Here is a 60948-nt window from a genome sequence, read left to right as displayed (position 1 = left end):
AAGACTGAAAAACTGTCACAAATTGGAGGAGGCTAAGGAGACATGATGATTAATTGCAATGTGACTAGCTGGCCTAGATCCTGAAGAGAAGAGGAACATTAGTGGAAAATAGAGTGAAATCCTAATAAATTCCATAACTTAGTTAATACTGTTATAGCTATGTTAATTTTCTACTTTTGATAAACATGTTACAGTTATATGAGATGTTAACATTAGGGGAAACTAGTTGAAGACTAGTATAAGAACTCTTGGCACAATCTTTGCAACTCTTTTTTAATTTTAAATTATTACAAAATTAAAAAACAAACCAGCTGCAGCAATAGTCTCTGTGCTGAGAAACAAAAGAGAGCAAAAATGAAGCTGTATAGATAATTAATGAAGTTTCTTCAGGGGGGAATCAAGTGTCCAATGTCTCTTTATTGCAAAAGGGCAAATGTCTCCAAATATTAAAGATAAACCTTTCAAAATGATGACTCATAGGCCCTAAGACATCTGCCACCTATCCTGACACTTTTACCCAACCTCTCCCTGGGAGCAAACAAATTCAGGGGCTTTGTCCCTCTAATAACCGTCAAACACTTTGCATGTCCCAACACTTGACTGTCACCCTCAGACCTTTGACTGGAAAACATTATTTCCTCCTTTGTGACATCATGTCCACCAAGCCAGTGGGGCAGTGTGAGGATCTTCTGTAAAATAGATGGCCTCCTGATGCTCTCCTGATGGCCTAGTCTTGGACAGTCCTGAGGACACCCTTGATCACAAGCAGGTCATAGCTAATTTAAACCTTGTCTTACCTATACTCTTAACACAAATTGAAGTTCAAAGAAGTAGCCATACTTCTGGGTATAATTTATACTATTATAAAAGATTTTGGGAGTTGAACCTATCAGTTTAAGACTAAACCCTCCAAACAACTGCCCAAATTTGCACCATACCCTCTAAAACCAAAACCTAGCAAAGTACTGAAATCAGTAGATGAAAACCTAATAGAGAAATGAAACACCAAACTTTGTACTGCTTCCTTTAATATTTCTGTTCTCTAAGAAAAAAAATTTAAAAGGCAGTGATATAAATTTGTCCAGAACCACAGGAGTATAATACTGATTGCCCACTTCTCTATAGCACAAAACTGAAATATGCTTTCATCTTTGATGTACAATGAAGTTGAATATTTTCCCGCTATAAATCTGTTTGATTCTTTCAGCATCTTTAATTCAAAGAGTTATCTGCTTATTTTCTCCTGAGAAATTCAATAATACCTATTGGTATTTATGACTGTAGTGTTTGTTGAGCTATCCTCTTAATTTTTAAAATTTCTTAACCAGGACCACAAGGGACTGCCATTTCCCTATATTCTGCCAATATATTGGTCAGCCTTGTTTTACTCTAAAGTCCAGCTAAGCTCTAGGACTAATTCCATCTATCTACTTATTTTTATCTTTAATAAGCTATAAGCTTTTTGAAGAGAAGTAAAAATTTTGTCAAAGTATATTATTACCTGCAGTACAATTTATCCTAAGGAGGTAAATGTCTCAGTCTTGAAATGTTAGTAACCATTCAGAATTTTTGCCAGTTAGTAACCAAGAAAAGATCATATAGATTATTCTTTGGTTATAGCAAAAACAAAACCTCAGATCGTTCCCAAATGTATTAATTTTCTATTGCCAGATAAGAAATTAACACAAACTTAGGTGCTTAAAGCAATGTGCATTTATTATGTCACAGTTTCCATGGATCAGGAGTTCGGGCAAGGCTTAGCAGGGCCCCTCTGATCAGCGTCCCACAGGCTGAAATCAAGATGTTAGCCGTGTTGTAGTTCTCTTCTGGAGCTTGCAGTCTTCTCCCAAGCTTATTAAGGTCGTCAGTAGAATTTAGTTGCTTGTGGTTGTAGCACTGAGGTCCTCAGCTTCCAGAGGCTGCCCCTCTTCACCGGCAGTTTTCAACACGGCTGTTTCTCTTTCAGGCTGGCTGGAACTTCTTTTGCTTTTATGGCTTTCAATTAGGTCAGTCCCACCCAGAGTAATGTCTCTTTTGGGTCATTCAAAGTCAACTAATTAGAGACCTCAATTACATATGCAAAATTCTCCCTTCTTTGCCATGAACACGATCTAATCATTTAGGTGACATTGATCATAATCTACCTACCTACAAGGGCAGAATATTACACAAGGGCATGTATATCTCGGAATTTGGGGGGTCATTTTAGCATTCTGTGTATAGTATTGATTTTCAGAAATTGATTCAATACTATATCACTTAACCAAGTTTTTCTTAACCAAATCTCTTAACAGGGAATTTATGCATATATAGGCTTTAAAATTTGTGCATATATAGGCTTTATGCATATATTTTGTGCTTTAAAATTGAACTCTTCAACAACCACTCATTATTGGCCTACCTCATCACAAATCTTGTTACCTATTCATACATAAGAGATATGAACAAGCCAAAACTCTATTCTGACTCACCTTTACAGAATCATCACAGACCAATATCATACCACTGTTTTTATATTGACCTAATGTCAAAATCCTACTCACCTAAAGCCAAAAGCAGTAATTGCCAACTTGGTAGAGGCTTCTACTAACATGATTTTATGATCTACCTTAAACTTAGTGGTTCCTTGTGTTGCCAATCTTTGATGCCCACTGAAAATATGCAATATTTGCTAGCGAAGTAGGCTTACTTACTGAAATTTTATTACTGTCTTCCTCCCATATTTCTATTCACCATTGTCATACTTTAAATCCTGCTACCTTTTTTTTAATCAGAAGATGTAAGCTCATGACTCCCTAACCACTGTTTATTAAATATCCAATAGATTTATTAAGACAGCCTAATAAATTTATTAAAACATGCCCAGAAATTGAGATTTAATTTTGTTTGTTTATAGGTCATATCCTAAGAATGAAACCAGAAAATATCAGGCAGGATACATTAGAACATATCTTAACTCACCACTAGAATTTGATCCCCTCCCCAGAGGCAAAAATATGCCTATTTGATGAATGTGTTGTGTTCCCAATAGTTTCTGGCTGAATAAAGAGAAGATGGTTTATATACAGTACTCATAGAAATGATTTGGGATAGTCCATGATTTTGGAAAGCTTTAGAAAAAATAAAGGTGCTTAACCTAAGTAGGAGCCCTAATTTAGAATGGTTAGTAGATCAAAGGCATTTTAATAACTCTAATGGTTCCTAAGGAGTTGGCTTTAGTGCCCCTTTGAAAAGAGATACCATCAAAGCAAAAGAAAATGCCCTGATTGGTCATTACACCCAATAGGCAGTCCTCACTAAAACCCCAAATCCATAATGCTCAAAGAGACCATATGTTTGATGATGTTCAAAGAGAATATTATGGAATATTATATCAATGCCAGTCTTTGGTTCCAGAGTCAGAAAAATACATTTATTTATTTATGTATTTATTATATGAAAATAACTTCTGGCAAACTTAGAGTGGTTGCTTGGTGGACCCAAGTAAAATCTTGAAAAGCATTTTGTGACATTGCCCACGCATGGAGGACAAACTGGCCACTGTACTCAACCAACATGAGTGAGAAACAAATTTTATTGCCTGTTGCTGGACTACTTTTGAACAGTGGTGCCAAAGAATTATACTACTTTCTGACAAACCCATAAGGGCATTTTGCCCAAACCACTTCTTTGGGTGGTCCCCAACAACCAGTTTTAAATTTGAAACACAGAAGCCTACTCTCCATTATCCAAAAACAAAACAGGGATATGATATTTTGTTAAACTGATGTCTTCCTTAAGGATAGTGGCCAATAACATAACTTAGCATATATTTTGATCCATCAGTTTATCCTCTCAGAAAGTTAGATTAATATATTTTACACAGACTGAATCATCTGTTAAAAACTTTATTAAATATGTAATGTATAGCCAGTTAATGTCTATACATTGTCTATACATTGTATATATATGTTATATATATTACTAACTGCCGTAAAACATATATAGAACACTAAACTGTGTATGTATGCATGCACACATGCATGCACATGCCTGTGATTAAATTTTAAAAGATCTTCCAACTAGGTCTACACTTCTAGTGTATAGAAGTGATAGGGAAATTTTCAATCAAAGGATTTTAATTTTTGCATGAAGTTCTAAACATGCAATGAAAAGATAAATAAATCAATATATTAGAAAACCAGACTCATATAGGTATATAACAATTAATTTGATGAAAAGATCCAATTGGAATCACTCTATTGAATGTCCAACTACTAAATTAGTCCACAATTCTTTTCAACCATTGGGTCTTGGTTTGGTTGTAGTGAATATCAGTATCAAAATTTCTTAAGTATTTCTAAATGGGAAGACAAATTCAAATCATATATAAATTTCAAACAAAGGACTGTCACCAGGGATTATTAGTAAACACAATATAAACCTCAATGTTAATGAATACACTGTAACTGTCACCAGGAAGTGTTAATAAACACGATGTAAATAAAACACATTTTTTAAACTGTATTGATGGCAACAGCCAATCAACCGGAATGTTCCAAACTATCTTTCGACAGGAAAATAAAAGCTGAACAAACTGAAGCCAATAACTTTTCTTGGGCCCACCAGAAGTTTGAAGTCACAGGAAGTTTACATTCTGGAATCTGGAGACAGGCAGATACAGAGGGTCGTGGCTAGAATCTGCTTATCTGGAACAGAAGTTGCTGAAACCGTGAGCTGGTAGGACCATTTGCGAGGTAATTTTGGTGAACTGCTGAGGCTTGTTGATGAGGCTGAGTTTCAATCAGTATGACAGTAAGAAATTCCTAGGGGGAGGTGCCATCTATGCAGGCTGCCACACTTTTGTGGGTTTTACCTCTAGCAACCCCACCAAGTTATCATCAGGCACTGACAGGGGCCAGGGAAAGGAACCATTTGAAATATTCCCAGAGCATTCTCTCTCTCTCTTTTTTTTTTCTGATGAAAAATATTTATTCTGTATTAGTTATTTTATGAAGCAGTTTTAGTAGTAGACTTGTGATGACCACATCTTTTAAACCTGTAAATAACGTTATCAAAATATCCTAATCTTTGAAATCTCACAAAAATTTATATTTTGCAATTCATCCTGAATATCAAGACTGCAAGAATAACACAACATTTCCTATATTCACACATTTTGCAGCTGTGCCTCAAAAAGGAAAAGAAAGAAAAACAAAAACAAAAAACCACCTCTGCTTAGTTAGGGGCTAACGTTACCCAAGCAGCCAAAAATAAAATGAAATATATCAAATTACTGGCATTAATTTAATACAGTTATAACTTCAATAGTCACTTTGTCATTGACAATGATTGCTTGAGCTTAGGAGTGAGTGTTGCAGGGGCTGGAACTAGAAGCTGTTACAGAAGACAGTGTCTCCTCTCTGCACTGCCAGCTCCCACCAGTGCATCGCCCCATATACACTGTGTGTGTGTGTGTGTGTGTGTGTGTGTGTGTGTGTGTGTGTGTGTGCCATCTAAAAATCCTTTTCACCACATGCACTTCTCTCTATTAATCAGATAACAGGGAAGAACAACAAAATCTAAACAAGCAGATTGCGGGCTCTCACACTCTCAGCTATGATTATTTCCCTTGTGGATAAAGTATTCAACAACAATCTAAGAAAAGGGAATGGAAACGAACAATCTCTTTTGTATACTCCTTCAACACATACGCTGAGTTAGCTGGGCCTGATTTAAGTGTGAACATTTATATGCCTATTTTCAGGCATTGTTATCTGATGTTTCATTGGTATCAGTTCCTGTGTCTGAGTCTTCACAGTCTGCTTGCCAAGTGCTATTCCAAAGGAAGAACAGGCTCAAACTATGGCTCTGCAAGACATTATTCTTTTCAAAGTAATTTCTTCTCAGCTGCTCTGTCTTTATGAGCTCTTTGAGCTTGTCCTCTGTGTGGGGAAGGCAAGTCTCATCATTGTCAGTTCATTCTGCCATCCTATTGCTTTTGTGCTCTGCTTCCAGAGTATTAGAGAACCTCCCTTTCTTCCACTATTATAAGAGAAAAGACCATTCTGATGATAGCCTTCCTCTCCAGTTTCCTTTGGTTCAGGTGTACTGTTGTCCTCCAAACCCTCCAGCTCAGCACAGTCTCTGTTTTCTGAGAATTCTCCATTCCGATGATCCTTCAGAGTATTCAGGAACTCACTAGGAGGTCAACTTGGTCAGACAAGAGAAGCTAAACAGGAGGAATGATGCTAGAGGGACTCTCTTTGGGAGAACTTAGAACTGGGCTACCAGCCAGTATTAATGGTTTGGTAACAGATTGGACTGGTAAAATCAGACTTCCAGCTAGAGAATGGGGATCCTGACTGTGTTCCATTCTGTTAGCTTTCCTTGCATTGGACTTGGAAGGCAGTGTTGCAGGTTTAGGAACCAGATTCTTATCGACACTTGAAACTATGGCTGATGATTTGTTCCCACTTGCATGGTGAGATCCCGGTGATGTAAATGCAGCAAGGAAGGTAGCACTAGGATCCCCTTTGGAAACCTTTTGGATGACTAGCATGTTGGAGGGTTGCTTGATACTTGGTGGACTTTTCCACACACCAGAAGGGGTCCCAATAGATTTACATGGCTGATTTTGTTTGCCAGCTTCTGTATTTAAAGGAGAAAGGTCTTCCTCTTTAAACTATAATTTCTCTAGCTTGTCTTCTTTGTTGTCTTCCCTAAAGTGCACAAATGGCTTTTCCTGAAAGACACAGCCTTTCCAGGAATGCCATTCCAGTGGCAGTGGTTCCCTGTGCCACCTTCACTATACTGGCTCATACCACTGTGACCTCAGAAAGAGCCCTGGCAACCAGATAGGTACCCTGTGATTCCAGTATATGCTCCCTTAGAGACACCAGAGTCCACAGAATTGTGGCCAAACAGGAAGGGCTGGTGCCATGAATCTCCTGTATTTTGTAGGGGTCCATTGTTGAAAAAGACATCAGAGGAAATATTACACCAAATCTACCTTCTTCTCAGGGTAGGTGCTTTCCATGTTTTTTGAAGGTGGCAGTAGGTGAATTCACTGACTGTGGTGTTGAGAAATCTAGCCAAGAAGAAATAAAGTCATGCTGTGCCATTTAGGTCCAGTGTCTCTTTCCAGCTAGGTGAGGAATATAACAATATAACCTCATGGCCAGGATTCCAGAGTGTAACTTCTGCGGTTCTGTTTCCTGAACTCCTGGAGTCTGCCAGTTGGCAACCCCACGAAGTTTTCTTATTATGAAGGTGCTTAAGTAGCATGACTTATGATGAAGCACAAAGAAGCCCAGTGGATCATTTCTCCCAGTCCCCTCAATTGTTCATATTAAACTATCTAGTTCCTGATACATTTCCAAAAGGAGGAAAGTGGAGGGGGCAGAGGCAAAGGAAACATATACAGTATTTGTTACATTTTGGAAAGGGGAGAAGGGGAGTTGTCTATGTTCACCTCATTCAACTTCCATGAGTCTATGGCATTGTGATGTTGCTTGAATAGGTAAGACATGAACATTTGCACAGTGCGTCACATACTGTTCAAAAGAAGGTCAGAGCCAGAAAGACACTTGGGCTCACATGTGGGGCAAGTAATGTTATCAAGGTGATAGATAAAAATATAATATTAATGCCCTATAAAAGGTCTTCTGAGCAGTCAACTCCAGTGGCAAAGCATTCACAGGGAAGAACCCATAAAATACAGAAGACATCATTCTTATTCATACAGCTGCTAAAAACAGTGTGCAGATATGTAGTTATATTTCTCTTAACCTTTTAAATTTATGAACATAAGAAATTTTGCTTTAAAAAAATCAGACAGTAAATGATATACTTTTTCTTTCATGGAATAGCAGCTTTCAAGGCAAATTTCTTGGTATAAAACTCTTAAATGTATATTCCATTTCTTTGGCCTTTACTATTTATAAATTCAGAACACAGTTAAAACAAGTAGAAAGATAAGGGGTAAGGGATAGTCAAGGAGAGAGATAGTTCCAAAATGAAGTTTTCTTCTTTTCAGTTTTCTGTATTTCACTTGTTCTGTCTCCTCCCAAAACTGAATTGAGCTACTAAAAGGTGATATGAAGGATCTTCTGCTTTGGTAGAGAAGTCACTTATTATTTTGGATCCAATTCCATTATTACTGAATAATTTTAAAGGCCACATGAACCTGTCACTCTTCTGCTCCTTCCTTCACAAAAGCATGTAGTTGAGACTCCAGCCCCAAACCCCAGCAGCTGGGCCTGGCGAGCTGCCTGCCTCTGATGGCCTCCCGTCATTCTTCCTAGCAAAGGCCTCCTCTTTACCAGAGCCATAACTCACTTGGGATTAGAGACTTCTCCCAGCTTCAGTCACCTCCAGCCTTCCTGTCTCATCTATGAGGATGAGGAAGCTAAAAAACACTTGTGAATATTACAGACTGGAAAAGGGGCCCACAGAGAGCCTGAATTTTAATCTCAAGATTATAGAATCCTTTTCTCTCCCACTCCCTACCACCACATGAATAGGACTCCAGTATAATAACATGGTTTACAACTGTGAGGGCTAAAAAATGCAGACTTTATATGAGAAAAAGTTCTTAGGAAAAGCTTAAGGAAACAGGTGAGACAAAAACAAAGATGCTAGAGGAATTTGAGGTCTCTGATACTTACAGTTGTTGCAAATTTTAGACACAACCCAACACCAAGGCAGATTAACATAAAACCTTACACAAAAGGCCTATTTACCTCTGCTCTTGTTGCTAAATACCTCATGTCCAGCCTTCAAAAAAAAATGACAATTCATACTAGTAATATGAGGCAAAGAAAAGCAAGCATCACAACTGGATTCAGATATCACACAGATTTTGGAATTATAAGACAGGGAATTTAAATTAAATGTGATTAATATGTTAAGAGCTCTAATGGAAAAGGGAGACAACATGCAAGAATAGGTCAATAATGTAAGCAGAGAGATGGAAACTCTAAAAAAAATAATTTTTTTGAATGCTAATAATAAAACTACACTAATAGAAATAAAGAATGCCTTTGATGGGCTCTATAGAAGACTGGATATGACCAAGGAAAGAATCAGTGAGCTTAAAGATATGCCGATAGAAACTTCCTAAAAAGCAAATGAAATGAAAGAGACGAGAACAGAATATGCGATACTGTGATACAATTACAGAAGTCATAACATACATGTAGTGAGAACACCAGAAAAAGAAAGAGAAGCAGAAGAAACATTGAAGATAACTAATGAAAGACCCAAAATCACTAATCTAAGCAGTTAAAGAATATGAAGCAAAACAATCTACACTTGCCTTGCCATGTTAAAATTGCAGAAAATCAAGAAAAAAAGAAAAACCTGAAAGAAGCCAGGGTGGGGGGGGAACATTTTACCTATAGAGGAATAAGGATGTGAATTACAGTGAACTTCTTATCAGGATCCATGAAAGCAAGAAAAGAGTGGAGTGAAATGTTTAAACTGTTGAGAAAAAATTTGCCAACCTAGAATCTATATCCAGTGAAATTATGCTTCAAAAGTGAAGGAGAAACAAAGGCTTTCTCAGAACTACCTGCCCTTTCCCATGAAGGAATTTATCATCAGTAAACCTCCCATGCAAGAAATGTTAAAAGAAGTTCTTTGGAGTAAATGGAAACTACATAGGTCAGAAGCTCAGATCTGCAAAAACAAGGAAGAATATTGCAATAGGATTAAATTAAGATAAAGTAAAATATTTTATTTCTCTTATTTGTAATTAATCTAAAAATTAACTGATTAAAATAATGACAACAATATATTGGGTGTTTATAGCACATGGATAAGTGAAATAAATGACAGCTTAAAAATGATATGCTGTATTTTCTTAAAATGAAAAACTTCTGCTCTATAGAAGACAAGTTAGGAGAATGAAAAGAGTACTCTCTGAGAGAAATATGCCAAAGACATATATATAACAGAGGATTTGATTAATAGAGGACTTGATTGCAAATCACCCTTAAAACTCAACTATAATAGTGCAAAGTGGGCAAAAGATCTGAACAAACATTTCCTCAAAGAACACGTACAGATGGCTAGTAAGCATAGGAAAATATTCTCAACATCATTTTCCATTAGGAAATTCCAAATTAAAACAATGAGGTACTGCTACACACTTGTTAGAGTCAACATATAGCAGACAATACCAGTTGTGTTGAGGATGCAGAGCAACAGGGACTCTCATTCATTGTTAGTGGAAGCATCATGGTACAGAAGTTTTGGAAGACGGTTTGGAAGTTTCTCACAAAGTTATACATAATATTACCATAAACTCTAGCAATCATACTCTTGGATGTTAATGCAACTGGTTTGAAAGCTTATGTCTACCCCAAACCACACATGTCAGTGTCTATAGCAGCTTTATTCATAATCACCAAGTGTAAGCAACCAAGATGACCTTCAATAAGCTAATGAATAAACAAATTGTGGTATATCAGTACTAGCCAATGATAAAAATAAATGAAATATTAAGCAATAAAAAGACTTATATGAACCTTAAGTGCATACTACTAAGTGAAAGAAGCCAGTCTGAAAAGGACACGTAGGGCGTAAGTTCAGTTATATGAGGGTCTGGAAAAGGCAGTTAAAAAAACAATAAAAAGACTAGTACATGTTAGGAGTTTGGGAGAGAAGCATAATTCCCCACTCCTTTGATGTGGGCTGGGCAAAGTGACATCCTTCCAGAGTGTAATATGGAAAAGGAATAAGAGTAACTTTACACTGAAGAATTGGACAAACACTACCTAAGCCAGATGATCAAGGTAACCTCCACAGTGATGAGGCATACTGACGGTAGGTACCCTTGATATGATGTGATGGAAAAGGCATTTCACATTTGTGGAATGCCATTTCCTTCTGAAAACTTATAATCCTAAGTCTAATCATAAAAAACCCACCAAACCAAAACCAAAATCCAAACATCAGACAAACCCAATTTGAGGGACATTCTGCAAAACACCTACCTAAAACTGTCAAGGTCATCAAAAACAAGGAAAAAGTGAAACTGTCACAGCCAAAGGAGCCTCATTGTAATATGGTATCTCCTGGATGGGATCTTGGAACCAAGAACAGGCACTAGGCAAAAATTAAGAAATCTGCGGAAAGGCATAGATTTAATAATAATGTGTGTCAATATTGGTTCATTAATTATGAAAAATGTACCACAAAATGTAAGATGTTACTAATAGAGGAGCCTGGCTATGGAAGTACATGGGAATTCTCTGTGCTATCTTTGAAATTTTTTTCTGTAAATCTAAAGTTGTTCTAAAAAACTGAAGTTTATTTTTTAAAAAACCTATTAAAAATGTTACAGCAGTCTGCCTCATCATTCATATAATCATGCCTCCACAGCTAAGAAAGGTAGGATTAATTAAGTGGTTCTTTTGTTAAAGAAAGCAGGACACGAAATACATTGCAATGAGATAGGGGAAGTCAGTTATGCCATGCCATTTTCCGTTTTAGAACTGTCCCATTCAAATGTTCTCTGACAGATTTTGTTTTACATTATTTAATCTGAAAGTGTTTTTATAAGTATTACGTCTGTACCAAAATTAAGATGCCAGGAGAAGTATCCATTTCAAAGGAAAAAAGAAGTGGTTACCCAGATCTCAACACGGAGACTTGTGCTCCAGAGAAACGGAAATAAACCAGATAGAAGATCAAATGTTAGGCAAAAATTGATGACAATAATTGCTTAAGAAGGCTTGGAAAAATAAGTGGGAATCCACAGTGGGTGCTTTCTGTTTTCTTGATTGCTGAAAGAGACATGGAAGTCAAGTGTCAAGTACAGATGGTTCCAAGGGTATGGACTCATGCAAGAAATACTGCTTCAAGCAAACTTTAATGAGAATCTGCTTTCCTCCAAATCAATTTATTAAAAAAATTATTTTCTATTCAGTGTAAAGGAAAGAGTATTTCATGGATCTTTTAACAGATAGAATGAACTAGAAATTTGAGAAACCATTGTTATATTTAAAAATAATAGCAATTATTTATTAAATGCATAAAATATTGCAGATGTTGCCCTAAACATTTAACCTAGATTATTTTATTTAACTGCCAAAACTATCGTATGAGGTAGAGGTTACTATTATTATATTCATTTTACAAAAGAAGAGACCAGATCTATGAGAATTTAATCAGAGTATCTGGTAAGCATTAAGTGCTGGGATTTCAGCCTAGCGAGAGTGCTTCAGACTGATGCTTGGATCCACTTCATAGTACTGCCTTCCAGTAAGAAGTAAATATGACTACTTAGTCTAAAGAAACTCTTCCTAATTGTCAACAGAATTAAATTATAAAAATGTTATTTGATTTTCTTAAGTTCTAAAAATAAGATCTACATTTAGCTATGAAGATTTGATAAGGCAAAGGTATAGGGACAGATGAGTTTATGATTTCTATTCATAAAATACTACTTCTTAAACTGGTATTGATACTCTGAAACAGCAGTAAGAGCATAAGAGCAAAATATAATGATGTATCCCTAATTTCTTATATGTAAAAATCCTATTTACAGTTTTATAATGCTACATTCCATGTGGCTATCTTTTTTATTAAATAGTTTTATTTTCTCATATTATTAATGCTCTCTGACTCATCTTTGGTGTACATTGAGAACTCTTAAAACTCAGAGAAAAAAAACAATAAAAATAGACAAAATATTTCAGCAGACATTCCACCAAAAAATATACATAGATGGCAAAATACACATATGAAAGATACTCAGTATCATTACTCGGTGGTAAAATGCAATTTAAATCTGAACTAGATAACACAAACCAATTTCTTAGAGTGGTTAAATAATACTCAAAATACCAAGTGTTAGCAAGAACCCAGGAAATCCAGGAAAACTGTTTAGGACCCATGTATTGCTGGTGGGAATGCAAAAATAGAACACTCCTTTGGAAAACCGTTTGGCAGTTCATTATAAAGTTAAACCTATATTTACCATCAACACAGCAATCCTACTTTTAGGTGTTTACCCAATTGAAAACTCATGTCCATGCAAAAAACCGGTATGTGGATGCTTACACCAGCTTACACTGAAATTAGAAAATAATTTGGGGAGAATTTGCACCTTAACTGTGTTCAGTCTTCCACTCCATCAATATGTATTTAGATTTTCTTTGGTTTCTTTTATTGGCACTTTGTTTTCACCATAGCAGTACTGTACCTGTTTTATTACATGTATATCTAAGTATTAAATTTTCTTTAAAGTGATTGGAAGTTTATTTTAAATGGTAAATGGTAGTTTATTTTAAATTTCTACCTATTTATTGTTACCATATAGAAACGTGATTCATTTTTGTTTATTGATTTTGAATCCTGCAACTTTGGTGAACTCGCTAGTTCTAGGAGTATTTATTTTGTAGTATATGCCATGGGATTTCTATAAAGCACTTGTGCTGGGCTCCCTCTTGCTGGCGAAGAGCTACCTGGAAATTCCTGGGACTGGGATGAGCTTGGTAGGAGAGTGCTTCTGCTGGCCACTCAGTGTTAGCTCATGGGTCCCCCTTACCAGTGGGATCTTGCTTGGTATTGCTGGAAGGACACCTGTTTTATCCATAGGTGGAATGAGCTTGCCTAGATCACATTCTTTTGCTAGGGTATGGATTGGAAAACACATGGCCTAAGTGGCCACCTTCTGTTGGGTGGAAATATATGACAAACTTATTTTGGGGGGATTTTCCTCCAGTCCTAGGGTTCTAAACCAGTTTGTCTTCTTCTTTCCTACTTAGAACTTTCCCCTAAGGGTATACAACACCTACATTTTCTGGATTTTACCTCTCTCCCCAGACAAAAACCCTGCCATATAGTCTTAGTCATACTGTCAAAGAAAAATTACACCAGTCAGAGTTAAATAGACTAAGAGATTATTGTAATTGGAATCAAGCCTATTGCACTGGAGAAGAGAAACTGAATTTACTGAAATAAAAAATGAAATAGTTTTTAAGTCCTCCAGTGAAAAAATACTAGAAGACTTTGTAGGGAGGTTGGTAAATGGCCAGCTGTGTTTGCTAATTGGTGCTTATCTAAGTTAGGCTCCTGTGGAGCCTGAGAGAGGGAGTCTATCTTTCTTGTTGATTACATTTCAAAGGGACAGCTCCTAGGGCCTTGAAAAAGACAGTCCTGGGTTGTGAAACTGGCCAGAAGTTGGGAGAAGTTATACATAGCAAAGGTGCAGAAAAAGAATTTAAAATTGCAAGTTTTCTAAATAAATGCTCTTAAGAAAAGAGAGATTAAGAACCTATAGTCAGGGAGGAACCTGTCTGAAGTTTAGTCAAGCTGAAGGAATTTAAAGGCTGCTTCAGTCAATGCTAAATTACTTTAAATTTCATGAATGCCTTCTGCTAATTTGCACTTTCTGGTTTTTGCACATGTTGCTCTTTCTGCATAAAATACCGTGTTTCCCCGGAAATAAGACAGGGTCTTATATTTATTTTTCCTCAAGAATACACCCTAGGGCTTATTTTCAGGGAATGTTTTTTTTTTTTTTAAGTACGGTCCAACAATCTACATGTATTCAAATATAGTTAAGTCGTCATCTTCTGGAACATCATCCTAACTCTCTAAACCCTGAATTCCATCCTGAATTTCTTGCGACTCTATTTCCTTTAGAACCGTTGGCCCCAATCTCTCATGTTGAGCCATAGAGCTCGCACCGGGCAGATGAGAAGGGCTGCTCGTCTTCTTTACAGCTCTGCGCCAAAATGCATGGGTTGTGCAGATGCACTGCGTAGCCATGCCCATTGCTATGTCTTATGCAGGCCTCTTTTAAAAGGGCATTAATTCAATTCATGAGGATGGAGCCCTCATGACCTAGTCACCTCCCAAGGCTACACCCCTTAATACTCTCACACTGGAGCTACATTTCAGCATATGGATCGTGGGGGCACACATACATTCAGACTATAGCATAAGCCAAGATTTTAAATGATGTTTGTGAAAGCAGGGCCATTATTCCCCACCCTTCTCTCTCCTTTTGTTCCAAGTCAAATGAAAGTTTTTCAGTGAAAAGAAGGGGAAATTCTAAGGAGGAAGCAAAAGGGTTAGATACTGGTTAGATCTGAGAAAGGCATTCTTTAACAAAAAAAGTAGCCACAAAGTATGGAGCAATGATGGAAAAAATAAATGTCAGGAATTGAAGAAGAGATAAGAGCTATTGCCTGTTCATACGTGATTGTGTAGGAAACCTAAAAACCTTTCCAGATTTCCTGAGCCTAAGAAGATGGGTCAGGAGCATGATAAGCCCCATACAATTTGATTAGATATGAGGAACAATCTCCTGCCTCTCTTCAGTTGGCAGAGAGGGGAAAGATGCGAAATAGAAGACAAATGGCCCTGAAGATGTATTATAATTATGAGCAGAAGATTCTAGAAAAGGAAGTTGATTGGACCATAGAGCTAGTAATCAGATGGGGGTTGGTTGGTTATCTCACGTGATATTAAGAAGGTCTGTGCCTAAGAGTGGGGATAATAGGATACCAGCAGAGGATAGAGCACGTCCACAGACCAGAGGCCTTGCTCCCTCCTCACTATGCGTGGCTGTCATACAATTCCTTAGAAATGAAAGTTCCAGACAGAAGAGAGAGGGAAAAATCTTGAGCTCCCTGTGTGTAAATTGAAAGTGACAGGGAATACTAAAGTAATTGAGTTTAGCTTGAATTGTCTCTGATTATCTCCTTAATGTGAGGTAGAAAAGGGGCTTGAGACATATTAAATCATAGAAAAGTCAAGAAGTTGCATGCTTACTAAGTTCTATTTTTAATGTCATAATTTGGTTAACTAATTATGAAGTTTATCACCCTATATTTCTCTGATACAATTCACATACCATAAAATTTATAGTTTCTTAGTTTCTAAGAATTTTATTCTCAGAAATTTCTACCTAAGAGTTTTAGTTTTAATCTCTATTTCTTCCATATTTGCCATTTTATTTCTTTGTATTTTTATTTCTACTTTTTTAAAATGTATGTTCTAATAGTTCAAAATACTTATTTGTATTTCTCTAGTATCCGTTATAACCATAATCTTAACTGATAAAAATATTAACTCTGATATTGAAGTTTAGTTTTCTGTGACCAAACTTCTTCTTTTTCAATTCATCTTACTATTTTCTCACTATGGGCTGCATATTTGTTGTGATATTTAAAGATAATATGTCTGGGCTTCATCTCCAGATATTCTGACTCAGGTCTACGGCTTTCTATACTCTGTAGGAGAGCGGATACTTAGATAGAATTGGGAGTGAGTGATTGTCAGTTCAATTTTTGGGATTTGTCAGTATTTTGTATATTGCATCTGTTCATCTGAAATGGCACCTTCAACTCTTCCAACAATTAACTACTCTGATACTATAATTAGCTGCAAAAAGATAGGTTAAAAGAGATATAAACAATACTCTTTGCCCTTAGAAAGCTGTGTACACTAAAGTATAATTAATATGTTTAATTTATATCATATCAAATGTATAGACAAAGAAAAGTGGATGGATACATAGATAAATAGATGATAGAGATATATAAATCAATAAATATAGATAAATGAATAGATTTACAGATACATATAGTTATATTCTATATATACATATAGTTATACATATAGTTATATACATATAGTTATACATATAAATATATTCATATAACAGAGACATCATAGACATGAGGAGAAAAAACTGCCAGTGCTACAGATTTTTTTACTACAATACCCCAGTTTTACCATTAAAGAGCCCTGTCTGGAAAACTAGCCAACTTCCTTGAATTAGATCTCTATTTTGGCACCTCTCAAATGAAATGAATGGTTTTAAAACACTGAATTGTCTATATATAATAATACAAAACATGTCATCAGAAATGCATTGAATGCTTATCATATGCCAAAGTACCTTCCAATAGGAAATTCAGAGTTTATTGTGAGCATAAAATATGTAAATAATAAAAACAACGTAAGTTTAATAAGCACATGTACATGCACAGAACTCCTGGGACACTCAGATCTGGAACCACAGGGAACAATTCTTGAAGAAGGTTAGTTACCACTGGATTTTTCCTTTGGTGGACACCTCTTTATTCATATGCAGTATAATACAATTTAACATAACATTTATGTCTTTTGTGATAGAGGAGGCCGGGAGAGAAATGCCGGCTGAGTTAATATAGCATGTAGTTGGTGTGGTATTACAAAGTGTTAATGCATGTATATGCTTCATTATCATTAAAACTCTATATATAGTGAGGAAAGACTATCTACAAATAAAATTCTGTAGTTTGTGTCTATCTTTCACAAGAGAGATATCATATATTCACATATCCAAATATATATCATATGTTTCATATAATTTCATCTATTCTTATGAAAATTATACTTTAAGCAGTGGCCTTGGGCCACTATCATGGCATCATTTGAATCTAGATTTGGAAAACAAATACTCAATAACATTCAACATCCCTTCATGATAAAAACTCTAAAAAAATTGGATATAGAAGGAATTTACTTCGACACAATAAAAGCCATATATTACAGACCCACAGCTAGTAGCATACTGAATGGAGAAAAACTGAAAGCCTTTTCTCTAAGATCTAGAACAAGACAAGGATGCCCACTTTCACTACTGTTACTCAACATAGTACTGGAAGTTCTAGCTAGAGTAATCAGACAAGAGAAAGATATAAAGGGCATCCAAATTGGAAGGAAAGAATTCAAATTATTCTTGTTTTCAGATGATATGATCTTATCTAGAGAAACCTAGAGATTACACACACACACACACACACACACAAACTATTAGACCTGACAAACAAATTGAGTAAAGTTGCAGGAAACAAAATCAACATATACTTTTTGATAAGAGTTGTTTGATTTTTCCTTGCTGATTTTCCTGAGTTCTAAATAGATTCTAGGTATCAGCCCTTTATTGGATGTGTAGCTTGCAAAAATTTTCTCCCATTCTGTAGGTTATCTGTTTGCTCTCCTGAGAGTTTCTTTGGCTGTGCAGAAGCTTTTTAATTTGATCATGTCCCATTTATTTATTTTTGTTGAAGCTGTGATCGCCTTTGGAGTCTTCTTCATAGATTCTTTGCCTAGGCCAATGTCTAGAAGAGTATTTCCAACATTTTCCTCTAGAATTCTAATAGTTTCACACCTTAGGTTTAAGTCTGTTACCCAGTGTGAGTTGATTTTTGTAAGAGTGAAAGGTGTGGGTCCTGTTTCAGTCTTCTACATGTGGCTGTCCAGTTTCCCCAGCACCATTTATTGAATAAGGATTCTTTCCCCCAGTGTATCTTTTTGTTTGCTTTGTCAAAGATTAGATGGGTTTGAACAGAAACTTTCCAAAAGACAGAATAATGGCCAACAAACATATGAAAAAGTGCTCAACATCTCTAATCATCAGGGAAATGCAAATCAAAACCACAATGAGATATCACTTATCTCCAGTGAGAATGGCCTTTATTAAAAAGTTCCAAAACAATAAACGTTGGTGTCGATGCGGAAAGATAGGAACACTCCTACATTGCTGGTAGGACTGCAAACTAGTTCAACCTCTGTGGAAAGCAATATGGAGATACCTTAAAGCGATACAAGTAGATCTACCATTTGATCCAGCAATCCCATTACTGGGCATCTACCCAAAAGAACAAAAGATACTCTATAAAAAAGACACCTGCACTCGAATGTTTATAGCAGCACAATTCACAATTGCAATGCTGTGGAAACAACCCAAGTGCCCATCAGTACATGAGTGGATTAATAAAATGTGGTGTATGTATACCATGGAGTACTATTCAGCTCTAAGAAACAACGGTGATATAGCACATCTTGTATTTTCCTGGATAGAGCTGGAACCCATTCTACTAAGTGAAGTCTCCCAAGAATGGAAAAACAAGCACCACATGTGTTCACCAGCAAATTGATATTAACTGATCAACACCTAAGTGGACATATAGGAATAATATTTATTGGGCGTTGGACAGATGGGAGGGGGAAGGAGGGGATGGGTATATATATACATAATGAGTGTGATGTGCACCATCTGGGGGATGGATATGGTTGAAGCTCTGACTCGGGTGGCGAAGCAGAGGAAAGGCAACACACATAACCTAAACATGTATACTCCAATAATATGCTGAAATTAAAAAAATACAAAAATAAGTGATATTTCTGTATGCCAACAGTGAAAAAGAAACCGAGAAAGTAATCCCATTTACAATAGCTACAAATAAAAAAAAATACCTAGGAGCAAACTTAACCACAGAAGTGAAATATGTATACAATGAAAACTATCAAACAGTGATGAAAGAAATTGAAGAGGACACACAGACAAAAGGAAAGATATTCCATGCTCATGGATTGGAAAAATCAATATTATTAAAATATACATGCTACTCAAGGAAATCTACAGATTCAATAAAATCCCCCCCCCCAAAATACTAATGGCATTCTCTACAGAAATAGAAAAAACAATTCTAAAATTTATATGGAACCACTAAAGACCCAGAATAGCCAAAACCATTTTGAGCAAAAGGAACAAAACTTGAGAAATTACGTTACCTGAGTTCAGATTATGTTACAGAGCTGTAGTAGTGGGGAGGAGGGAAAAAGTGGGATGATTAATGGGTGCAGAAATATAGTTATAAAGTTAGATAGAATGAACTATATTTGATGGCACAACAAAGTGATTATAATCGACAATAAGTTATGGTATTCTTTAAAATAACTAAAAGAGTGGAATTGGAATGTTCCTAAAACAAAGAAGTGATAAATGCCTGAGGTGATGGATATTCCATTTCTCTTGATTTGATTAATTCATATTGTATGCCTTTAGCAAAACATCACATGTATCCTATAAATATATGAAACTATTTTGTACCATAATAATTAAAAGTAATTTTTTAAAAGTAGTGTGAAAATTGGAGAACATCTAGTCCAATATCCTAAGTGATAGGGAAGTTCTCTATTCTGTACAACAAAAGTCTCTGTGAATTATAAAATTTTAGAATACTTCTTGTACATTCTTTTGACAAGTAGAAGGTATTTTAATTTGAATTGCACAAAACTACTATAAATTTTTTTCTCTGAGTAACCACATATAGAATTGACATTATTTCTTTAAAAATCTGTGTATTAAAATTTTTATAAATCTAAATAGCTTCTTTTGGAAAATAATTATTTCCAAAAAGCATTTTCTGAGCATGACATATAGAAGAAACTGATTTATTATAAGTAAAAATTGAAATGGTCTAGAAATACTTTTGTAAACCATATTCATGTCTGTATTTCATTTCATCAAATCAAAAATTATTAGTACATAATATATTTCATGCATACTTATTCAGTTTCTGTAACATATGTATATCCTCCTAGAATATATATATATATATATATATATATATATATATATAGTTAAGACTTTTTCTTTTCCCCACTTTCTGTTATAATTATACATTTATATCCTGGGTAATACTGGAGTGATTACTAAGTGCCACGAGCTGTGCTTCATATTTTACATACACTATTGGTTTTATTTTATTTTTCACTTATAGGTGAAAGCCCTGGGAGTGCTGTGAACTGAATGATTATATCCCCCCAAATTCATATGTTTTTGCCCTAATCACCAATGTGATGCTATTTGGAGGTGGGGTGTTTTAAAGGTAATTAGGGTTCTATGAAGTCATGAAGAGGAAGCTCCCATCATGGGACTGGTGCCCTGATAATGAGATGAAGAAACCAGAGCTCTCTTCCTCTGCAGTGTGACCACACAGACAGCATCTGCCTGTAAATTAGGAAGAGGGTCCTCACCAGGAACCAGATCTACTGGTGCCTTGATCTTGGACTTACCAGCCTCCATAACTTTGAAAAATAATTGTTTGTTTTGTAAGCCACTTAGTCTATTGTATTTTTGTTATAGCACCCTGAACTAAGACAAAAAAGAAATGTTACCAAGAAGTGATAAGTGGGACAGTGCTGTAACACATACCCAAAAATGTGGAAGCAGCTTTGGAATTGAATAATGGGTAAAGGCTAGAGTTTTTTTTAGTGCATGAGAAAAACAAAACAAAACAATAGTCTGGCAGAGGGACTATTAAAAGTGATTTTTTCCATCTTCTTAGGGAACACAAAAATAATCATGTATAGAATGTTGGTGGAAATATGGATGGGTAAAGCTATTCTGATGATGACTCATACAGAAATGAGGAACATGTCATTGGAAAATGAAGGAAAGGCAATCCTTGTTATAAAGTGGTAAGGAACCTGGCTGCATTCTGTTCATGTTCTAGTGTTTTTGGAGGTAGATGAAAATTGAGAGATGAAATTGGATATTTAGCTGAGTAGATTTGGAAGCAAAGTATTGAAAGCAGCTTAGTTCCTTCTGACTGCTTGTAATAAAAGGCTAGAAGAGGGAAATTAATTGAGTATTAAGAAAAAAATTTATTAAGAACATAAAAATTTGGAAAATTCTCAGCCTATTGATATTGCAAACAAGCATACAAAACACTGAAAACATGGCTTATTAACTGTTTGATAAGGAGATTAATATTGGTGTGAACCAGGGACCTAAATTAGCCACCCCTGTAGGAGCACTTAAGTTTTGAACTACAGGTGACAGAGATGGGAAAAAAAAATGAAGGAAGGCTGCTAGATTTTGTTTTAGTCCATTTTGTGCTGCTATAACAAAATTTCTGAGACTGGGTAATTTATAGTGAACAGAAATTTATTGGCTCATGTTTCTGGAGGCTGAGAATTCCATGACTGAGGGGCCAGCATCTGGTGAGGCCTTTTAGCTGCATCATTCCATGGAGGAAAGGCATCGCATGAGTGAGAGACAGAGAGGGGCCAAATCCTGCCTTTCATAATGAGCCCATCCCATGATAATGGCCTTAATTTGTTTATGAGCATGGAGCCCTCATGGCCTAATTGCCTCTTAAAGGCCTCTCCGCTTAGCGCTGTTGCATTGGGAATTAAGTTTCCAGCATATGATTTTGGGGGGACATATTCAAACTATAGCAGACTTCTCAGACCCTATGTGAGTGGACCATACAGATATTCAACTGTGAGCATACTTATTCTTTAAGGAAAGGGAAAAATAACCCCAAGGGTGATTCAGAGATCAGCAGGACTGCCACTCCCATCACAGGCTCAGAAAACATAGGCCCAGCTGGCAGGGCTGCCTCCACCTTGGTTTCAGAGGGTGGGACCACTGCCCAATAGAGCCTTGTGGTCAGGACTGCCCAGGGCTATGGGAGCAGGATCCTTATTCAGCAGAGCCACTGGGATGTGTTTCCTTCTGGCAGAGCCACAGTGGCATGACCTCAACCTCACTGGGTCCTGAAAGCTGGACAACTGTCCTCTGGATCCGGAGGACAGAGAATCAAGCCAAAAATCACTCTCAAACCTTGATATCTAATGGAGTTTGCCTGGCTAGGTTTTGGATTGTGTTGGATTATCTTTCTTCAGATTTCTGGTTTTTGGAATGAGAATGTCTGACCCACCATTATAGTTTGGAAGCACATAACATATCTAATTTCCTAGATGCACAGCCAGAAAGGGATCTTGCCTCAGGATAAATCATACCTTGAGTCTCACTTATATCTAATTTATTAATATTTAGAGAAATCTTGGACTCTAGAGCTGATGTTGGAACAAGTTAAGACTTTTAGGGCCATTGAGATAAAATGAATGTATTCTGCATGCAAGAAGGACCTGACTTTTGGAGGGACAGGGGCAGAATGTTGTGCTGTGGAATAAATTGTGTCCCCTGCCATTCAATTTCAAATGTTTGAAGCCACATCCCCCAGTGTGATGGTATTTGAAGATGAGGCCTTTGGGAGGTAATAAGGTTTAGATGAGTACATGAGAGTGGGGCCTTCATGATATGATTAGTGCCTTTTAAGAAGGGATACTACAGAATTTGCTTTTGTTTTCTTTCTGTGCAATGCGAAAACACAGGAAGAAAGGAGCCATCTGTAAGCCAGTAAGAGAACCCTCATCAGGACCCAACTATGTTAGCACCCTAATCTTAGACTTCCCAGTTTCCCTAGCTATGAGAAATACATTTTTGTTGTTTTAGCCACCCATTCTATGGTATTTTGTTATGGCAGCCCAAGCTGACTAATACAGCTGTTTAAAACTAGTTTGGTGGCATTAAATTTGTTAGGATGTTTTTTAATCTAAATTTTGATATATTCTGGAAATAGTAAAGATGCACTTGAGAAAAATGTGTATTCTGCTGCTGCTTGGTAAAATGCTCTTTGTATGTCTGTTAGGTGTTGTTGAAGGCCTCTGTTTCTATGTTGATCTTCTGTCTAGGTGTTCTATCTATTATTGTTAGTGGGATATTGAAGTCTCTTACTATTATTTTTGTTGTCTATTTCTCCCTTCAGTTCTGTCAGTGTTTGCTTTACATAATGATGTGCTCTGTGTTGGATACATATATATTTATAATTGTTATATCTTCTTAGTGAATTGACAGTTATCATTATATAATGTTCTTCTTTGGCTCTGTGATGGTTTTTGACTTGAAGTCTATTTTGTACAAGTACAGCTACCCTTACTGTCTTTTGGCTACCATTTCCATGGAATATTTTTTTCTATCCCTTCATTTTCAAACCGATGTATGTTCATAAATTTGAATTGAGTTTCCTATAAATGACATATCATTGGGTCTTACATTATTTATTTATTTTTCTGATTCAATCACTCTGTTTTCTTTTTATCAAAAAATCTAATCCATTTACATTTAAAGTAATTATTTAATAAGGGTGTGTTAATTATTGTCATTTTGTTAGTTTTCTTCTCTTAGTTTTGTAATTCTTTTGTCAGTCTTTTCCTCTCTTGCTGGCTTCCTTTGTGTTTTGTAATTCTTTTTGTGTAGATACACTTTAATTGCCCTCTATTTTTTTCTTTTGTGTAACTGCTATAGGTATTTTCTTTATGGTTAATATGGGGCTTATATAAAATATTCTATAAGTATAATAGTCTATTTTAAGCTGATAACTTAGTTCAGTAGCACACAGAAACTCTATAGTAAACTACATGGTCACACAGACGCTCTATACTCCATCCCAAACTTTATTTTATTGCTGTCACAATTTACATCTAATCATATTGTGAATATTTTAATATATTTTAGTATAGTTATTGTTAATAGTTTGTCTTTTGACTTTTACATTGAATCAAAAGTCAAGATTCCTATAGTAATCATTACACTATATATGTATATCAAAGCATCATGTTGTATACCCTGAATATATACAATAAAATTGTATATATTTTTATTATTTAATAAAAAATGTCATTTATACATTATTGCAATAATATAGTATCTGTATTTATCTATGTATTTACCGTTGCCATCAAGTTTTATACTTTCTTATGCTGTGATGTTGCTGTTTAGCATGCTATCATTTCAACTTGAAGAATACTTTTTAGCATTTCTTGTAAGGCAGGTCTATTGGTGATAAAATCCCTCAGCTTTTGTTTGTCTGAAATAATCTTAATCTCTCCTTTACTATGGAAAGCTGCTGTTAAAGTGCTTTATTAAATTTTTAGTTGTTGTTGTGTCCCTTGGTTCTATGATTTCTGTTTTGGTTCTTTAAAAAATATTTTCTATAACTTTGTTGAAATTCTAACTTTGTTCATGTATTGTTCTCTTGACCTCAGTAAACATCTTTATGACAGATTATTTTGCATTCTATGTCAGGGAAATCATGTAACTATGTTTGATTAGGGTCAAGTTCTGGACATTTATCTTGTTATTTTGTTAGGAATATCTTTGTCTGATTCTATTAATACATTTTTCTTAATTCTCTGTGTTAATGTTTGCACATTAGACAAAGCAGGGCCTCTCTCAGTCTTCACAGAATGACTGTATATAGGAGAAGACCTCTACCAATGATCAAGGCCAGAGATTCTGGTTCCTCTACTAACTCTTTCTCTCTCCATGGAGAAACTGACAGCTGTGATTTTTGTCCGCTCATCTGTGCTTACCCAAGGTGCAGAACTATTGTGTCATATAGTCCAAACTACTATTTCTCTTCTCCCCTAGATGGCTAAACTGTACCAGCCCCATCAAAGATCTAAGGCTGGTAAGTTGGATACCAGTTCTTTGTGTAGTCCTGGGGAAGTTGGAGTGCTAGGCCCATGGATCAATTCTTTATTTCTCTAGTTGGAAACTGAGAGTTGGGTTATTTTTTTTGCTTGCTCTATGCTGAGTGGGGAAGGGGTGTGTGGGGTAATAGATGGTGGCCTCCAGCCAAAACATCCATCTATGTTCTTCACTGGGAGGCTAGACTGTACCAGACAAGTCAGAGCTCTAAGACTGGCTAATTAGATTCCAGTTCTTTGGAGAGCCCTGGAGAAGTTTTGGCATTGAAAGCACCAATCAATTTTTTCCCTCCCCAGGAGAAAGCTGAGAGCTTGGATATTTTTTGTCTTCTCTCTCTGTGCTGAGAAGTAAATACAATCTATGGTGTCTAGTCCAAGCCCTGTCCCCATTCTCTCACAGGTATCTAGACTGTGCTTCACCCACCAGAGTTCTAAAAGTGGATTCTAAAAGTTCTAAATATGGATTCTAAATATGGATTCTAAAAGAGTTCTAAAAGTTCTAAATATGGATTCTTTGGGCAGTCCTGGAAAAGTTGAGGTGCCAGGCACAAAGATCAACTCTTTTCCTTCCTAGCAGGAAACTGAGAGCTGGAATTTCTTACTAACTTACTCTTTGCTGAGCAGAGGGATGATTTATGGCATCTACCAGCTCAAGCCACCATCTCCATTCTCCCCAAAAGGCTAGACTGAGGCAGACCAGTCAGAGCACCAAGACTAACAATATAGAAGCCAGTCTTGTAGAAAGCCCCTCATAAATTTTGGAGCACTGGACACAGAAATCTACCATTGCAAGTACCGGGTGAAGCTGAGAGCTAGAGGTTCTCTTCCTCTCATTGTATGGCAATGCACTGGGGACAGGTACTACCCTGAGAGGGTATTCTGAATCTCCCTAACTAACTTCGGTGATTCTGGTTTTGCATTTTCCCACGGTGGAGGAGCCTTTTAATTGGCTTCAAGGCTTCTCACAAAGAGAATTTGTCCATAAATTTTTGTTGAATAGTGTGTTTATGGGGACAGGAGAATGTAGAGCTTCCTAACTGTGACATCTTGCTGGTGTCATTCAATAGGAGATCCTTAATCCTACTTATATTTTCTATTTTAGAAGACAGTTGCCCTTTTTAATGTTTATGTGTACATTCTGGTCTGTTTCGTGGGCTGAGTTCCAGTAAAAGTTTAATTTCAAGACTTCTTTTTATGTTATTTTGATTTGCTTTGCTCTTTTGATTCTGAAGGGATTCTAGCTCAATCCTTGCTGGTATCACCTGTGAGTATAGAAGACCCAAGGCCACTGTTGTCATTGAGCCACTTTCAGGCTGGAGTTGAGAGGAGCAGGAATCACCGGGCTTAGATCTGCCTACATCATTTGGTAGAGGGCTAGGACACATCATCCTTATGAATTCTATGGCTAATTCAGGTTCCATTTCACTGACCTGATTGTGGAGCAAGGTTAGGTCAGCTAGCACGGACTTTGCTGATATCTTGGAACACAGATCAGTTAGCTATAATAGTTACCTGGTTATTAAATGAAGATTAGGTTGGTCATTCAGTGCTCACCAGGGCACTGAATGTGGAGTATGTTTTGAGTGAGTCTGCCAAGTCTTTGAAATTGCCACTGTGGGTGAATCAGCATACATGTATTCTGACTCCAAAGAAGGGACAGGAGTGTCTTACTGGGTCTTTGTTGAGATTGTCCATTCTCAGTCATCTGGACAAAAAGTGAAATATTTTCTTTAGTTCTTCGTTTTTTGTTTTGGTTTGGTTTTTGTCTATGCCTATTGGAGGCTTTGGGTCAAAGATCTGTCTAGCACCCAGTTGAGGATATACGTGAGAGATAAGAAGACACCTCAGAGAACTCACCGTGTTGTCATTCCTCAAGTCCAGAGGTCACTAGTCAGTATTTTTCTTTTTAGCTTTCAGAGTCCTTTTGTTGTTGTCTGTTGACTCATTTCAGGGTAAATTGCATTAAGAAGTAAGGATTAGGGAAAACTGAATCTGTACCACTTTGTTGCAGAACACAAATTGGCCACATATATTGACTGCTCTTCTCTAAAAAGGTAATCAAGTATAAACACATTTTGAGTTTCCAAAAAACACTTGTCATCAAGTCAACCATTATTTATTATGTGAAGAATCAAGTCAGGTAGTATATGAGATACCAATATTTGTGAAAGACACAAACAATGTCTTGAGTATTTTCCAGTCTTACAAGGCTAGTGAGAAGAGGAAGTGAGGGAAGAAAAAGAAAATTAAATCCATTTTGTGCTATAAAGAAGTATATGGTAAGCACGATATAAGTTTGAAATAATATGAAAGTGGTTTTGAAAAATGTCTCTTAGGTAATGTTGTCAAATAATTTATCATCTGAAGTTGAAAAGAAATGCTATTAAAGCGTGTGACTGTTTATAACATGTGTAAGTTGGGACTGTCCCAGTAGTCCAAGATATATGGTCAGCTTACCTTTAAGAAATTTTTGTTTTAATTATTTATTTTGGAAATATTTGCAAATATTCATATATTCAGAAAACAGTATAATAAATCCATTTTCCCAACATCTACATTCAATATCTGTCAATATATGGCCAATTTTCATTTTATGTATATTTCTTCCTCTCTCTTTCTTATCAATATTTAAGAGCAAATACCAAGCAGTTTCTTAGATCATTCCTTGATCAAAGTGCTAATCACTTTTATTCTACGCTTTTATCTGTCTCCCCCTTCCCACTGTACCCTCTCATAACCACTCATCCACATGTTTCTTTTCATTTTACTCATAGGGCTGCAGCTCTGATGGTACAACTCTTGCAGAAAATATATCTTTAATGATTATCTTTGCACACTGACCAACTCAGAAGAAGGAGCCATAGCAGCTGCAACTCCAGCCCTGACTTCTCTGGACCAACGTTTCCATAACTGTGGGCTCATAATGGGCTGTGACTGAAGCCCTGTTGAACATGAAGATCTTACTCCTGCTACACTGGCTTGGCGTGTTTTTGTCCTGTTATGGATACACCCAGGCTGAGTACCCTCAATACCATAGCCCCCCTGAGGTGGTGATACCTTTGAAGGTAACTGGCACTGACAGAGGAATCAACGCTCCGGGCTGGCTCTCCTATAGCTTGCATTTTGGGGGCCAGAAACACATTATCCATATGAAAGTCAAGAAGATTTTGCTGTCTAAACACCTCTCAGTGTTCACCTACACAGACCAGGGTGCTCTCCTTGAGGACCAGCCTTTTGTTCAGAATGACTGCTACTACCATGGTTATGTAGAAGGGGACACAGAATCTCTGGTTGCTCTCAGTACCTGTTTTGGGGGCTTTCAGGGAATATTACAGATCAAAAATATCACTTATGAAATCAAGCCCATGATGTTTTCTGCAGCATTTGAACATCTGATATATAAGATGAACAGCAAGGAGACACGAGTTCCAACCATGAGATCTGGATCTATGCAAAATGAAATAGCATGCCAAATGGAATTTCAAGAAATTGATAATTCCACCCTGATGCAAAGTGGCTATGAGGGTTGGTGGATCCATTATAGGATTGTTGAAATGCAATTGGTGATTGATAAATATTTATACAATCACTATAAAAGAAATGAGTCAAAGTTGATAGAAGATACATATACTATGGTAAACATAGTGGATTCCATTTATGAGGTACTTGGTATTACGGTGTTATTATTTCGTTTGGAGATCTGGACTGATAAAAATCTCGTAGTAGTAGATGATGTAAGGAAATCTGTGGACCTATTTTGCATGTGGAAAGCACGAAGCTTTCTTGGTCAGATACCCCATGATACTACATTTCTTTTCATATATCGGGGATTAAGAGGATTAAGTGGCTTAGGCAAGATTAGAGGAATATGTAAATTTGACCTTAATTGTGCAATTGTTACTTTTATGAACAAAACCGTGGGCATTGCTGCAATTGCTATGGCTCATCATTTAGGTCATAATTTGGGCATGAGACATGATCCGCGTGAATGTAAATGTGCACATCCTAAATGCATAATGCATGAAGATAACCCACCTGTAACTAAATTTAGCAATTGCAGTTTTCTTTATTTTTGGCACTATACTGTAGTCATGACAAAATGTATGCTTGAAGAGGTACACTCAAAGGACATCTTTAACTTCAAGAGATGTGGGAATGGTGTTGTGGAAGAAGAAGAGGAGTGTGACTGTGGACATTTGCAGCGTTGTGTAAAAGATCCCTGTTGTATGCCAGACTGCACCCTGGTTCATGGGGCTTCTTGTGCTTTTGGGCTCTGTTGTAAAGACTGCCAGTTCTTACCATCAGGGGAAGTGTGTAGAAAGGAGGTCAATGAATGTGATCTTCCAGAGTGGTGCAATGGAACTTCTCATAAGTGTCCAGATGATGTATATGTAGAAGATGGAATTCCCTGTAAGGACCAAACTTACTGCTATGAAAAGAGATGTAGGAACCGCAATGATCAATGTAGGCAGATTTTTGGTGAAAGGGCACAGAATGCAAATGAGTCTTGCTACGCACAAGTGAACATCCGAGGTGACCGTGTTGGTCACTGTGGTATGAAACGTGGCTCATATGTAAAATGTAATATCTCAGATGTCCTGTGTGGAAGAATTCAGTGTGATAATGTGAAAGAAATTCCCTCTTTGACTGAGCATTCTACTGTGCATTTGGCTCACTTCAACGACGTAACGTGCTGGGGTACTGATTACCATTTTGGGATGAATATACCTGACATTGGTGATGTGAAGGATGGCACAGAGTGTGGTCCAGAACATATCTGCATCCACAGGCAGTGTGTCCATATATCCGCCTTGGACAGTGATTGCTCACCTAAATTTTGTAACATGAGAGGCATCTGCAACAATAAGCATCACTGCCATTGCAACTACCTGTGGGACCCTCCCAACTGTGTGATAAAAGGGTACGGAGGTAGCATTGACAGTGGCCCGCCCCCCAAGGTAAAGAGGAAAAAGAAGTTTTGTTACCTGTGTCTATTATTGCTTATTATTGCGCTTATTTTGTTATGTTGCCTTTGTTGCCTTTGTATGAAAAAAAGGTCTACGAAAAAACAGCCAACTGTTCAGGCTGTACCTGAAAAAGGAAAGGAAACAGTTCAGGGTAAACCCAGCACGTTGCCACCATCCCAGACTCCGGTTGAGAAACCAAAGCCACCTGGAAAAGAAAAGGAAAGAACTCCAAGTCAACCCAGCAGCAGGGTGCCATCTCTGAGTCAGGATATGAAACGAAAGCAATCCGTACCAACTCCAAAAACTTCATCCAAAAGAAGTACCCATTAAAAAATTACTTCCTAGTATGTTTCTGTTTACTCTTAATGATTTTAAATAATTTGAAGATTTATTTTTCCTAAATTTGCTTCTTTATATTTCGTGGAAAAAGGCAGGGCACATGGCGTGGTGTACAACCTTTTAAATTGCTGCCTGTCAGCTCCCAAACTGTTTCCCCTTTTTTATTCTGTTTTTCTTCTTCTTTTTTTTTATTTCGGCATATTATGGGGGTACAGATTTTAAGGTTTCAATAAATGCCCATTTCCCCCCCTCCCCCCACAAGTCTGAGTCTCCATCATGACCATCCCCCAGATAGTGCACATCTCACTCATTATGTATGTATACACCCACCCCTCTCCCCCTCCCCCCTGCCCAATACCCTATTACTGTAGTACCTATGTGTCCACTTAGGTGCTACTCAGTTAATACCAGTTTGCTGGAGAATATATCTGGTGCTTGTTTTTCCATTCTTGGGAGACTTCACTTAGTAGTATGGGTTCCAGCTCTAACCAGGAAAATATAAGATGTGCTATATCACCATTGTTTCTTAGAGCTGAATAGTACTCCATGGTATACATATACCACATTTTATTAATCCATTCTTGGATTGATGGACACTTGGGCTGTTTCCACAGCCTTGCAATTATGAACTGTGCTGCTATAAACATTCGAGTGCAAGTGTCTTTTTGTAGAGTGTCATTGGATCATTTGGGTAGATGCCCAGTAATGGGATTGCTGGATCAAATGGTAGATTCACTTGTATCGCTTTAAGGTATCTCCATATTGCTTTCCACAGAGGTTGAACTAGTTTGCAGTCCCACCAGCAGTGTAGGAGTGTTCCTCTCTCTCTGCAACCACGCCAGCATTTATTGTTTGGAGATTTTTTGATAAAGGCCATTCTCACTGGGGTTAAGTGATATCTCATTGTGGTTTTGATTTGCATTTCCCTGATGATTAGGGATGTTGAGCATTTTTTCATATGTTTGTTGGCCATTCTTCTGTCTTCTTTGGAAAAGTTTCTGTTCAAGTCCTTTGCCAACTTTTTAATGGGGTTATTTGATTTTTTCTTCCTGATTTTCATGAGTTCTAAGTATATTATAGTTATCAGTCCCTTATCGGATGCATAGGATGCAAAAATTTTCTCCCATTCTGTAGGTTGTCTGTTTACTTTCATGACTATTTCTTTGGCTGTGCAGAAGCTTTGTAGCTTGATCATGTCCCATTTATTTATTTTTGTTGCTGCTGTGATTGCCTTTGGGGACTTCTTCATAAACTCTTTGCCCAGGCCGATGTCGAGGAGAGTGTTTCCAACTTTTTCCTCTAGAGTTCTAATAGTTTCATATCTTAGGTTTAAGTCTGTTATCCAGCGTGAGTTGGTTTTTGTGAGAGGTGAATGGTGTGGGTCCTGTTTTAGCCTTCTACAGGTGGCTATCCAGTTTTCCCAGCACCATTTATTGAAAAGGGATTCTTTTCCCCAGCGTATGTTTTTGTCTGCTTTGTCAAAGATGAGATGGCTATATGAGGATGGTTTTATATCAGGATTCTCACATCTGTTCCACTGGTCAATATTCCTATTTTTGTGCCAATACAATATTGATTTAATTACTACAGCTTTGTAGTATAGTTTGATATCTGGCATATTAATGCCTCCCATTTTGTTTTTGTTGCCTAGAATTGCTCTTGATATTCGGGGTCTTCTTTGGTTCCATACGAAGCATAAAATTATTTTTTCTATATCTGTGAAGAATGCTGATGGGATTTTAATAGGTATTGCATTGAATCTGTAGATCAGTTTGGGTAGTATAGACATTTTGATGATGTTGAGTCTGCCGATCCACGAGCATGGTATGGATTTCCAACTGTTTACATCCTCTGCTATTTCCTTCCTCAGTGTTTCATAGTTCTTCCTGTAGAAGTCTTTTACATCCTTGGTTAAGTATATTCCTAGGTACTTTAATTTCTTTGTTGCTATTGTGAAGGGAATTGAGTCTTTAATTTGGTTCTCCATTAGATTGTTGTTGGCGTATATGAATGCCTCTGATTTCTGTGTATTGATTTTGTATCCTGAGACTTTACTAAATTCATTGATCAGTTCCAGGAGTTTCTTGGTTGAATCTTTGGGGTTTTCTAGATACAATATCATATCATCAGCAAACAGTGAAAGTTTGATCTCTTCTGCCCCTATTTAGATACCTTTGATTCCATTTTCCTGTCTGATTGCTGTAGCCAAGACTTCCAGCACTATGTTGAACAGAAGTGGAGATAGTGGGCAGCCTTGTCTGGTTCCAGTTCTAAGTGGGAATGATTTCAATTTTTCCCCATTCAGTATGATGTTGGCTATGGGTCTGTCATATATGGCTTGTATCATTTTTAGGTATGTCCCTTCTATGCCTATTTTCTTAAGTGTTCGTATCATGAAAGGGTGTTGAATTTTGTCAAAACCTTTTTCTGCATCTATTGAAAGAATCATGTGGTCTTTGTTTTTGCTTCTGCTTATGTGGTGAATTGCATTTATAGATTTACGTATGTTGAACCATCCCTGCATCCCTGGGATGAAGCCCACTTGGTCGTGGTGGATTATTTTTTTGATAAGTGTCTGGATTCGGTTAGCTAAGATTTTGTTGAAAATTTTTGCATCTATATTCATTAGGGATATTGGTCTGTAGTTTTCTTTTTTTGTTGCATCCTTTCCTGGTTTTGGTATCAGAGTAATATTCGCTTCATAAAAGGTGTCGGGGAGGTTTCCGTTCTTCTCGATGTTGTGGATTAGTTTCTGCAAGATAGGTACTAGTTCTTCTTTGTAAGTGTGGTAAAATTTGGGTGTGAAGCCATCTGGACCAGGACTTTTCTTTTTAGGGAGATTTTTAATTGCTGTTTCTATTTCAGCTGTTGAGATTGGTCTGTTCAGGGAATCTATTTCTTCCTGGTTGAGCCTAGGGAGGCTGTGTGTTTCTAGAAATTTGTCCATTTCCTCCGCATTTTCCAGTTTGTGTGCATAAAGATTTTTGTAGTATTCATAAATTATATCTTGTATCTCTTTGGGATTAGTTGTGATATCTCCTTTTTTGTTCCTGATGGAGCTTATTAGAGATTTCTCTTTTCTGCTTTTCGTTAGCTTAGCCAATGGTGTGTCAATTTTGTTTATTTTTTCAAAGAACCAACTTTTTGTTTTATTAATCTCCTGAATAGCTTCTCTGTTTTCAATTTCGTTTAGTTCTGATTTGATCTTGTTGATTTCACTTCTTCTGCTGGGTTTGGGGTTGGTCTGTTCTTCTGTTTCCAGCTCTTTGAGTCGTTTCATTAGATTATCTATTTGTGATCTTCTTGTCTTTTTGTTATAGGCATTTATGGAGATAAACTTTCCTCTCAGAACTGCTTTAGCTGTGTCCCAGAGGAGTTGATAACTTGTCTCTCCATTGTCGTTTTCTTCATAGAATTTTTTTATTTCCGTCTTGATTTCTTCATTTATGAAGTAATCATTTAGTAGGAGGTTGTTTAATTTCCACGTTTTTGTGTAGAAATATGTGTTTCTGTTAGGGTTGATTTCTACTTTTATTCCACTGTGATCTGAGAAGGTACATGGTATGATTTCTATTTTTTTAAATTTCTTGAGATTTACTTTGTGTCCTAGGATATGGTCAAACTTAGAGAATGTCCCGTGAGCTGATGAGAAGAACGTATATTCAGTGGATTTTGGGTGGAATGTTCTGTAAATGTCAGTCAGACCCAATTGTTCTAGAGTTTTGTTTAAGTCCATTATTTCTTTATTAATTTTCTGTTTGGAGGATCTGTCTCGTGCCGTCAGTGGGGTGTTGAAATCTCCGGCGATTATGGAGTTGCTATTAATCCATTTGCTTAGCTCCAGTAAGGTTTGCTTTATGAATCTGGGTGCACCTAAGTTGGGTGCATATATATTTAAAATTGTTATCTCTTCTTGTTGGACTGTGCCCTTCACCATTATATAGTGACCCTCTTTGTCTTTTACTACTTTTGTTGGTTTAAAAACTAAATCGTCTGAAATTAGAACTGCCACACCAGCCTTCTTTTGGCTTCTATTTGCTTGGAATATTGATCTCCACCCTTTTATTTTTAGTCTATATGCATCCTTGCAGGTTAGATGTGTTTCCTGAAGACAGCGTATACTTGGCCTGTATTTTCTTATCCATTCAGCCAGCCTATGTCTCTTGAGTGGAGAGTTTAAGCCATTCACATTTATTGAGAGAACTGATAGGTCAGGTAGATTACTGTTCATTCTGTTGGGTTGGATATTGTTGCTATGATTTCTGTCTTAAGCCATTGTAATATCTGGCCTTTAATATCTTTGGGTTTTGGTTGGTTTTATATTCGTGGGTTATTATTATGATGTTCCGTGCATAACGCTGTTTTAAGTACTTCTTGTAGGGCTGGTTTTGTCTTGGTGAATTCTCTGAGCCTTTGCTTGTCTGAGAATGTTTTTATTTCTCCTTCATATATGAAGCTTAGTTTTGCAGGGAATAATATTCTAGGCTGGGCATTGTTTTGTTTCAAAAGAGTGAGAATGGGGCCCCAGTCTCTCCTTGCTTGTAAAGTCTCATTAGAGAAGTCTGATGTTATTCGAATTGGCTTCTCCTTGTATGTTACTTGCTTCTTTTGTCTTAGAGCTCTTAGGAGGGCCTCTTTAGTTGATACTTTGGTCAGTCTGATGACTGCATGTTGTGACGTCTTCCTGTTTGCATTGAATCTCCCAGGGATCCTCTGAGCTTCTTGAACTTGTATATCAAGATTTTGAGCAAGGCCTGGGAAATTTTCCTCTATTATATCTTCAAACAGCTTGTCCAACCCTTGAGTGTTGTCTTCTTCCCCTTCTGGTAAGCCTATGACCCTCACATTAGGTTTCTTCACATAATCCCACAGCTCTTGTAGGCTTTGCTCTTTTCTCTTGTTTCTCTGCTCTATTTCTGTGACTGATTTATTTAATTGGAGGGTGTTATCTTCAAGCTCTGAGATTCTTTCTTCTGTTTGATCTACCCTGTTCTTGAGACTTTCCTCTATATTTTGTAGTTTTTTGAATTGATTCTTCATTTCTAGGAGTTCGGTTAAACTTTTCTTCATTGTGTCTATTTCTTTTTCCATATCCTGGAGGCTTTTTGTGGTTTCTTTGTGTTGGTTATTGAGTTGTTGTTGCAGCTCAGTGAGTGTTTTTATGATCCACATACGAAATTCCTCTTCTGTCATATTGGTTGCCTGATTTTGGTTGGTGTCCGTTTCTAGGGGACTGGTGCTCCTCTTTGGGGGTGTGTTTTCCGTTTGGTTCTTCATATTTGCTGAGTTCTTTCGCTGATTTCTTCCCATGTCGATCAGTTGTTGTTTCTTACCTTGTTTGGGTATTCACACACCTTGTTTAGTTTCTGAGGCATTAGGTGGTGTCTGTGGGTGAGATTGGACCACTCCCTGTATATTGAGTCAGTGGGTGCCGTGGAAAGGCTGTGCAAGATGCCGTCCCTGTCAGTAGGTGGCGTTTGCTTGGAGGAACAGGCTATGCTGTTGATTTTGTGTCCTGTTATCAGCTCTTGTTCTGGGCGGAGCTGGGTTGGGTAAGCCTGCCCTCAGGCCATTAGCAGGGGTCAAAGTTCTGTTCTCTGCTTCCAGGAAAAGCTGTGAGGGTGGGGCTGGAATGGTCCTGCTCAGCCAGAAAGTCCGGGTGTGGGGGTGGGGCTGTCTGAGACCCACAGTCTGGAGCGGGCCTCGCTTCTTTCCACCCTCCCCAACTCCACAGCTACTCCTGGGTCTCTGCCAGCAGGCCAGACCACAAGCCACCAGGCCTCCCCGGACTGTGATGCCAGCGGGGAGGTTCCCTGCACAGGAACGCCACCTGGGCTGGGCGCACGGCCTCCTCCTGGGAGGAGGGTTGCCCTCTAGGATGCTGATCCGCCCCTGGAGGCACACACACCTCAGTAGGCTGTTCACGTATAACCCTTCTGTGCCCCGGGCAATGCTAGCCCTTGGTGCAAGGGATCTGGTCTGCAGGTCCGACCTCTGGGTCCCAGAGTTCAAACTGTATCCCCACCAGGGAGAGGAGTTCCGGTCCCAATTCACCCACAGGGAGCCCAAGCTGGGTCTATGTCTCTCAGCCTCTGAGTCGGCACCGTTCTCCTGGGAACACCGTGCCAGCAGCACCTGGGAGAGCTGGCGGGTAGGGAGCTCACAGTCTGAGTTCCCCTGAGTCAGCTGTAGGGTCCCATAAGGCAAGGTCCCATTCCCTAGAGGTGCCTCTGGCTGGTGGCTGTATTGTCTCTCTGGGCAGCCGCGGGTAGGGTCGGCAGAGGGGAGGAGGAGGCAATATGGCGCCTGCCACGCGGCTCGGGTCTGTGCACACGTAGGTGCCCAAAGGAAGTTGGGAATCTCGTGCCACGTCTGCTACAGGCTCGCTGCTGGCTGGTGGCGGCCATCTCTGGGCTGGTGTCCACAGGTCTCTCCACCTGCTGGGGAGCCCACCAGCAGTCCCAAATGCAGGGGAGGGGAAACAGCAAATCCATCTACCCTTGCCGCTGGTCTCCGGGCTGCTCCGGTGGTCTCAGCCTCCAGTTCTCCTCCACAGCCTCCTCCCGTGGAGTCTCCCTGGGTCTCAGGTACCCCTCCTTCCGGCCCTCGTCCACTGTATGCTCGTCTTCTTGCTTCTTTTTTCTAATTTCTGCTAGAATCTGTCTTTTCTGCAGAGACACTCTGTCTGGCGGAGTTATTCGTCCGCCATCTTGCTCCACCCCCCTGAATCTGTACTCTGTTTTATGGGAACCACGTTTCCGCTGTACCAGCCTTCTCCCTGCAGGGTTCTGCAACAGGGAGAATTAGTAGGACTTTAGAAACCTAGGAGATCTGTTTTCTTCCTTTATGTCAATGTTTCCTGAATAACAGGTTTTACACTGGCAGCAACACTTGGATTTAATCTGCTCCCACTTTTTTTGTTGTTATTGTTCACTCCAGACCAACCTCACTGTCAGCCTTAGAGATACTCTAGCATAGTTGTCTGGTGTGTTACCCACAGAGTTCTGAATCTCAGCTCTTTACTGATATCCCAAACTTCTAGCACCAGTTTAGCAATACCTACTGAGTTCTGAGTCTCAGGTCAATAGGGCCAGTCCCACAGCCTTATAGGTTCAAGTAACCTCAAGCTCTTTCACTTGTTCCTCAACTCCATGAATGAAGTAACTCTCTTGCAGTTAGTATTTTATATTAGGTTATTAAGTATGAAATGTCTGATTTCAAATCAAAAGTGTAGTTTATTGTATCTCAAACAAGAATCAGTACAATTAATCAAAATATGCACCTAAACCTCTGACACAGTTTTGCCATCTTACAGTAGCTTTTTTACGCCAGCAGCGAAGAAGCCTGGAGAGCTAGTGACAATGAAATTGCAAAAGGCAGTTTCCACAGTTTGTTGAGAATTGAATAGTTTCCTTGCAAGAAGTGGTCCAAAGCCTGGAAGAAGTGATAGTCACTTGGTGCAAGATCTGGTGAATACATTAGGTGGCAGAGAGTTTCCAAATACAGCTGCTGCAGTTTGAGCAGTGTCATTTGTGCAACATGTGATTGACCATTGTCTTGCAAGAGGACTGGCCTGTCTGTGTTGATCATTATTGGCTGCTTATCACAAGCATCCTCATCATGTCATCCAATTGGGTGCAGTAGACATCCACTGTAATCGACTGACCAACTTTCATGAAGCTGTAGTGGATAATACCACCTCTGGACCATGAGACGCCATTAGTGGCTTTTTTTAATTAATATTCAGTTTTGGACTGTGTTTTGGCACTTCATATTTATCCAATCATTGTGCTGAATGCTTGCAGTCATCAAAAAAAGTCCTGTTTTTGTCACATGTCACAATACGGTATAGAAATGGATCGCCTTTATGTCATGACAGCAAAGAAAGGCAAGCTTTCATTCGATGTCTCTTCTGATGCTCATTTTAATTCATGCAGACCCCATCTATCCAGTTTCTTTACTTTGCTGATTTGTTTCCAATTATCCAATATTGTTGGAATAATAACATCAAACCTTGTTGCTAATTCACACTTAGGATGAAATGGATTCACTTCCCCTACAGCTTTCAGCTCATCATTATCCATCTTGGTTCCAGGTCACCCCCATGGCTCATTTTCAAGATTAAAATAATCAGAATGGAACTTCTCAAACCATCGATGTACTGTGTGTTCATTAGACAAATCCTTCCCAACACTATGATGATATTTCAAGCTGTCTGCGTTGCATTGGTTCCACGGCAGAACTCATATTAAAAAATAGCATAACTTTTGACTTATCCATGGTTTCACAAAAATTGCTCTAAAAAATTTTGAAAGATAATCACAAGCCAAAATGTATTTGCAAGACTGAGGATGTACCTTCACAATAAAAGTAAAACAAGAAGTGTCAGAGTGAAATGTCAGAGATAGCAACTGTCAGACCTAGTAGTTAAGGAAATTGGACATTTCATACTTAAAAACCTAATATTTAGTAACCGGTTAGTAGCATGGGGTGTTTGCTTTAACTTGTTCTGTTCATCAACAGCTATTAGCCCAATTATTTATAATTAATTCTGTCCCTCTGAAATCACTGAGGTGGTTTCTCTTTTTCTGACTAGACCTTGACTGTTAATAGTACTAATCTTCGCACAATGGAGAAAGCAGGAGTGAGGAGGTATCACTTTTTTTTTCAATTTGCTTTTGGTTTTTAGTTTTGCCTTACTACTTCCCTTCATCATCTTGATAAAATTACTTAAATTTATACACAATCTATGTCAAAATAAGGTGGGATGATGATAATGATTTTCTCTCTATTTCTGGGTTCATTTTGTTATAAAATGAGATAAAGAAGGTACTTATAATTTTAGGTAGACTGTAGTAAGTTTGGGAAGGTAAGTGATTCTCCTGAAAAAAACAAAACCATACACTGCCAATTTTTTAAAATTTTATTTTAAATGCATCAGAGAGTATTTAGACAAAGAGTAGAAGACCTCAAAAATGCAAGGCAAGGGGAAAATTCTGAATTGGTAGCACTTTTTCTCCCTATAACACTTGATGTTTCTGAATATAAATTAAGTATCAGGTTTGGCCAATTCAGTTACAGTACCTCTAATTAGGAAAAGAGAAACATGAAAACTCTATAGTGCTTAGACAAGATTTATAAATTAGAAATTTAGAGTCATCAAATTCAAAATCAGTTTACCTTATGCCATATTTGCTGACGTTAGGTTCTCTGTGAGAGACTGAGGAGATAGGGGGAAGCTTCCAGAGGCAGAATTATCTATACTCCTGCTGCACTTGGGAAACAAAGACCTGGTGGAAAGAGGCTTGCCTCAAGCACATGCACAGCCTCTCCTTTAACACCTTTATCTGGTTTTGAATGAGCTTGCGATATAGGCTATAAAACTGATATTTGAAGCTTTGAGTATCAGAACTCAATTACTTATTGCCTTTCAAACTTAGAATATAGAGACACTTGGGCTTTCAATATAAATTCTGTAGGGAATATGTCTTACTAAAATTATGCTATTTTTGACATAATTCAATCTGAATTATATTGGAGCTGTCAGTCAGCCTATTTTGCAAACAATAGAAAGATGGAAACTTCACTAGTAGAAGGTAATACCACCTAGAGCATGTATTATTGTATATCATACTATTTAAAACACACACACACACACATAGAAAGAAGCAAAACGTTATGGACAAAAACAAAGAGACATGAAAACAATGAAGATTGTAAAATAGAAGCTAGAGGCTAAGAGATGATCCACAAAGTGGAAAAGATGATAATTCACACATGCATAAAATCGCACTAATGATTAGCATTTTAGAGAAAATGGAAGAAATATGAACAAACCATATAAAAGAAGGTAGATTCATTTCACCAGAAAATTGGAATTTATAAAAAGTTACCAAATGTATGTTCTAGATTTGAAAAACAAAATTATTAAGAAAATAAGTAAACTGTTTTTGAATTAAGACCTCATAGTGCAGAATACTGGATTAGTTAACTAGAAGAAGAGACAATGATAAAAATCTCATACTGACATACATAGAGAACAAAACACTAAAAAAATAAAATAAATGCTATCTAGAACATATCAAAAAACCTAATATCCCTACAATAGAATCCCACTTGAGGAAAAGAGAATTGAATCAAGTTATAAAAAAAGACACAGTGGCTGAAATTTTTCCAAAAGCGTGGAAAGATACTACTTGAATACTACTTGGGTGACCATTCAAGTAGCTCAATGAATTCCAAGCACAATGAACACAAAGGAAACACACAAAGGAATATCGTAGTAAGACTGTTGAAAACCAGAGACACAGAAAAATCTTAGAGTGGCCATAGATAGGTAAAAAGACCCATATTATAAAAGGTAGTGTCAGGTGTGGGGTCCAGATGTCAGGTCCATGTTTCCTGGTTCTTGGTTCCCAGTACTGAAGAATGGTTACTGGTACTGAGTTGCTAGAACAAATGAGCAGAGCAAGCAGACACAGCAAGCAAAATGCCAAAGTTTATTGAAGCATAGTATATTCCAGAGAAGGAATAATCCTCCTCCATGAGTGGAGGAGACCCTGAGTTTAAAGACAGAGTATAGAAAGTACACTAGGTATAGTACACTCTCAAAGTCAGTAGAGAGCAGACTGCTCTGATAAGAAATAGCAACACTCCAGGCTTAGAGTCTGTCCTTTATGCTAATCCCTAATAATATGTTAAGTTGGAGGTGGAATATTCATAAATTTTCCTGGAAATGGGTGGAGAATTCCTGAAACTGGGAACCTTTCCCATTTTTAACCTTGTAAAGCAATTTCTAGGAGTTGCCATGGTATTTGTAAACTGCCATGGCACTGGTGCGTGTGATTGTTACTATGTTAATGGGGATAGGTCACTTGAGGATACTCATACACATCCTTCAAACAACCCTCATTTGTGGCCTTGATCATGTCTCTACTTTGTTTCCTTTCTACCTCTTTTTGGTTGGTCAGGACAACTAATAGGAGACCCCCTGTTGTAGACCAAACATCTGCTCACTCCTTGGAAGCTCCCTTGAAATGTCATCTCTTCCTTCTTGGCAGCCCCCTCTGGTCAATTTGTTCCTCCTGGTAGACAAAGCATCTACTAGTGCCGTCTGCTCCTCCATAGCTAGGCCCTAGACAAAGCATCTCTTTCCTTTCTTCCTTGTCCCAACCTGACAGTAGAAAAATAAGATTGATGGCTGGCTTTAGCAAAATGAAATACAGAAGTCAATGGAATAACAAATTTATACCATAAATATAACTGCTGACCTAGAGGACTTCTTTGGTTTATAAAAATAACCTTCAAGAATAAAAATAAAGAAAGCAAACTTTTCTTTTGATAAAAAAAATATTGCCAATAGATAAGCACTCAAATAAATACTAATGGTATTTCTTCAGGTAGGGAAAACATGATCTTATTTAGAAATGTGGACATGCAGGTGGGTATGAAGTACATAAACTCTATCAAGGTGAAGACACTTTTGTAAGTGATGATCCCAGCCATTTAGTCCATCCCTAAAAAACCGAGGGTCCTGGGCATTTAACCAGGTTAATGCAGTCTTTTTTACATTATTAACTGAAGAAAATGGGTGCCCTTTAAAGATTTTTTTAAGATTAGGAAACAAAAACAAGTCAGAAAGAGCCAAATCAGGACAGTAAGGTGGATGGATGCCTAATAATTTTCCATACAAACTCTCACAAAAGTGCCCTTGTTTGATGAGAAGAATAAGCAGGAGCATTGCTGTAGTGGAAAAGGACTCTGGTGAAGCTTTCCAGAAAAGGGGTATTTTTTCTGGGAAAGCTTTGACTAACCTTCTTAAAACACTCTAATAATTGGAAAGTACTATCATTCTTTGGCCCTCCAGAAAGTCAATAAGCAAAATGCCTTGCATCCCCAAAATACTGGTACCATGACCTTGGCTCCTGATATGTTTGCTTTTGCTTTGACTGGACCATTGGACCACTTCCACCTCTTGGTAGCCTCCCAGCCATTGCTGGGAGCTGAAGGCCATTCTGAGCCTCCTAGTATCATTGGGTCACATTCAGGCACAGAGAATGAAGGCAAACAAGGTACCTGGCTTGTATCTCCTTGTGTCATTTGGTGGAGAGCTTAGAGATACTAGATTTTACCGATGCTTCTGCTGTGGCCGATTCATCCTGCCCTTCAGTACCTTAGTTGTGAAATATGAGTTGAGTCATTTAGCTAGGGCTTTGATGCTGCAAATTGGCTACTTACCTGGATACTGATGAGGATTAAGTCTACTTTTCTGGGCTTGATGTCACCAGTGCACTAGCTGTAGACTTTGTTTTGGGTGGACTTTCTAAGTCTTTGAAGCTGCTACTATTGATGAATCATTACATATTTTTCCTGGTTGTAGAGTAGATGCTGGAGCATCTCATTGGGTATTGGTTGAGATTTTGTATTCTCAATCATTTAGCCAGAATACCAAACATTTGCTAAGGGTTTGTTTTGTCAATGACTGCTGGAAGTTCTAGGATTAAGACCTCCCCCAAACCCAGTTTGTGTTTTCTTTTGTTTGTTTGTTTGTTTTTTGAGACAGAGTCTCACTCTGTTGCCAAGGCTAGAGTCCCATGGCATCAGCGTAACTCACAGCAACCTCAAACTCCTGGGCTAAAGCAGTCCTTCTGCCTCAGCCTCCCAAGTAGCTGGGACTACAGGCATGCACCACCATGCCCAGCTAATTTTTTCTATATATTTTTAGTTGGCCAATTAATTTCTTTCTATTTTTAGTAGAGATGGGGTCTTGCTCTTGCTCAGGCTGGTTTGGAACTCCTGACCTTGGGTGATCCTCCTGCCTCGTCCTCCCAGAGTGCTAGGATTATAGGGGCGAGCCACCACGCCCGGCCCCAGTTTATGTTATTATACAGAGAAAAGCAAAACCCAGGGAACTCACCCTGTTGCCTGTCCTCAAGTCTAGAGGTCTATAGTCAGCTCATCTTTTTATTTTCAGCTTTCAGAGTCTTTTTGTTGTTATCTCTTGGATTATTTGCATTATTTCTAGCTATATTTAGAGAGAAGGAACAGGTAATTCTGGCTTTATATCACCTTGTTTCAGAACTCATATTAACTGTAGGTGTTGGATAAATAAAATAATTTAAAAAATTTATCAAGGGTAAATGCTTTTTGAGTAGCACCTATATCACTACAAAGAAAAATTGACATTAAGTCAACCATTACATATTATACACAGAATTAATCCAGGCATTTTAGGGGATACTAACATTTGTGAAGACATAAATGATGAGCTTGAATATCTTCAAGTCTGACAAGGGCAGTGAGGAGAGGAATGAAGAAAAGAGAAAGTAAAACTAAATAAATGAATACTGTGTTACATACAGGCAGTTATGTGGTGAGTACCTGTTATGGGCTGAGTGGTTGTATCTCCTGGGGATACACATGTTGAAATTTTAACTCCCCAAATTATGGTTTCAGGCTGTTGAAACTTAGGAGTTAATTAGTTCACAAAGGTGGAGTCCCCATGAGTGGGATTACTGCCCTTAAAAGAACAGACATGAGAGCATGTTTTCTGGCTCTCTGCTCTTCACCACGCGAGGATACAATGAGAAAATGCTCGTATGAAAACAAGGAAACGGACTGTCCCCAGACACTGATCTGCCAGCACCATGGTGCTAAATGTCCAAGCCTTTAGAACTGCAACAGAGCATGAGAAATAAATGTCTGTCATTTATGCATCCAGTCTATGAAATCTTATATGGCACAAACTGAGTAAGATATAAATTGGTACCAGGAATGGTATGCTGGTTTAACAAATAACGAAAAATGGGGAAGCAGCTTTAGAACAAAATAATGTGTAGGGGCTGAAAAAGTTTTGAGGTGTATGTTAGAAAAGTCTGATATTGCCAGGAAGAGAGTTTTAAAGGTGACTCTGGGAGGACTAGAAGGAAAAGAGGAAGGCTGGAGACAAAGCCTATTTGTCTCAACAGTAATCATGGACAACACATTGGTAGAGATATGGCTGGTAAAGAACATTCTAGTCTCGGAAATAAGGAAAGTGCTATTGGGAAGTGGAGGTAAGCACATCTTCGATATAGATTGGCAAATAACTTGGCAGACTTGTTTCCTATGCCGCTGTTTTATGGAAGGCAGAGCTGGCAGGCGGTGAAGCTGAACATTTAGATGTGGAGACTTCTAAGAAAAATGCCGAAGGAGTAGTTTGATCCTCCTAACTGCTTATAGTAAAATACATATGAGAGAAACGAAGATGGAATTGATAAGCAAAAAGAAACCAGAACTTAATTAGAAAAACTCTTGGTCGTATTAAAAAAATGAAAAAGTATGTTAAGAAGACAACACCAAGGTGCAGCATTTCAGCAGCTGGGTAAGGAGAAGCAGTGTGGGTGTGAGCCACACACTTAACTATCTCAACAAAATCCAGAAATAGACATGGGATTATACCATCAGAAAGACTGCCAGCTGAGACTAAAGGAAATATAAATGAAGGAACAGAATGAAGGAGGGCTAAAAAGTATCCTATCCTGAAAGAAAAAGGAAGAAGAACTTAAAGGGGATTAAGAAATCATCAGCACCATACCCTGGGTTTCAACAGGGCAGGTGGCCTCCAACGGCAGACATGGGAACAGGGCCACTGGCAGCACACTAAGGGCATTGCTTCCACCAGGTAGAGACCTGCAGCGTGGGTGGGTCCACCACAGATCCCCAGAGACAGCAGCACTCTGCTGAGCTGTGGGAGTCACGCTGCAGCTCTGTGGGTCTGAAAAGCAGGACACACAACCAAAGAGGATCATTCTCAATGTTTCAAATCACTTGCGGTTTGCCATGCTATGTTTTGGACTTACTTGAATTCCATCACTCCTTCCTTCTTTCCTATCTCTCCCTTTTAAAATGGGAAAATTAGATTGAGGAATTAATGAAATGTAGCTAATAAGACCATTATTTTATTGCATCACCCTATATTACTATATTAAAGACAGGAACAGGAGTTTGCAAGGTTTTGCCCTGAAGGAATATGTGAACTCAATGGTTTACTTATTAGAGGCTGCTATCATGGCAGAGCTCTCAAATCTCCAGTAGGGATGTTTTCCAGGAAGGCTTCCCGGTATCTCAAAATCTGTGAGCTTCCTGTGTCTTGAAAGACAAGGCAAGGCAAATATGGCCCACAGGATGGGAGCCGGAGACAATGAGTGCCCTTTGCCCAGAGATGCACCCCAGTGGTTATAAACAACCTGTTTTATATAGATGGTTTCTTGCTCTCTCCTCTCTGTCTACCTTTAAGTCCGCAATAACTAGATCAAAGAAATGTAGAGTCACTGCACCTCTTTTGTTATACCTTTGTTAATTGACAACTACCTCTTAGAACTTAGAAGTTAGTCCCTGAAAGACTTTGTACCTGCTTGTTCACCTAGATAGATTAGAAGCTCTTTGAGAGGACTTTTGACCCTGATATGTAAATGTGTTACCCTGACAACTAGTAATTGATATCTGTGATTATAAAAACCTGTGTGAATCTAACCCTATTGCTGGACATTCACGGGGATATGGCCAGTCTCCTGAGTAACCCTGCTGTGTTATATCTGATCTTTCTATATAAAACTTTAAACTATACCTTAGTCTCTGTGTATTCTTTTATTCTCTCTGTTTCCTATCAATTTTCTCATCCTCTGCGGTGACCGCTATCTAAGGGATCTGGCTTCATGGGGAGAAGCAGCTGATCTCGAGGCCCTGCCTCAACTCTCTCCTGCAGGAAAATCTATCCCTGTGCCTATAATGTTAAGGTCAAAATAGTTTCTCTGAAACATTATGAAGTTTTAGTTCCATTGTCTTCAGTTATTTGGTATTACTGATGAAAGACCCAATTTGGATCTGATATTATTAACTTTAAAAAATTTAGAAGAGTATATTTTTATTTACTGCAGCTATATCGTGTTTCTTGAGATAATAAAAAATTTGGGGGAGGTTCATTTTAAAATCATTTTCATAATGTAAATGATATAAAAATAATGTAAATTATATAAAAATAACAATAAATGCAATTAGAAAAACATTATTGAAAAAAGAAAAGTATTTCAAAGTGAATAAACATGAAAGTTGTGGATGTAAAAAGACATGAAATATAAAGTTTTAAGGATGTGGATGAAAAGATATTATTTTGAGGAGAAATAGAAAGTGGATTAAGAAAGTCAGAACCAGGAATAGCCTGTGATTTAATGGAATATAGTGAATGAGTGGAATTTTACTATACATAGTAGAACTCAAGAATTGTTATATAAATAAATAAATAAATAACAATTCTATAATTTTGAGGAATTCGCAACTGTTATATTTTCTGATGCTCTATGTTTTTGCAATTCAATATACAGGAAATCTGTGAAATATATGGGAGTTGGAAAGTATTAGTTAGGATTAGGTTTGATTATATTAACACACCACCCTAACTAACAGTGACTTAAGACTGAAGTTTATTTATCATATGAAATTAGTTTGGAAGTAGTCAGTTGAGGATTAGTATGATGTTCTTGGTGTGTAAACACAAACTTCATCTATCTTTTTAAAAAGTTTTATTGAGGTATAACAGGCATATATAGTTTTGAGATACATGTGATAATACATTCATACAATTTGTTAAGATCAAAGTGTATTTGGAATATGTATCACCTTAAATATTTATCTTTATGCTTGAAACATTAAAATTATTCTCTTGTAGTTATTTTGAAATGTACAATAGATTAGTATAAACTGTAATTCTTCAGCATATAACCGATACCTCATAGTCCGTGATGGCTGCTCATAAAGAAAAGGAATACATTCCTTTTCTCTTTGAAGCCACTTACTAGAAGTCACACGTAAATTTCTTCTTATATTCCATTATCTAAGACTTTGTCATACAGCCATACTTAGGTGCAAGGGAGGTTAAGAAACTAAGTGTCCATTTTAGAGGCCATGTGTATGTGACAAACTAAGAAGTAGGGTTTTATTACTAAGAAAGAAGTGGGGAATTAATTGGGGTAAACAGTGCACAGTGTGAATAAAAAGGGTGTATGTTCTGGAAGCTTCTAGAATGAGAGATTTCAGGGTGGATTCAGAGCAACCTATAGTTCTCAAAAGTGTTTTTGCTAAAAGATACTCCATGTCAATGTAGTTGACCTTAATGTTGTGATAGAGCCTGAGCAGAAGACCAGACTTAAGCAAGTCTTGATGTATGTTATTGAAGTTTCTTGTGGGTTTGATTTCAGATCTAGGTTAGGCAGTAATTACAGACATTAGGGATATGTGGAAGCTTAGATATTATCAAGTTTTGTATTCCTATAATATGGATTAAATAAGCATTTCTCTTTCCCCAAACCCTACCAAAACAAAAAAGAAAGCAAATGGAAGCTCACCTTATGTTAATTTGCAAGTGCTCTTTAATAAACTGGGCTGGAATTAATGTTTGCTAAAACAATAAGAAATATGTGCACAAAGCAGCTATTTAATCTCATAATTTAGGATTGAACTTTAAATATGCTCTTAATCACCTCAAAATGTCAAAAAGAGATTGGAAAACACAACAAAGGTTTAATTTATCTGCAATTATAAGAGATGTTTTCATAAGATACTTTCATAAGCAGATTTAATTATAGAAAGCAGGACAATATTACTTTATAGCTTTATAACTAATTAGTGTTCTGAAGCAACTAAATTAATTTATGAATCAAGCAGCTCAAACAGTTTGTATTCTACAGGAAGTTTTACTGTGTAAAGATCTTCCTATCCTTGTGGGCTTCAGAATTCTCACAGCTGCACAAATGGACAAGGTTCATTTGTTCTAGAACCAACAAAGTGGTTCTAGAACTTTTTTTCTTGTAATCTTTCATTAATGCAGTAGACATGTGATGGTAATGAACAGTTTTATTTTCAAATAAATTGTGCTTGTCTTTGGCCAAAGTTTAAATAATTTGAAAAGTATTAAGAAAAATTATGTTCAAATTTTATTTGGATCCAGTTATCATTTACTGGTTGGAGGAATACTAAGAAACAAACAAACAAAAAAAAAAAACAGAACTTCCTTCCAAAACTAAAATTATTTTTAATATAGAGCAGTTCCGTTTCCCAGACCTGATGCTATCCATAAGGAATGTTTTAGTTTCTGATTTGATCTTCAGTGTAACCACGCAGAGTGCTTTCTATTCCCTTCTGCGGCAAGGCACCTAGATGATTCTAACCTTTGGATCTTCATTAATGTATCTGGTGGCAGTGTACATGCATATGTTTTCCTGGGTTTATTTTTACCTGAGGAAATTTCTGAGTGCAGGAGAATTATATATTGGTATCTAAAGGCAAAGATAGGTAAGTATGGGCTGGAACAAGAAATCATGTTTCTCATTGCCCTGCCTGATCTCGTAACCCTGCTTATGAGCCCCATGGAAAGAAGTGTTACAGGCAGGTACCAGAAGATCTGCCTTCATGAGCTCTTCTGGGAAATGCAAGGGCAAATTCTGGTTATTGGTTTTTTTAAGGCATAAAAGCAAAATGCCATTTTAGCATAGAATTCTCTCCTCGTCTTTCTTTTTTCTTTCCTCCCTTCCTTCCATTCCTTTCAAATCCTTCTCTCTCTCCACCCACCCTTTCTCTTATCCAGGGAATACTGCTGTAAAGGGAGCAAATAAACTATAGACCTGCTGCTTAACTATTTACTTCCTAAGAAGTTAAAATATTCTTCCAAAGAAAAAAAAATCAGGTCTACACAATTTATAGGTAAGTTTGATGAAACGTCAGTCAACAATTAAGTTCAGTTTTAAACAATTCCTTCCAGACAATAGGAAAAAAGAAAATAACTACTTAGATCATTCATAAGGGATAATCTTTGTAAGTGTTTACACTAAAACCAAACAAGGGCTAAGCATGAAAAATAATTAATGGCCAGTTTTGATTGATTAATTTTCAATACAAAATTATAACAATTTAGATGACAATTTCAAAATATATATAAAATAAAATTTCAAGAATTAAAACTGAGTCACAATTAATAAATTTATTAATGCATTTCTCTACAAAAGGGTTTAGAGAAGAAAATCTCAATGCTTTGCTATACTTTTGGATGGTTTCAGCTCTCGGGTCTGGCACTTACTAGCTACATAAATGGGGAAAGTTGCTTAGCTTCTATCTTTCTCCACCTTCTAATTACAATATCTTCCTTGGAGGATGGTTGTGAGAGTTAATTAAATATATATTAACCACTTAATATTAGAAACTGAATAAGCAGATTTAAGGTATTATGACTCATGATCTTTTATTTATCATTTCCTGGGTAGATTTCAGATTCCTGAACCTGGAAGTCAAAGACCTCTATAACCTGGCTTCACATGTGCTTTACAAACAATTCCAAATAGTCCCTTCAGAGCTCATCTTTCTCCTCTATAAAAAAAAAAAAAAAAAAAAAACTTCATTCTTGCCCCTTCCTCTTCCTGAATGTTTTTCTCCTCTTTCGTGCTTACTTAAATATGAAAATGACTTGAATAGCCAAGCAAAATCTTGCCTAATCTGTGTGGCCTTTCCAGATCACTTCATTACTGCATGTGTTTTTGTTCTTTCAATTTAACATGTGTTTATTCAATCCCAAAAGTGTCTGAAATGGCTTACTTAGCTCTGTCACTAATTTAGCAATTAAGCTTGTGTAGGAGAGGCACAACTTTGCTTCTGCCCTCTTAGCGTCCCAGCTGGGCCTTCCAATGAAGTTGGCATAAGATAGAGTAACAGGAAAAACGCATATAAATGTGAGTTTTACACCACACAGGAGCCCTCCTCATAAGGAAATGAAGATCAAAAAAACTGGCAAGATTTACATGCTTTTGTACTAAGTTGCACAAAGAGAGGCAATTATGGAAAAAGTAACAAAATTTTGTGGGGAGGCTAAATGAAGATAATAATTATTTTACCAGGGTCAGTTTGCACATAATACCCTTGGCTATGACTCTCCATTGAAGAATGTTTCTTTTCCCTTGGTAAGGAGAAGAGATTTTTCACATAGGAGTTTTTATTTACTGTTTTCAGGAAGAAAGGGGGAAGATTAGTATGCATGCTTTGCATCTGCTGTTTTTCAAGTGCCTTTAGCTCAAAGTAACCTTTATGTCAACGTGGCCTTTTATGGGGCAGCATATTCTGTTGTCCTTCACTTGTATTCGTTGGTGGTGTCACCACCTAATATCTAATGTTGATACTCTTTTAGTGTTCAACATTTTGTGAGGAAATATGGCTAGGCTTTTAAAGAATTGTATTGTAAATGACTATATCATAGTGTTTTTAATTAAATCATAAGGTCATAAATAGAAGGATAAGCTCTTTGGCAATCTCTGCTACACATACATAGTACTTATAAAATAAATATTCCCTATGCAATTATTACATAAATCTCTGGACAAAGGGATAATATTCATTTGATCTATAGGAATATGTACACCAGAATATAAAGAACATTTTATTTCGCTCCTTTGAAAATAGTAGTCTTTCAGTGATCATTTAATGAAAACTCAATTTGAGCTTTTTCCATGTTTGAAGAATGTAGAAAAATCAGATGAATCTATAAGACTATATATCAAATGAGCTGCTAATGTCAAGAAAACTCTGTGCTTGATAGTATCTTTGCATTGCATATTTATTTAAAGATGCATGGTTACAGTTAGGTTGAATGTACTCAAGAAAGCTGTTACTGTGAAAATGGTTTTGTAGCCTATTTGATTATATATCTGAGAGATAAAGATGAGTATTAACATCCTGACAAAGTTTCTAAAATGTGTTCGTTTCTTTAGAATTATACACAAGAAGAAATCGATTTTGATGAGATTTCTGAAAACAAGTATTTCTTTGTAATCAAATCTAAAATAATAACCATAATAGGGAAATAGTTACTCTGTATTTGTGACGGAGAACAAAGAGCCTATAAAACACAGCTTCAGATGTCTTCAGATATCTCTGGGAAGGTGGGGTAGACAATATTAGCATCATCTTGTAAGTTTGTCAAAACACATATCCACAGCCCTTCCCTGCCCCCGTTTAATGAAACATGAGTTACCTGCACAGATAATGGATTCACTGTAGTTTCTGAGTTCTGTTAACTCATACAGGTTGAGTGCTCCTTATCTGGAATGCCTGGAACCTGAAGTGTTTCCAATTTTAGATTTTGGAATATATGCATATACATAATGAGAGATCTTGGGGATGGGACTTAAGTCTAAGCGCGAAATCCATTTATTCTACGAAAAGGCCATTGGCTATCCATCCTGCACACGTGCCATGTTATTGCCCTTTGTGTGAGTGCTTGCATGAGTGGAAAAGATGCATTGTGACTGAAGGAGGCTGGAAGGCTCTTTATTCCTAAGAGGACGTTGAATAAACTGTGTGCTGTGTGCCTGCATTCTGACTGCACCTTGTCACAATAGGTTCAGTTGTAAACATTCTTCCACTTGTGACATCATGTTGTTGCTTAGAAAGTTGCAGGTTTGGGAGCTTTTTGGATTCGGGATGCTCACACTGTATACTCCACGCCAGTGTGTGCCAGTGTACTTGTGTGGGTGTGGGTGTGGATGTAGGTTACAAATGTAATATCGGGGAGCTGTGACTTCTGTGCCTTTTCTTTTTAAGCACAAATAATTAGTCTGCCTGCAAATCACAGGATTTTACTAGGAATAAATTTAGCATAGACATACCTTGACGTTATTGTAGGTTTGGTTCCAGAACACTGCAATAAAGTGAATATCCCAATAAAGCTAGTCACACAAATTTGGGGGTTTCCCAGTGCATATAAAAGTTATTTTTATACTATACTGTAGTCTATTAAGTGTGCAATAGCATTATATCTTAAAAACCAACGTACAAGGCTGGGCATGGTGGCTCACGCCTGTAATCCTAGCCCTCTGAGAGGCTGATACAGGAGGATTGCTTGAGCTTAGGAGTTCAAGAACAGCCTGAGCAACAGCAAGACCTCATCTCTACCAAAAATAAAAAAAATAAAAAATATTAGCTGGGTGTGATGGTGTGCCTGTAATCCTAGCTACTCGGGAGGCTGAGGCAGGAGGATTGCTTGAGCCCAGGAGTTTGAGGTTGCTGTGAGCTAGGCTGACACCACTGCAGTCTAGCTGGGATGACAGAGGGAGATTCTGTCTCAAAAAAAGAGAGAAAAAAATAAACAATGTATATACCTTAACTACATCACCATACATGTAATCAGAGTAGACAAAAATATTTGAAAAAGCGATGTCTGAAAACTTTCTAACCTTGATGAAATATATTAACCCATATATCCAAGAAACTCAACAAAGCACAAGTAAAATAAATATAAAAATAAGGAAAAAAACCCAAAGAAATCTTTTTAAAATGTTGCAAGGGAAAAAGAAAAATTTGAAAGCAACAGGAGAAAAAATCATTCATAGTGTACAAGAGAACCCAATAAGATAAATAGATGACTTCTAATGAGAAATAATAGAGGTCAGAAGGAAGATGACATATTCAAAGTTCTGAGAGGACAAAAAAAATAAAAGAATCAAAACAGAAACTTAGGTCCAGCAAAAGTCTTTCCAAAATGAAGAAAAAATAGAGGTACCACCCACTGAACACAAACTGAGACAGATGTTGCTAGCATCCTACCTTACAAAAAATAATAAAGGAAGGTCTTTAGAATGAAATCAATAGACATCAGAGGGTAATTCAAATACATGCACAAAAAAAGAGGACCAAAAAAGTAATTAAAACATTGCAAAAGATAATATACTTACATATTTCTTTTTCTTCTCTTATGTGGTTTAAAAAGCATTTGTATAAAACTACATACATGATTGTATTGTTGGGCCTATAACATGTAGCAGTGTAAGATATTTGACAGTAACAGCACAAAGAAGGCAAGCATGAGAGAAGATACCGTGATCAACCTTACAGAAACAAAAAGGAATTCTAAGAGAATACTATGAAAAAATGTATGCCACCATATTAGATAATCTAGATGAAATGAAAAAATTCCTAAAAAGATACAAGCTATGGAAAGTGACTCAAAAACCGGAAAATTGTAATAAACTTATAACAAGCAACTAAGTCAATAAAGCCATGAGAATCTAAGAGAAAGTTCAAAATAGACAAATCCAGAGAGTCAAAAAGTAGATCAGTGGTTTCCTACCACGGTGGGGTGAGGAGATGGGTGGCAAAGGAGGACTATCTAATGTGTGATAGGTTTCTTCCTGTGAGTGATAAAAATGTTCTAAAAATTAGATTGTAGTGATGGTTGCAAACTCTATAGACTCAGAATCATTGAATTGTACACTTCAAGTGGATAAATTGTATGGTATGTGAACTATATATTAATAAAGCTATTTAAAATATTAACAAATTGAGTTTTACTTTAGAAAATGTTATAGTTTAATTTGTAGTTTGGGGACAAATAACAATACATATTTTCATTCTTCTCCAGAAAAGTAAGAGAAAGTGACTCAAGTCCTCAAGAGAAAGTGAAAAGTTCACCCAAGTGCAGGTTATTATTTTTCAGAAATAATTTTCTTAAAACAGCTAATTTTCTAATTATGCTACTATCATAATATTACATGATTTAACTGAATTCAATCTTGAATTTTTTTTCCAAAATCTAAAAAATAAAAGTGCATCAGTTGGTCTTCCAGAAATGTTTTTGCTTACGCTTTGTTCCTTGCTTCACATGCTTTTTCTAGACATCAATGTTGTATTTGTTTTGCAGTATTGACAAAATCTAATGAAATAATTCCAATTGCTTCAAATAGGCTGAATTCTTGGGATTCACTTTGTTAAAAGAAAAACTTTAGAAAATTAACTGAGTTTATTTGAGCAAAGAACAATTTATGAATCAAGCAGCACTCAGACACAGGAGAGGTTCAGAGAGCTCCAGCAAACATTGTGGGGGCAGGCAAATTCATGCACAGAAAAAAGGAGTGATGCACAGAAACAGCTCGATTGGTTACAGCTGGGCGTTTGCCGTACGTGGGCATCGTGTGATGAGGCCTTTGCCACATGGTCTGATCCCTGGCAGCTGTGATTGGCTGAAGTTTGGCTGCTGTGATTGGCTGAGACTCAGCCCTTTGTTGTAGGAATATACTCTTAGGTTTGTTTGCAGTTTATTTATAGTTGGTTTACATATTAAGATAGGGCGTACTTTGCTATACAGGGATTCAAAGTACAGAGGTGGCTTTGGGCCTAATTTAATTTAATTTAACAAGTTTATGCTATAAATAAGAATAATTGTCTCAGGAAATTCAGATGCATAAATTAATAACATCATGTATAACAATAAATTGATATTTGTTCTTAAAGCCTTTAAAAGTTTATAAATGATGCAGTCTAACTTCCCTTCTTGTCTAATACAATTTTTATTCCATTGCTATTCCCCATTACTTGTAATATGTCTGTGCTTTAAACAGAATAGCAGTGAATAGACCTGCATAGTGATATCAAAAATAAAATTGTTGGCCGGGCGCTGTGGCTCACGCCTGTAATCCTAGCTCTTGGGAGGCCGAGGCGGGCGGATTGCTCAAGGTCAGGAGTTCAAAACCAGCCTGAGCAAGAGCGAGACCCTGTCTCTACTATAAATAGAAAGAAATCAATTGGCCAACTGATATATATATAAAAAATTAGCCGGGCATGGTGGCGCATGCCTGTAGTCCCAGCTACCCGGGAGGCTGAGGCAGGAGGATCACTCAAGCCCAGGAGTTTGAGGTTGCTGTGAGCTAGGCTGATGCCACGGCACTCACTCTAGCCTGGGCAACAAAGCGAGACTCTGTCTCAAAAAAATAAAAAAATAAAATTGTTTTTGAAAGTTCATTTGATATTCATATTATTCATATTTTAATTTTAATACTATAAGGACATAGAAAAACAAAACCCCTTTCTATGTCATATTTGCTTGATATGCTAAAATAAAAGTAATAACATAGAACATTATAAGCTAATAGCAATGCATCGAGGCTTTAAATTTAGAAATAATAAGAACAAAATGCAGGACTATCCCATGGCATACAAATCAGGATGGTTAACAAACAGTCTCTGAATGCTAGGCCTCCTGGGCCTTGGCAAAAAGACTGCTATTTACCTCTTAATATTGACACTCACATTTTTAGCTGAGTCCATTGCTATAAAACTAAAAAACTTTTATATCCCAGCTTCCCAGGCAACACAGTGTGGCTAAGCAAATAAAAGCAGAGGCCCAACAAACTGCTCTCGACTTTAACAGTTATGGCCTGACCTGCTCAAGTCTAAAGAATGCCTACAGTTTTTACTGATGTGTGGCAGATTCCTCCTTATTCGAGAGGTATTATCTTCCGCAATCCAGCAGGCACATCTCTTAATAAAACATGTATAATGCTTTCTTCACCTTGTTCAATGAGCATAAAGTCACCAACTAGTGGACTGGTGTGACATTGTGCAGAAAGTAAAAACAATCAAAGCCCTATGGATTCTACTGTGACGTGGAGCAGGGCAGTGAACGTAGTCCTGAAGCCAAATGGTGAAGGTGTACCGTTTTATTTTCTACGTAAAGTTGAAGCAATTTTGTTCCTTTTTCACCGAAAACATTTCTGGAGAGAATCGTTCACAAAATCAAGTTTCATATCAGACATGAAAGGCTCAGCGGATCTGTTGCAGTAATCCTAATAGAGTTGACCCTTCAACAACCACGGGTTGGAAGCAGCAACACCCCACGCAGTCAAAACTCTGTATAACTTCTGACGCCCCCAAAACTTAACTACTATTAAATTATTAAGCATGAAGTGTCCAATTTCCTTACGTACCAAGTTTGGCAGTTGATATCTCTGACACTTCACTTTGATGCTTCTTGTTTTATTTTTAGTGTGAAGGTACATCCTCCATCTTTCAAATGCATGTTTTGGCTTGTGATTAACTTTCAAACTGTTTTTTACAGCAATTTTTGTGAAACCACGGATAAGTCACAAATCCATGTTGTTTTCGAATATGAGTTCCACCGTGGAACCAATGCAGCGCAGACAGCTCAAAAAATCAGCAAAGTGTTTGGGAAGGATGTGGCTAATGAACGCATGGCACATTGATGGATTGAGAAGTTCCATTCTGGTGATTTTAATCTTGACAATGAGCCCTGTGGGCGACCTGCGCCCAAGGTGGATAATGATGAGCTGAAAGCTGTAGTGGAAGCGAATCCATCTCAACCTACCTGTGAATTAGCAGCAAGGTTTGATGTTACCATCCCAACAGTGTTGGATCATTGCAAACAAATCAGCAAGGTAAAGAAGCTGGATACATGGGCTCTGCAAGAATTAAATGAGTGTCAGAAGAGAAATCATCTGGAAGCTTGCCTTTCTTTGCTGTCACGACGTAAAGGCGAACCATTTCTACACCGTATTGCTACATGGGATGAAAATGGACTGTTTGTGACGATTGCAAGCATCCGGCACGACTGGATAAAGATGAAGTGCCGAAGCACAACGCAGAACTGAACATCAGCGTGGGCAAGAAGCTCCTGCCCTTGCAACACACACGCATGCCCTGGCTGCCTGCTCCCTCCTGGCCCGCAGGGGTGTAGACAGGCAGTAGCAATGGACCTGACTCCTGGGTATTCACAGTGCTCTGGGGCTGGGGTCTCAAAATGGCATCAGCTGCAGCACCCAGGATTTACCAGCCAGGGGTCCCTGCTGTCCCTCTCCCTGGAGTAACACCGCTGCGGTCTCCAGCCAGCTCCCTGTGCAGAGCCGTGGCCCGCTGCAGGGAAGGCGTGCCCGGCAGCTCCTGTGTGGAGCTGCAGGATTCTATCCTCTGTCCTTCCCCACATGAGGGCACCTTCCCCGCGTACCTGCAATCCTACCTCTCTCCCCTCTCCTTCACTTTGGGAGCCTCCAGTCACCTCTCTGTTGATTCCCAATGCTGTCTGTTAGACGATGGATCTGGACGTGAATGTCCACTTGCCGCCTGCAGGCCTCTCCGTGTAAGCAGTGTGTGTGGGCTGCTTCCAGCTCGTTGTCGTGGCCCCAGTTCCCCCATCCGTGAGTTTTTTCAAAGTTTCACAAAGCTCCAAACAATTTTCCAATATATTTATTGAAAAAAACCTCATATAAGTGAACCTGCATAATTCAAACTCGTGTCATTCCAGGTTCAGCTGTGTGTCCAGTACAGCGCCTGTAACTGCTGCGACCACCTGGTTAGCTTTATGGTATTCCATCCCTCCCTGCCATGATCCACGTACTTTTGGAAAAGCCAGAGGGGTGAACCAAATAGAAACATAGCAGGCACTATCATCCTAGCATTTTCCAAATCTTCATTGAGGGTTGTTAATCACAGAAATTTTTTCAGGATGTTACCAATTCCTCCCTATTTCCTCACTTGATCTTATATAGGGACTTGCACTTGAACCCTCTTGGTGTAATGGCCCTACTCAGGTCAGGGAATAAATGTAATTTTGTATCAACTGCTTCAAAATACTTACCCTAATTACACATTTGGAGCCAGAGAATAAAACTGCAAAGTAGGTTTGCAGATGCATTGCATGCATGATCAAATTCATTCAAATTAAAAACTCCATGTGCCACCTGGTTCCCTTAAGCTCTGAATAAAACGGAGGACTGTGTGGCATTTTGTGTTCCATGAAATGCGTCAGTTTTATGTAGTGCTCTGTAAGTCCATATTTATCCACCTGAAGAGCTGCATGTTCATTTGGGGAAAGCTTAAAATAATTTGAAGTGCATATACTTGCAGTGACATTTCAAGATCTTCTCTTAAGGGGTCCCGGACTCCTCTTCAATGTATTCTGGATCAGTGAACTAACTTAGATTTGTGAACTTAGATGAGGGGCAATGATTTTCCACAGTAGAAGCTGATGTCAGGCTTTTTCTCACTGATGTTGATTTTTTTTCATTGTAGAAAGCAAGGAATGTCCTAGGTTACCATTTATTTGTTTCACCCTATAAACACCATGGTTTATTTGCAAACACCGTAAGTTCCTGCAAATAATGAAATATTGAAAGCCAATCCAGCCTTTCTGCCTCTTATGATAATTATGACTTCTGTGAATCTGATAATAAAATTCTATCTCATTGCTTCTGCTGTTCTGGGATTTCATAATGCTCATGGATGTTGGACATCCACTTCTATGGAAGCATCCAGTGCAGTCAATGCAAGTCTGTACTAATGAATTCTCTTTTAATATGATGGAGTCAGTCTCACTGCAGGATTTCTTACTGCCTTAAAATAGGTAGTATCCTCTGTCACAGCCCTGAGAAAAATAGCCAGGTAGTAGATCCACCCTGATATTTTTATCACCCTAAGGAAGTTCCAGCATACCTACTTCATTTCTGTAGACCTTCTTGAATCCAGATTTCAAGGAACTATTGTGGTGTTAAAACATAAACTTAGGCACATTAAAATTGTAAAAAGTGTATTTGAGGAGAAGTGGTTCGTGGATCAGGCAGCACCAGTTCAGCGCTCCACTGGGGTGGGAATTGGTGCAAGAGAGAAAATTTTATAACATGCTCATGGAACCAAGACAAAGAAAATATATTTGATTGCTAAGAGTGGAAAGTCCCTAGTTAAAGCTGCTTTCTGATTGGTGAAGTCCCTGGTTTCATCTTACCGTTTACACTGGGCTCAGTTTGCTTAGGTAGGAACCTAACCCTGACGCCCACCCTGGAGCCGTCCAACTTAGTGGCCTCCCAGTTAAAAATATTTTTAACACTGAAAGACTATGAAGGAGAGTCCCTGCCAAAACACTTAATCTTGCCACAAAGAACGTGCCTTCACGTCAAATGATTTTCTTCTATCCAGATTTACACCTTATGTGTTAGCCTCATTCATTAAAATCCATCACTTTTTATGTTCCCAGATTTATCGCTACATATTAGCCAAGAAGACCTTCAATTCTTTTGACAAATAGACTGTTGTTTTTCAGATCAGAACGTGGACTCCCACACTGCACTTAGGTCTGTTCTGTTATCAGCTGGCGCCACGCCGGCGAGTTCTGAGGAGAACAAGCATCACTTTGTGAGGAACTTCTCCACACAGGAGATTACGCGGTACCCACAGGTGAGGAGGCTCTCTTCTGACAAAGGAAGAAAGGTTGTATCTACCACGGGATAGCATGCAGGGAAAGAGCGCATTCGAGACTGTCATCGTCCAGCAAATACCTCTATCCTGTATGTTCAAGTTCCGCTCAAACCTAACTTTCAGATAGAAGACCTGGGCCCTAACTTTTACATGTGAGGCCTGGCAAAAATGGTCACTTAGTATCTTCACCTCTGCCACTCTTACGATTGCATGATAGGCACAGTTTCATGATGAGGAAAATAAAGCTCCTCCCTAAATGTGCAGTAGAGGTTTTCTGGTCTGCACAGTCAGCCAAAAGCTGGGAACCTATCCTTTCCTTTTACAGGATCATTGAAGTTCCCTTTCTCCCATACCGCTTCCATGCCGGGGTGTTTTCATCTCCCAGCACCCTTTCCTGCGCCTGTAGCTCATCCGAATTAACCACAGGGGAAAGCTTCAGTAATCTGTAATGCCGTGGTGTAGCAGTGATGGGGTATCTATCATTTTCAGACAAGTGGAATGTAATAGTCAAAAATTCCACCCTGAACATCTCCTTTTTAGGACCACCTGTGATATAAGTTTGCATAGCCTGGGCTAGCGATGACGAGAAGCCTGAGAAGAGGATGAATTGGTGATTCTCTTTTAGAGAGACTCTGGGGCAGTGAGAGTGAGTGAATAGAGAAGCGAGGCTGTAATGATGCGTCAGGAGCTACAGGGAGAAGTTGCTCTGCTGGTTCCTGTTTCACAGCGAGCCACAAAGAAGCAGCGAGTTGCTTGGCTGGCTCAGCAACTCAGCCACGCAGAACACCGTGGCATAGAGTACATGGAGGGACTATTTTAGGGCCCAGGATTTCTTCATGTAAATCATGTGTGCATAAACATAAAAATGTTTATTTGCCTCAAATGTATTACTGTATATGAAGATATGTTACTGAGAGAAATTCCCTTTTTGCCTTCATCTTCCCACCTACCTTTCACTACTTCATTTATTCATTTATTTATTCAACATTTATTTCTCAAACAGTATTGAAGCTCTGGGCATTAAAATAATGCGTGACAAATAGATCTAAGCCTCAGCAGGCCAGATTGTTATAAGCAACAAGGATAAATGGGGAAAAAGAAGGGATAAATAAGGGGAGAGGAAGGAGAAGGAAACGATCTACCTGACTTCCTCCCGTCTTCTATTTCCCATTGGTCAAAGTTCACCTGAAAAGAAATTACGTCTTTCACATTTCTATGTTGTGTCATCCGTCCCATTTGGCGGCTGCTTAGGGATCCAGGTATCCTAACCTGGTGTGCAGAGGGCATGCATCCTCTGTGCTTAGTTATGTATGCTGAACATTTGTTTGGCTACTGTGTGAATATGAGATGTGCTCACAGACACATCCTTCATACAAGTGCCCGGCCATGTAGCATGCAGAGCCGCGGAGCCCCTCTCGCTAATGTGCTCGCAAACTACCTTTCTGTAAGGGTGGCAAGAGTGATCCACGCT

General features: G+C 37.9%; 1 protein-coding gene across 3 annotated transcripts; it reads left to right on the top strand.

Annotated features, from left to right (window-relative positions):
* Positions 1 to 676: 676 nt before the first annotated feature.
* Positions 677 to 59717, top strand: ADAM29 (ADAM metallopeptidase domain 29). 3 transcript variants are annotated; one of them, XR_012923274.1, is made up of 3 exons: positions 677 to 769; positions 4557 to 4736; positions 59323 to 59717. XR_012923274.1 is itself a non-coding variant. In XM_012770699.3 (3 exons), the coding sequence occupies exon 3, from the start codon at positions 28071 to 28073 to the stop codon at positions 30414 to 30416; it is 2346 nt and encodes a 781-aa protein (XP_012626153.1). In that variant the 5' UTR covers positions 677 to 769; positions 4557 to 4736; positions 27894 to 28070; the 3' UTR covers positions 30417 to 30433. The 3 variants fall into 3 exon arrangements, 2 of the variants coding, with proteins under 2 accessions (XP_012626153.1, XP_012626152.1); XM_012770699.3 differs by lacking the exon at positions 59323 to 59717 and adding an exon at positions 27894 to 30433; XM_012770698.2 differs by lacking the exons at positions 677 to 769; positions 4557 to 4736; positions 59323 to 59717 and adding exons at positions 6829 to 7003; positions 27894 to 30433.
* Positions 59718 to 60948: the final 1231 nt, after the last annotated feature.

Source organism: Microcebus murinus, chromosome 15 (genome assembly GCF_040939455.1).
Source record: "Microcebus murinus isolate Inina chromosome 15, M.murinus_Inina_mat1.0, whole genome shotgun sequence".
NCBI lineage: Eukaryota > Metazoa > Chordata > Mammalia > Primates > Cheirogaleidae > Microcebus > Microcebus murinus.
Note: the sequence above shows the minus strand (reverse complement) of the source record. Positions and strands in the feature narration are given on the sequence as shown.

Bases quoted from the DNA above. Each gene is read 5' to 3' on its own strand.
- ADAM29 (XM_012770699.3), top strand. From the start codon at position 28,071: ATGAAGATCTTACTCCTGCTACACTGGCTTGGCGTGTTTTTGTCCTGT.